Source organism: Helicoverpa zea, chromosome 14 (assembly GCF_022581195.2).
Source record: "Helicoverpa zea isolate HzStark_Cry1AcR chromosome 14, ilHelZeax1.1, whole genome shotgun sequence".
In the NCBI taxonomy this organism is placed as follows: domain Eukaryota; kingdom Metazoa; phylum Arthropoda; class Insecta; order Lepidoptera; family Noctuidae; genus Helicoverpa; species Helicoverpa zea.
Window position 1 is genome coordinate 12630061 of NC_061465.1, and position 69994 is coordinate 12700054.

The 69994-nt window shown below is 42.0% G+C and overlaps 11 protein-coding genes across 13 annotated transcripts in view; 9 read left to right on the top strand and 2 right to left on the bottom strand.

Annotated features, from left to right (window-relative positions):
• Positions 1-3550: 3550 nt before the first annotated feature.
• LOC124636420 (shematrin-like protein 3) lies at positions 3551-4111 on the top strand. The gene is made up of 2 exons (XM_047172507.1): positions 3551-3600; positions 3669-4111. Exons 1-2 carry the CDS (start codon positions 3589-3591, stop codon positions 4080-4082), a joined length of 426 nt encoding a protein of 141 aa, XP_047028463.1. The 5' UTR covers positions 3551-3588; the 3' UTR covers positions 4083-4111.
• Positions 4112-13701: 9590 nt separating this feature from the next.
• Positions 13702-14299, top strand: LOC124636421 (glycine-rich RNA-binding protein 8-like). Its single transcript, XM_047172509.1, has 2 exons — positions 13702-13743; positions 13812-14299. Exons 1-2 carry the CDS (start codon positions 13732-13734, stop codon positions 14235-14237), a joined length of 438 nt encoding a protein of 145 aa, XP_047028465.1. The 5' UTR covers positions 13702-13731; the 3' UTR covers positions 14238-14299.
• Positions 14300-17968: 3669 nt separating this feature from the next.
• LOC124636419 (glycine-rich RNA-binding protein 8-like) lies at positions 17969-19614 on the top strand. The gene is made up of 2 exons (XM_047172506.1): positions 17969-18035; positions 19127-19614. Exons 1-2 carry the CDS (start codon positions 18024-18026, stop codon positions 19550-19552), a joined length of 438 nt encoding a protein of 145 aa, XP_047028462.1. The 5' UTR covers positions 17969-18023; the 3' UTR covers positions 19553-19614.
• A 12194-nt stretch (positions 19615-31808) lies between these two features.
• On the top strand, positions 31809-32396 carry LOC124636513. The gene is made up of 2 exons (XM_047172629.1): positions 31809-31844; positions 32039-32396. Exons 1-2 carry the CDS (start codon positions 31833-31835, stop codon positions 32336-32338), a joined length of 312 nt encoding a protein of 103 aa, XP_047028585.1. The 5' UTR covers positions 31809-31832; the 3' UTR covers positions 32339-32396.
• A 2349-nt stretch (positions 32397-34745) lies between these two features.
• LOC124636509 lies at positions 34746-35610 on the top strand. Its single transcript, XM_047172626.1, has 3 exons — positions 34746-34984; positions 35126-35305; positions 35385-35610. The coding sequence occupies exons 1-3, from the start codon at positions 34973-34975 to the stop codon at positions 35520-35522; spliced, it is 330 nt and encodes a 109-aa protein (XP_047028582.1). The 5' UTR covers positions 34746-34972; the 3' UTR covers positions 35523-35610.
• Positions 35611-37042: 1432 nt separating this feature from the next.
• On the top strand, positions 37043-38611 carry LOC124636697. The gene is made up of 2 exons (XM_047172859.1): positions 37043-37054; positions 37684-38611. Exons 1-2 carry the CDS (start codon positions 37043-37045, stop codon positions 38182-38184), a joined length of 513 nt encoding a protein of 170 aa, XP_047028815.1. The 3' UTR covers positions 38185-38611.
• Positions 38612-39756: 1145 nt separating this feature from the next.
• LOC124636521 (DNA repair protein XRCC1) lies at positions 39757-48029 on the top strand. The gene is made up of 8 exons (XM_047172641.1): positions 39757-39929; positions 40247-40357; positions 40920-41006; positions 41093-41426; positions 41494-41946; positions 46992-47145; positions 47238-47449; positions 47556-48029. The coding sequence occupies exons 1-8, from the start codon at positions 39879-39881 to the stop codon at positions 48005-48007; spliced, it is 1854 nt and encodes a 617-aa protein (XP_047028597.1). The 5' UTR covers positions 39757-39878; the 3' UTR covers positions 48008-48029.
• A 1034-nt stretch (positions 48030-49063) lies between these two features.
• Positions 49064-50464, bottom strand: LOC124636305 (bolA-like protein 3). The gene is made up of 3 exons (XM_047172344.1): positions 50249-50464; positions 50015-50176; positions 49064-49353 (listed from the first exon to the last, which is right to left on the bottom strand). The coding sequence occupies exons 1-3, from the start codon at positions 50294-50296 to the stop codon at positions 49213-49215; spliced, it is 351 nt and encodes a 116-aa protein (XP_047028300.1). The 5' UTR covers positions 50297-50464; the 3' UTR covers positions 49064-49212.
• A 333-nt stretch (positions 50465-50797) lies between these two features.
• Positions 50798-52320, top strand: LOC124636372. Its single transcript, XM_047172443.1, has one exon. It carries the CDS (start codon positions 51287-51289, stop codon positions 52265-52267), a length of 981 nt encoding a protein of 326 aa, XP_047028399.1. The 5' UTR covers positions 50798-51286; the 3' UTR covers positions 52268-52320.
• A 9564-nt stretch (positions 52321-61884) lies between these two features.
• LOC124636288 (eukaryotic translation initiation factor 3 subunit F) lies at positions 61885-64564 on the top strand. Its single transcript, XM_047172323.1, has 6 exons — positions 61885-62028; positions 62245-62391; positions 63515-63738; positions 63872-63997; positions 64072-64224; positions 64435-64564. The coding sequence occupies exons 1-6, from the start codon at positions 61920-61922 to the stop codon at positions 64507-64509; spliced, it is 834 nt and encodes a 277-aa protein (XP_047028279.1). The 5' UTR covers positions 61885-61919; the 3' UTR covers positions 64510-64564.
• A 3025-nt stretch (positions 64565-67589) lies between these two features.
• LOC124636287 (ribosome biogenesis protein BOP1 homolog) overlaps positions 67590-69994 on the bottom strand; it is a 10724-nt gene continuing 8319 nt past the window's right edge. For 2 of the 3 annotated variants that reach the window (XM_047172322.1, XM_047172321.1), the window contains 3 exons: positions 69980-69994; positions 69562-69711; positions 67590-67766 (listed from right to left, as the gene is read on the bottom strand). The exon at positions 69980-69994 is cut by the window's right edge and continues 131 nt beyond it. In XM_047172322.1, coding sequence (XP_047028278.1) covers positions 67613-67766; positions 69562-69711; positions 69980-69994 — 319 coding nt within the window. In that variant the 3' untranslated portion in view covers positions 67590-67612. Of the gene's footprint in view, positions 67767-69561; positions 69712-69979 lie in introns of those variants that run through there. The other variant, XR_006985117.1, reaches the window with a different exon arrangement.

Sequence of the window (69994 nt, forward strand, 5' to 3'; positions counted from 1 at the left end):
TAATCTGAATTATTTTGAAACTGACTCACACTTGGCCATTTTCAGATTTTTCCCTTTACCTTGACATACAGACCTACCTCCATGCCAAATTTCAAGTCAATACGACCATTGGAAGTGGTCTAGGTTTTTGATGAGTGAGTCAGTCAGTGAGTGTATAGTAAAAAAAAATAGCGATTTTCTGACGTCAATATCTCAAGACCTACAATAGGTATATTAATGAAATTTTGTATTTTAGATAAGTGAGGGAGTCTCAACAGATACTAGAAATTTGATATGCGTAATTAAAATAGATTTTGAGTTATAGGGGGGTCGAATTTGGCCCGAAATGGTTCGTGTAATATAACCCACGGCCGGTGTGTCGCTTTTTTTGCTCGAACTTGGCGGACACACTGCCGTGTGTCTAGATTAATTACCATTTTTACATAGATGGAGTTGTGCATTTTCCGTAATTTACCTAATTTAAACAGGTGTAATTTTTCGATAGACATTTCAATAGTGTTGTGTTTGTCAGTTTCCCGTGCCACATCAAAATCCAACTATCATTATTACCTTGATGCTGAGGAAAATTAATAGTTCTTAGCCGAATTTAAAACGGTGCCATCTAAATTGTTTTTTGAACATTAATGTAAAAATGATGACATTATTGGAACAATTAATTATCATTTAAAGTTATAGATGGAGTTGTGCATTTGTTCATAGACATAGTTTAGTTTATCTTCTAATAAATTACTTTGAATGAGTATAGTATTAAGTAGACCTTAATTATTTTTTTGTGATGCAAAATATGTACACTTAATCCTAGAAGAAGGGAGGATCTATCTCTCGCAAGCGCTGCTAAGCGTGAGGTAACGTAGGCTTCTGTAGCTTTAAAAACAAGCCCAGATACAAAGTGCAGATAAGAAATGGGAGCTTTCTCGATTTAATACCATACACGCGTAAAATGCTTTATCACCTCTGAAAATGTACAACTTAATTTCAACTTCTGATCGCAAATACACTGTTCACGATTACGAACAGTCTCAGTAAGATCCGAGCCGAATCTAAAAAAACACCTTTTATATGAAACTACGTTTGATATCATTCAATTACAAAGACAGAATTGTTCTATGTTGCAAATCCTATCCACCTATATCCTATCGAAATCCAGCATGCAACCAATGTTATCCTATTCGAGAAGTCAAAAGAGTCGGCCTGCCAACGCCAGCTTTTGCGCTAAGCAAGTGTTCTTAATAGTACCTTCAGAATTACATTCATCGTTGAATGAGTGATTACATTTTCAGAAACCACAATAACAGTAGGAGCCAAAGCGAATGATCGCTTCATAAAGCTCTGATTGGCCCCAGGTGACCAAGTCAGGTCTGATTAGGTCGTTCATCAGATCTTTGAAAGTGTTTCGATGGATACTTAAATACTTACTGTCGTCCTGGTTACATGTGACACAAAATATGGTATTTAAACGGCCTCCGCAAGAGACCGATCGTTTGTGCTATACCTAAATAAAGGCGAAAATTTCCCGGTGTGCGGTAGTGACGTAGTATACAACACTTATGTTTCTTTTGATTTGCTGGCTCCACCAAGAAGTGACAAATTGCGAGCGTACATTTTGAAAATCTTGGCAAAACTACGGGTTTCAAGTACCTACGAACACATGAAGTGGACTCTCACAGATACACGTATATTTTTCCTATTCGTGAACTAATGTAAACATTTCGGTGGAGTCCCGCCTTAACATATGTAGTGAGTGAGTGCACAGAAAATCCCCGTCATACAAGTGTTTCTCCCCTGTAGTGAAACTATCCTACCCTATGCGCCTGCTGATGATGATGACTCATGTCATCATCCATCCAGCTATTTCCCAACTATGTTGGTGTTGGCTCCCACCCATATTTTGCTTGGAGTACCCATATTGCTTGGAGCGACTACCTATCTGATCTCTTCAATCCAGTCAATTACACAAGACGTTATCACAGACTTTCTGGTTTCTGATTAGTCGCAGCAAGTGCAGAAAATGTACAAATAACAGCTTTGTCAGACTCACAGCATGGATACATAGATTATAGCTGTTTCCTGTGAGAATTACTTGCGCACCATATGTAATAATTTTCTAAATTGACTGACTAAATCCAGAGATTTCCACAACGTCACAAACTTTACTTCTTTTGTTTAGATAAATGCTCACACTTCCACACACAACCTTGATCAATGAATCTATGCGACTGCTAAGTGCTAATCCTAATTATACTGTCACGTGAAAAAATGCAGTTAAGGGATAAGTAGTATTTTGACGATTCTATATTGCCCACGCAGACGAAGTTGCGGGCAACAGCTAGTCAGACATATGTCTGATACTTGTGTATGGTCGCGAAGCTGAAGGTAACATATAGAAGGTCTTGACACTCGTTCAAACAACTCGTTCAAACAACTCGTTCATAAGAATCCCATGTGCTAGAACTCTATCTTGACCAGAATAGTAAAACATAGGCGTACTGTCGAATTTTGAACCTTGGCCTCTTCGAAATCAGTTAAAATTATCTTAAGACTGAACATGTCTTACGATTACTTTCTTGGGCGATCTGCATTCTCTTTAGGTTTAAATATAGGATGTAACATTTACTTTAGTTTTTGAACTAAGTTTGAATGACCTTTTTTTTTTTTTTTTTGCGACGTAAAATCATCAAATGACCCCTCCCGCTGTGGGTTAGCAGCGGTGAGGGAGTGTCAGACTCTTACTGACTAAAATCGTCGTGTTCCGTCATAGGCCTTTTATGTACCAGGGCCGCGGTATCTCTTTCGAACAACCCGCAGCCCCGGCAGGCCTTGGCCCTGCTGGGCCCCGCTGGGGTCTTTGAGGAGCGCGTGGAACAACGCGCGCCGTCGACACGGGTCTGTCGTCTAGAAAGACAGAGGGACGATGAGCGACCCGAACTCACCGCCCACAGACCCACGCCTACGGTGGCCGGGAGTCATCTCGCGACACCCGGCGCCCATGGTGTCTACCTGGTCCAGCGCGGCGGCCGGGATGAGAGGTGCGAACTCTCTGGCGTTCCGCCTCCTCCTTCTCGAGCATGACCGCTTCGCAGAAGGAGGCGACGGCATCCCATTCCCTCTCGCCCCGGACCATGGCCTGAACCAGGGCCGGACGCGAGAGGTCGCCGCCGCCCAAAGCCTCGACGAGGACCCGGCGGTGCCCTTCCCATGCGGGGCACACCTGGACTGTGTGGTCCACCGTGTCCTCGGGGCTGTCCGCACAATGGTGACACCCGGGCGCCTCCTCACGACCGATGCGGTGCAGGTACCTCCCGAAACAACCGTGTCCGGTGAGGACCTGCGTCATGCGGTACGTGAGGGCGCCGTGACTCCTCCCGAGCCACTCCTCAAAGAGGGGACTTACCGCCACGATGGTGGCGTGCCCTAAGTTTGAATGACCTTGAAAAGGCTTCAGCGTAAACATCAACAAGGAAGCGTCATCGAACCTTCATACGAGTTGGTTGTGCTTGCGGCGGCGCATTGCGCAAGCGCGGCTGCGCGTGAGTATATAGCGCGGCGGCGAGCGCTCGGCAGCACAGACGCAGCAACAAGCAAGTCAACATGAAAGCCTTCGTGAGTAGAGTGTGTGGCGTGTGGTGCGCAGTGTGCGGTGCAGTGCTCAGCATGTAACTCTGTTCCAGATCGTCCTGTGCGCGCTGGTGGCGGTGGCGGCGAGCGCCGCGGTGCGCGAGAAGCGCGGCTACAGCAGCGGCTGGAGCGGCTCCCTGGGCGGCTACTCCGGCGGCCTGTCCGGCGGCTACTCCGGCGGCCTCTCCGGCGGCTACTCCGGTGGCTACTCCGCGCCCGCTGCCCAGGTGGTCGCCGTCAACAAGGTGGTGAACGTGCAGCGCGAGGTCATAGTGCCGCAGGTGGTCAACGTGCGCAAGATCGTCTCCGAGCCGCAGGTGGTCACCGTCAAGCAGGTCGTGCCCGTCTCCGGCGGGTACGGCGGCTCCCTCGGCGGCGGCTACTCCTCCGGCTCCATCGGCTACTCCTCGGGCTACTCCTCCGGCGGCTACTCCTCCGGCGGACACGGCGGCTCCGGCTGGTGGTGAACACTCTAGTCACCGACTCTCTAGTTAATGTACAAACTGTAAATAAAATATTTAATTTTATGCAAAATTTTCTTGAATACCTCCTGGCGTTGCCCATAATGCTCATCTCAGTCATGCCCGCAATGCTCACCCCAAACACATACGACAATAAACGAAAACGAACAAGATGACATATCTACAAAAACTCTTTGCAAAAGGTAAACGGATGTGAGCAAATTTCTTCAAGATAAAAAAGACAAAAAGTCATTAATTCAAAGTAGGCTGAAAATCAGCGCTTGTCAATGGTCAAATTTACAAAAAGCAGCTTCCAAAACGCCCGCCCTTCACCACTTCCTATATGTTTTTGCTGGGAAAAAGAAGAGGGGGAACAAACTCCCCAAAAAATATACAAAATATTACAAATATCCTACTATCCTATCCTACTAGTCTTACTAGTCCTACTAGTAGTATTATATGTAAATGTGAAAGTTTGTGAGAATGTACGGATGTAAGTATGTTTGTTCTTCTTTGACGCAAAAGCGAATGGACCCATTTGGTTGAAATTTAGATTGTACATAGGTGATACCCTGGATTAACACATAGGCTACTTTTTATCAACGCACCACGCGGGTGAAGCCGCGGGCGGAGAGTAGTCATTATTTATATAAAATTGAACACTTGAAATTCTTTGTATAATAGGAAGTAAAAGACAACTATTGAGAGGAAAAATGATAGGACATCTTATACGTCACGACGATTTTATCAAAAACATCGTGGAAGGGAAAGTCGAAGGAAAGAGGGGAAGGGCTCGTCCAAGGTACAGCTACATAAAGTAAATTGAAGAGAAGGTGAATGTTGTGACGTATAAGGAATTTCAGGAGTTGGCGCTAGATAGGCGTAAATGGAAGAAGCTGCACCGACAAGAGCTGGGTTCTTAAATTGAAGAACAAAATTCTTTATATTAAAAAACACAAGTAGGTAAAAATTTTATTATGTTTGGTAGCACACATCTTACCCATACCACCTTACTCAAGCAGATAAAAAAGTCCATTCAGTGAAGATAGAGTTATAGAGCGTGCCCACCGACATGTGCAACAGTTTTTGTAGTAATACATCTACAAAAAAAACAATGAAAATGGTGAACTAGGACCACAGTTTATTTTTTAATCAAAGGACAATGCCTAAAAACGTCCCCACCCACCAACAGACTTGAAAGTAGTGTCATTGGATGCGCCTCATTTAATAGATCATTTCTTATTATGGAGACACATTCCAAAAGTATGGTGTTTAGGAACTATAAGACAATTTAGTATCCTTAATAATCAATTAACTTAATGTTTGTTAACCAATTACTCGGAGTTGGGTTAACCGATTTTGATGTTTTTATTTTTATTTTAAAGAATCTATCTCAAAGTTAGTCTAATTTAATTTTCATCAAGATCTTTTAAGCAGTTTTTGAGTTATCATCAATTAAAATAATCGGTTTGAAGAGGCAATGTAGGATGTCGTAAGGACACCTTCACCACCACCAACAGACTTGAAACTAGTGTCATCGGAAGCGCCTCCTTTGATAGATCATGATTATCATAACGATTTACTCCAAATGTTTGGGGTTTTGGAAATATACAACATTTTATTATCCTTAATAATCACTTTACTTCAAGTTTGTTAACCAATTACTCGGAGTTGGGTGGACCGATTTCGAAATCTATTTTTTGTATGTACAGTCAGCACCAAAAGTCGATGAACAGAATCAATATGACAAAACACCTGTTCACAATAAAATGCCATAAGTTATAGTCGCAACTAGGAAACAAAATAGACTGTACACCAGAAACTTACAAAAGTCGTTAAACACGAGTATTTCAAAAGTATCTGTGCACTAGTATTCCTAAAGTCGCTGTACACCATCAATCCAAACATCGCTGAACATCATTGTATCAAAAGTCACTAAACAGCAGTAAATACAAAATTAAGTTAACAAAGTATATTTTTAATGTTGCCGTGTGTTAATGTACTTTTGACTCTTATGTTGTTCAGCTACTTTTGGGACAGTACTTGCTTGATCTTAATAATGTATGTTAACACGTTAGTATCTATTTCAATAATTTTAATAATTATTTTGGAAATACACTCTTTTGCAAAAAAAGCGGGCACCTATGCGAATCTTAGTTTTAAGGACTTTACGTGTATTTCAAAGGGTTTTAATGCAGTGGCGTAGCGTGGGTATCTGCCGCCCGGGGCAGTTGTCGATTTTGCCGCCCCTTCCAGCGTATTTTTTTTAACAAGTGTTACTGGCCGTTTGTCATTTTTAACCGACTTCAAAAAAGGGGTAGTTTTTTTCCCGCTGTGGGTTAGCAGCGATGAGGGAGTGTCAGACTCTTACTGACTAAAAACCGTCGTGTTCCGTCGAAGGCCTTTTATGTTCCAGAGACGCGGTAACTTTTTCAAACAACCCGCAGCCCTGGCAGAAGGGGGAGGTTCTCAAGTAGACTTTTCTTTTATATCTTTGTTACTTGATTTCTTGAAGGTTTTAAAATTCTTTTAGGTACGCAGGCTAGTGAAGTAGGTGCCTATAAGTATATATGAAATTGAAATAATTAAAAAAGCGGGGCTACTTTAAACTGTTTAACAAATTAATTTAAATTACGGGACTAACCGGGTTTACCTAAATTAGCACTCTGCTAAACGCATGTCGGCAGTTGTGTAGGTAAGCAAATGCAAATAAAGAAAAACTTGCCTATGTAGTTTCCAAATGCGCGAGCGAAGCGAGCGCGAAATTTTTATCGGACTTAAACCAAATATTACGTAAAATTTAGCCCAAACGTACTTTACTTTTTGTTTGTTGATAGATTTAAAAATAAGGGCATAGCGTTTTTGAATACGCGAGCGAAGCGAGCGCGAAATTTTTATCGGACTTAAAAAAACATTACGTAAAATTTTGCCCAAACGTACTTAACGTTTTGTTTGTTGACAAATGCAATAACAAGAGCCATAATATAGTTTCCGAATACGCGAGCGAAGCGAGCGCGAAATTTTTATCGGACTTTAACCAAATATTACGTAAAATTTAGCCCAAACATACTTAACATACTTAACTTTTTTTAGTTTTTGACAAATGCAAAATCAAGCGCATACAGTTTCTGAATACGCGAGCGAAGCGAGCGCGAAAATTTAATTATTTTTTATTTAAGACTAGTTGCGAACAATTTTTTTTAAACTGGGTAAATTTTGCCGCCCCCTAAAAGCTGCCGCCCGGGGAATTTGCCCCCCCTGCCCCCCCCACGCTACGCCACTGTTTTAATGATTGTAGTATGTTTCTAGCATCAAAAGGGTTAGCCAAGCATGCGTGAGAGTGTATTCTAAATTTGAATTTTGTACAATTGCTAAGAAATTGGTTAAACCTTGTTTGACCTTGTGATTTTCAGAAAACTGATAATGCAGTCTTAATTAATGTACCTTTTTTTTAGATCAAAACATTTTTGAAAAACTATGCGTATTTGATAAAATTTTCACCTGCTCTAAATGGGCTATACTGATGATTGATGGCAATGTTAAGAGTTTCGGTATTTTAGTGTAAAGCGTTCTTCTGTTTAGATATTATACCCACGTGTTTTAAAATATCGCTTTTTCATAATTAAACACTATTTAGAGGAGTATCAGTACATTGGGCTGCGACAAAACCAATTTAGGAACTATAAGACAATTAGTATTCTTAATAATCAAGTAACTTCAAGTAATTGTTAACCAATTACTCGGAGTTGGGTGGACCGATTTTGAAATCTATTTTTTGTATGTACCTCTAGAGAAACTATCTCAAAGCTAGTCCGATTTTATTTTAATCAAGATCTTTGAAGCAGTTTTTGAGTTATCATCTGTTAAAATAATCGGTTTGAAGAGGCAATGTAGGATATCGTAAGGATACCTTCATCACCTCCAACAGAGCTGAACCTGGTGTCATCAGAAGCGCCTCATTTGATAGATCATTTCTTACTATGGTGACGTACTCCGAATGTATGGGCATTAGGAACTATAAGACATTTCATTCCATACATAGTCGAATCCCCTCTAGTTTTTCACCGACTACCTACCTAGATTGGAGTAGACATTAGGCTGATTATTTATTTTTTTACATTACCGAAGATTACTTCAAGGATGGTGTTATACAACTTGAATCGAGAACTGACCAGCAGTTTTTGATTTGTTTCTTTGACTTTTGATTTCTTTAATAATTATCAGATGCTTCTATTGTTATACAATTGTCATTTTGCGCATAATATGGACTTTTATTTTCGAAATTTATTCTTTAATTCTTTATTGTGCATTTGTAAGAAGTCACCTTGAGTATGCATCACAAATTTGGAACCCACGCTATGACAAATATATTGATCGCTTAGAGAGCATTCAGAAACGTTTTATAAGATTTTTATGTTATCGGCTCAATATACCATACAGGTCAGAGAATTATATAAATCAATGCAAAAAATTCCACCTTCAGTCACTTGTAAACCGACGCCGTTTAGCCGACTGTTCATTTCTACTCAAACTGCTGTCAAATGAAATTGACTGCCCTAATTTATTGCAAAAACTTAATTTCGCAGTTCCTCAAAAATCTGTTCGGTTTAACCCACCTATATCAGTCCCATTGTCATCTTCGAACTATAGGCAGAATACATATATGTTGCGAGCGAGCAAGGATTTTAACAAATTGTGTAAAGAGTACTCTTTTGACCCATTCAATACCAGGAGTGCTGTGGTTCGTAGGCAACTAAATCACGATTTTTTCAAAATTTAACCTTGTATTATGTAACTATGATTTTAATACCTCATAGACCAGCTGATTACCTAGCTTTAAGCGTGTTATTCCATTATTATCCGTGAAAACCTATAATTGGCTTTCTGTTTCTATATTTATGTTTACAACATTGTCTTGTATAGCCGTTGGTTTTCCAATAAGTAAATAAGTAAATAAGAAATGCTTCGGCATAAAACTCAACTGACAGAGACGCGGCCATTTTTCGTTTTTTAAAGTTATAGCGTGTGGCTGTATGTCGCGCAAGTAGTTTGCCGCCCTGTTAGTTACACGCGCCGCAAGAGGGCGCGTGGAAGGGGACGCGACATCGCGCAGCCGCTCACGCCGACAGTGAGCAAGAAGCGTGTGCCGCGAGTGCGCGTCGGATGCGCCTCGCTTGAGTCTCGTCATGTAGTTGAATACGCTCGCCCCATTGTTTCAACTCAGGGTTTAGTTCATTAGTTAGTTTTGTAACATTCGTGGTTGTTGTCCAACTGTACTGTTTCGTTTGTATTACCGTGTTTTCTTTGCAATAAACTTAAACTCAAACAGTATCCAGTGGTTTCCATTCGTTAAATAGCCTAGTTTAGTGACGCCCGTAGTGTGTAGGGCTCCGCTAGGGCTATAAAGTTATAATATTTTTTACTATTTGTTTACCACTTGCCCATCCTTTATCCTAATTATATTGGAATTAGCTTCCAGCCCAACAGGATGCCTCCTAATATCAATGTTTTAAGAGAGCGATTGTCAGTTCGGTAGCTTAACTTGGGCCGCTTAACCATTCAGCTATTCCTTATCCATGTGTTCTTTTTACACGCTTTTTATTAGCTTCACCTGTATGTTTGTAGGTTTGTAACCGACTTCTTTGGGCGCGATTTTGACCCACTTTAAACGGCCAGATTTCGTTCAAACTTTGTAGATTTATTTAGATGTAACGTTAAATAATTAATGTCAATATTTATGATTTTTACTTAAGAGAAAAGTTCTGTTTTTTTTTGGATATCTACATTTCTGAGTTCATATAAAATATGGGTTTGTTTTAAAATATTTTATTTATTTATTTCAATAAGTAAGTTTTGGTCGTAACTAAACTATTAACCAAGTATCAAACTGGGTTAGGTTTACCACAGTTTTTCCCGTATGCTCAAAAAATTATTAGTCAGTTCTGGATGAAACTTTAATGGGACACACTTGAGGTAGCTTCTGTCCAACAAAAAATGATAATCAGAATCGGCTTAGTCTTGAGTAATTGATTTATACACCTACTAACCTAACCTAACGTTACGTTGATTGTGGATACTAAAATGTAACCCCAAACATTTAGAGTATGTCGTCATAGTAAAAAAATATCTATCAGATAAGGCGACTCTGATGACACTAGGTTCAACTCTGTTGGAGTCAGTAAAGGTCCATACAAAATCATTAAACCAATTATCATTCGAACCGGTGATAACTCAAAAGTTGCTAAAAAGATCCCGTTGAAAATTATATCGGACTAACGTTGAGACACGTTCTTTGCATTGAAACAAAAATAATCAAAATCGGTCCACGCAACTCCGAGTAATTGGTTAACAAACTTGAAGTTAATTATTAAGGATACTAAAATGTCGTGTATTTCCAACCAAAACCCCATACATTTGGAGTAAATCGTTTTCATAATCATGATCTATCGAAGGATGCGCTTCCGATGACACTAGTTTCAAGTCTGTTGGTGGGTGGGGTCAGGGTCCATACAAAATCCGGCATTGTCCTTTAGGACTATTCACTAGCTGCCTAAAATTGTATTTCTCTACCAGACCTGGGGACTATAGAGTCCCGGATTTTTGGGAGGCGAACGTGGGGCCGAAGCCAACACGCTGAAGGGCTTTTGAGACAACTTTAATGAAATAGTGACACAAAACCGACGATTATCCCTGTATACACTATAGAAATGTACCCAAGGACAATCCCCGGTTCTGTGCTAAACTATTGCTAACTATGGATGAAAACTACTTGGGCTATTGTAATGGGATGCTAGTGGATTAAGAATGGGGAAACTACGGGAACTATGGCACCTGCCGATAACAATGTATTAAATACACGTAAAAATGGCAGGTGGAGACTCGCCAACTCACTTACTAGGCCCCCGGGAATCAGTCACTGAATAGCAACAAGAGGGCAACAGGGACATGAGCGGCTGAAGGGTGAAGATACCTCGGCGGACTTTAAACGCAGATCACGCGCTCCCTGTGGGTCCAGCATCACCGGCCCACTCGCCACTTACCACGAGGCACCTACCCTCCGAGCGGGCTGCTAACCCTACTCTAGTGACTCCACTCTGACCGGCCGATGAAGGCAAGCCAAGAGGCGGGAGACCTATCCCCCGTCATGCTTCACTCCAGCGAGCCGGAGATGGGGGACAGTATACTCTCCCTGGAGCACTCGGATATATAGCCCCGCGGGGTCGCTACTCCCCGTCATCCGCCTCAGATGCCCTTTTATTATTTAGAGTATCACACTGCAAACTTTTAGACGGAAGATATTTTTTTGGGCTTATAAATCAGTATGAAGTTGAATGGATCAGGTATTTAGCCGGTATCAGACCGACTGAAAACTTTGACTGGAATCACTAATTTCATTTAAAAAAAAAAATTAAAAAAAAATTACAACCACCGGATCAACTGTCGGCCGACTTTTTAGTCTGCAGTGTGCCCTATTACATATTTCATACACTTTCCATTTATTTCTGGCATTAAGGTCCATATCAGTATAAACAGTACCTAGCAAAAGGCTAGATTTTGCACCCAGGTTACAGGAAGTGCTTATATATATTTTTTAATTTTTGTTTAACCATGACCCAAAATATGCCGCCACGATGCGTTCGCCGGAGGTCACAGTGAGCCGCAAACTAGTGCATCTCACACGCGTGTACGCAAAGTCAAGTTGAACTGTTACTCAATGTTAATGTATGCACATGTTATGTATCGACAGCAAATGCTACATTATTTATACTATCATCACACAAGCATTTTACGCAATTTTCAATGTTTTCTCGCGGTCGCAATTAATTACCTATTCCAATACCTAGATTAATTTTATTTTCTATGTCTGTCTTCTAGCTACATATCTCAATTATCTTATGCTTTCAGGTGTCACGCCGAAACAAATGTAAATATTTGTTCGTAATATCAGACATATGTCTGATACTTGTGTATGGTCGCGAAGATGAAGTTAACACATAGGTCTTGACACTCGTTCAAACAACTCGTTCATATTACCTATATATATGTAATGTACCGGGAGTGATCCCAGGCTTACGCAGGGATCCCAATACCAGAGGACATCCAAAGCAATAATTACCTTATTAATTTGATGACCTTTATTTACATAGTTATATACATAGATATTTACAACACAAAAAAATACACTATATCTAAAAGGCGTCAAAAAATTCATCCCCATCGCTGTCAACTGGGAGCGTACCCAAGAGGCTGGCAGCATTACCTCGTTGGATGGCCATGCTGATCCTTTGTCCGAGGTAATAGCCAGCCTTTTGGTCACGAGAAGCGTCAACCAGCCGCCTAGACAGATCTTTAAATAGGGTGTGCGCATTCGGACCCCACGACCCGAGGGTTTCAACCCCAAACGGTTCGAAAATATAGTTGCCGACAAGGCCACTATATTTCCGCCGCTGGAGGTTCTCCGTGGCCGCAGCGGCAGCAGCAGCACAGCACGCAGAACTTGGAAGATGGGATGGCACAAGAGTATCGACGCAGGTTGCGTCCCATACTAAAGGCCTACCCATCTTCCAAGGGAATAAAGACATGCCGTCTGGTCTCTTACCGTCGTCGCGCGCCAAGCCGTTTGGTTCCAGTACAGCTGGCACCCCGACGGCAACAAGAGCCCGACGTATAATGTCGTTGATATTTGCGTGCCGCGCAATACGGCCCGCACTACGGCTGCACGATAGGCCGTGGTGCCCGAGGCTGGTGACAGCCTCACCACAGTGGCAGCGATGAGGGGAGCAGCACGGTGCTTATTGCTATTATTCAATTATTTTTTTTAATTCAATATTGCTTATTTGGTGATTATTGCTATTATTCAATTATTTTTTTTAATTCAATATTTTTAATTAATTAGGTAAGATTTGATTTGCACGATATTCAATTGAAAGTCTGGAAAAATTGGTCCGTGACGCCCGCACAGCCCAGTATGACGGCGTGACGGGGGATGTTGGTAGCGGGGCGTACACGAGTCCTATCACGAATTTCATTATTTTGAAATTTTTCTTACACTTCTGATAAATTGCCGTTGACCTAAAATAATGAAAGCCTAGAAACATATTCCAATTAATTATCTTTGTAGTGGTAAGGCCACTTAGGTACAATACCAAAACGGCCATAGCTTTTGATAACACACATATTTTTAATTTCATATTTCACACCATAGCTCTCGGTACTTTTGATGTATCCCACCGCTATACTGCGAAAAAGCATCTTGAGATACGAACGATGAAGTAATCTTGGAAAAATCCTGTATACTGGAATTTTGTTTTATCTGGAATAACAAAACGTAAATACTGTCGAATTTTGAACCTTGGCCTTTTCAAAATCAGTTAAAATTATCTTAAGACCGAACATGTCTTACGATTATTTTCCTGGGCGATCATCATTCGCTTTAAGTTTAAATATAAGATGTAACATTTGCTTTAGTTTATTGAACTAATTTTGAATGACCTTGAAAAAGGCTTCAGCGTAAACATCAACAAGGAAGTGTCATCGAACCTTCATACGAGTTGGTTGTGCTTGCGGCGGCGCATTGCGCAAGCGCGGCTGCGCGCGAGTATATAGCGCGGCGGCGAGCGCTCGGCAGCACAGACGCAGCAACAAGCAAGTCAACATGAAAGCCTTCGTGAGTAGAGTGTGTGGCGTGTGGTGCGCAGTGTGCGGTGCAGTGCTCAGCATGTAACTCTGTTCCAGATCGTCCTGTGCACGCTGGTGGCGGTGGCGGCGAGCGCCGCGGTGCGCGAGAAGCGCGGCTACAGCAGCGGCTGGAGCGGCTCCCTGGGCGGCTACTCCGGCGGCCTGTCCGGCGGCTACTCCGGCGGCCTCTCCGGCGGCCTCTCCGGCGGCTACTCCGGTGGCTACTCCGCGCCCGCTGCCCAGGTGGTCGCCGTCAACAAGGTGGTGAACGTGCAGCGCGAGGTCATCGTGCCGCAGGTGGTCAACGTGCGCAAGATCGTCTCCAAGCCGCAGGTGGTCACCGTCAAGCAGGTCGTGCCCGTCTCCGGCGGGTACGGCGGCTCCCTCGGCGGCGGCTACTCCTCCGGCTCCATCGGCTACTCCTCGGGCTACTCCTCCGGCGGCTACTCCTCCGGCGGACACGGCGGCTCCGGCTGGTGGTGAACACTCTAGTCACAGACAACCTGAAATGTTATTTATTAAACAAAATTGTTTACAAACACCAACTATAGCAAGTTATTTCTCGAAGTACCGAGCACCTGACTTCAGTTAACCTCTTAGGCAACTTCATGGATCTTTTTACATTAACTAGAATCGTAAACTTCAACACAAAAAGCTCATACAAGATTGTTTGCTCTTGATAATCAAAGAACTACTTCTAATAAGAACTAATTCTAATAAGTGATCACATTGGATAGTTTGGACTAAGACTGTGAGAGATCAGTTCAACCACTTTCAAAATAATAGTAACAAGTTTTATGCTTATATAATGAGAGCTCTAATCGTTTTACGGAGTTTTTTCAGTACATTAATCAATGAGCTTGATTCAAAGTTGTGTAAAACATAATTACATTCAAGTGCGGTAGGTATTGAGTTCATCACTAATAGACAGTTGAGATGTCTGATGAAGGTAGGTCTGCGGCCTACATGGGCGTAGCCACACTGGGGCAAGCTGGGGCACTTGCCCCACCCTGGGCCCTGGCTCTGAGCTATAAGGTGTCTAATTAAACAATGTTTTTTTTACTAACTCTAACTAACAACATCAACAATCATAAGTACAATCCGTAAGTTATTGCACAAAAAATTGTCGACTTTGAAAAGAGCGCGATCAAAACAAAATGCACGCTCGAGTTCCCGAACGTGCGCGGTGCGCGCGTCATTTGAAAGCGAGCCGTATTCCCTAAAAGAATAGGTGCTATGTGGCGTAGCGAGCCGAGCCGTCCATCTAATCCAGAAAATAATGCATTGAAGGAGATGGAACTGGTAGATGTGATCAAAATTACGGAAATGCAATTTTATCCTAGTGTAAAAACCGCGCTCGCTATTTTGTGTCGCATGTACGACCTGTACAATAGAACAATCGTTTAGCACAGTGGTTCTTAACCGCTGGTCCGCGGACCACTGGTGGTCCCTGGAGGCATTCCGAGTGGTCCGCGAAGCTTAGCTGCGCGACGTTGCTATACGTTAGGTATCTAACTTTATTTTTATCGACTTATCTATGGAGGGGGTTTTCGTATGGACGTAAATCGGGTGTGTCGTACCTAGTCCCCCCATTCATGAAAATGTATATTTGGGCGACATTTTACGTAGTTTTTGGTTTTAAGTCATAAAAAATAATTAAAATTTCGCGCTCGCTTCGCTCGCGTATTCAGAAACTATATTATTTTTGTATTTGTCAAGAAACAAAAAGTTAAGTACGTTTGGGCTAAATTTTACGTAAATAAAAATTTCGCGCTCGCTTCTGCTCGCGTATTCAGAAACTATATGCCCTTATTTTTGCATTGGTCAACAAACAAAAAGTTAAGTACGTTTGGGCTAAATTTTACGTAATATTTGGTTTAAGTCCGATAAAAATTTCGCGCTCGCTTCGCTCGCGTATTCAGGAACTATATGCCCTTATTTTTGCATTTGTCAACAAACAAAAAGTTAAGTACGTTTGCGCTAAATTTTACGTAATATTTGATTTAAGTCCGATAAAAATTTCGCGCTCGCTGCGCTCGCGTATTCAGAAACTACATGCCCTCTTATTAAGAGATTAACAAGTTTGAGATTAACGGCTCAAGATACAAAAAATCGGAGGGCCCTCGTCCTCCCCCGGGGGATAGGTTGACTGCTGTCCTACCCTGAGCCCAAAGCTGGCTACGCCCATGGCGGCCTACACTGGGCTGGACCGGAGCGGAAAGCTGTAGTTTTGACAGGTTTATGGAAGCAAGTATACATACACTTTGAACTGCTCGTTATTTTTGTAAATATGGAATATACGTACCTATGAATAATTAGGTTATTTGACTTGCCGAGTCATTGGCCGACTATTGGTTTGGGTGATGTTTCACATAGTCATTTAGATATGTATAGATGGTTCGCTCCCAAGACATAATGTTTCCTCGCAACGCTGTGAAGACGGACTGCTTCCGTGTCCGGAGTGCGGAACTGAAAATATAACTGTACCATCAAATCGTCAAGCTACAGCCATTATAAAAAATCATCATCATCATCAGCCTATCGCAGTCCACTACTAGACATAAGCCAAGTGCACGCCACTGAGATCGGTTTTCGGATTCTTATAAAAAATAAACACCCAAAACTTGGTTTAGACTTTAGACTGTTAGTTCAGCAAGGTTACTTACCAATATTTCATGGTATGAACTGTGGTTCTAGTTTACCGTTCTCATTGTACTACAAAAACTGTTGCACATGTAGGTGGGCAAGTTCTAAAGATATACCTATTTACACCGAATGTAGGCATCATAATTATTTTTTCAAATTTTCAAATTCATTTATTTATTGCCAATATGAGTACATGGGAACACCTTATAGCTATATTTAACAAAATAAGCATTGACTATTTGCTTACCATAAGGCATGTAAAAACTTAATTACAATTTAAGTTATTTAAACACTTCCTTTTGTAGCAGCTTGAGTTATAGGTATAGGTGAGAGTGTGTACAGGTAGAGACATCCTTGCACAATGCTGCAAAAACACAAGCATTCTGCAATGTTTTTATTGCGTACAGCTAATAACTATCCTATTTATACACACTTATTCAATATATTAAATATACATATTTACAAATATAAAAACAAATATAAAAACTATGTACCTATCAAAAAATGAATACGCCCAAAAGGCTGGCTGTATTGCCACGCTCATACCATTGGCATTGGACATCTACTATCGCTATCATCGTCTTTATTATGAACTAGCTTCTGCCAGCGGTTTCACCCGCACCCCGTGGGAACCTACAGCCTTCCTCGATAAATGGCTATCTAACGCCGAAACAATTGTTCAAATCCGACACGATACACGTACTTACCAACTAAGTCCAATTATTAAAGCGAATGTTAGTTTGATACATTACGTGAAACACTGATTGAGATTCAGTTACGTATCATGAGAAATGATACACAGGGATACCAATATGATTAAGATATTATGTACAAACGCAAATAAATAAATTGGAATTTTAATATGGGCTATATTTCAATAATGGGATCCCATAATCAGTATAACGAGCATTGCAACTAGTCTCATACAAAGAAGCATCCGAAGCAGCGTATTTCCCTTTCCGTGTTCAACTGGCGACACCGGTCTCGCGAAATCCACACGCTTTTGTTTTACTACGGAATCCTACGCTCCCGTGTTCAATTCGCGTCAACTGAGCACGCCTTTGTGATCAAGTGGCGCTGGGTAAGGTTTAACAAAATCGTGTGCAGTTGAACTGAACACTTTTTTGACTTGACTCTTAGACTGTTTGAGTCTTTAAAAGCGTGTTGAATTAGCGACGGTATTATTCTATAGTAGATGTATTATTAACTCTATATGATTTCAATGAAATATGGCATACAATACAAGCTGTCTTAATTATAACGTTAATCGTAAAACTCGTAGCCAAACAAAACAAGAAAACAGACTCAGCCAGATAGAAAACATGAGCTTACACTCACAAAGCTGGCATTGGACATCTACCTACTATCGCTGGCATTGTCTTTATCATGCGTTTGTCTTTACATGTACCTACTTGCCTACAAGAAACATCTACAACTACAGCAGGGTAATATCAAAGTTTTCAGAACTGAATTCAGGAACCGAGCTTCATACAAGGGGCTTTCCTTACCCGGTCGCGCAGCGTGTGCTCCCGCGGCGGCGCATTGCGCAAGCGCGGCTGCGCGCGAGTATATAGCGCGGCGGCGAGCGCTCGGCAGCACAGACGCAGCAACAAGCAAGTCAACATGAAAGCCTTCGTGAGTAGAGTGTGTGGCGTGGTTTGTTCCCACTAGTTCTACTGCTTAGTTCTACTGTAGAACTAATGGGAACTTTTTTTCCCACTAGTTCTACTATTTGAGGTGTAACAAAATAGTAGAACTAGTGGGAATTATGGTTTTTATTGGTATTCCCACTAGTTCCACTGAACATTTGCAGTAGAACTAATGGGACATTTTGTTCTACTAGATAGAAGAAGTACAGTCGACGGCCTGGGTGACATCTCGCCGTGTCCGTGGCCCGTGGTTATCTGTAGTTGTGATTTTTATCACAGCTCAAAATCGATAGCAGTCGGAATAACTTAGATTTTTTTCATGAATTTCAACAAAAAATAAATGTTTTTTTTTGTATTAAGACTGTTAGTTCCAAACATAACACTACACATCAAACTAACAAAATCAAAAATCAAAATCAAAAAATCAAAAATCATTTATTCAAACTTGGCTGCAAGACGACAGCACTTTTTGAACGTCAGGAATTTATAATAGACAGCCCCCAAAACGCCCACCCTTCACCACTTCCTATGTGTTTTTGCTGGAAAGAATGTCTGTCTGTAGGTTAGAAGAACCTTTTAACTAAACTAACTTTACTGTGTTTTTTTTTTAATCAATGTGTCAAAGACCACCACAATGGTGGTGTTTAAAAATCAAAAGAACAAAAAGATTAACTAGCTCCTCTTCATTTCTGCTATCCTAGTACTTATATAAAGAAAAACATTAGATTTTTGTTGAAAGTAATGAAAAAAATCTAAGTTATTCTGACTGCTATCGATTTTGAGCTCTAAAAAAAATCACAACTATCGGCTGTCAACTGTACTTCTTCTGTCTAGTAGAACAAAATTATGTCCCATTAGTTCTACTGCCAATGTTCAGTGGAACTAGTGGGAATACCAATAAACACCATAATTCCCACTAGTTCTACTATTTTGTTACACCTCAAATAGTAGAACTAGTGGGAAAAAAAGTTCCCATTAGTTCTACGGTAGAACTAAGCAATAGAACTAGTGGGAACAAACCTGTGGCGTGTGGTGCGCAGTGTGCGGTGCAGTGCTCAGCATGTAACTCTGTTCCAGATCGTCCTGTGCACGCTGGTGGCGGTGGCGGCGAGCGCCGCGGTGCGCGAGAAGCGCGGCTACAGCAGCGGCTGGAGCGGCTCCCTGGGCGGCTACTCCGGCGGCCTGTCCGGCGGCTACTCCGGCGGCCTCTCCGGCGGCCTCTCCGGCGGCTACTCCGGTGGCTACTCCGCGCCCGCTGCCCAGGTGGTCGCCGTCAACAAGGTGGTGAACGTGCAGCGCGAGGTCATCGTGCCGCAGGTGGTCAACGTGCGCAAGATCGTCTCCAAGCCGCAGGTGGTCACCGTCAAGCAGGTCGTGCCCGTCTCCGGCGGGTACGGCGGCTCCCTCGGCGGCGGCTACTCCTCCGGCTCCATCGGCTACTCCTCGGGCTACTCCTCCGGCGGCTACTCCTCCGGCGGACACGGCGGCTCCGGCTGGTGGTGAACACTCTAGTCACAGACTCTCTAGTTAATGTACAAATTGTAAATAAAATATATTTTACTTTATAAAACATATTTTTATGAAAACTAAGTACACACCTACATCCTTATGACGACAGATGTTTGCGCTTTTTATTTAAAACAAGCTTAATGCAAATACAGAAAGCCGTTCCATTATGTGGGCATGGCAATTAGAAATTGAAAAGAATTAACATTACAATTTCAAAAATTCACTAGCAATGAGAAAGAAGTGAGCAAAAAGGTAACATAACACCATTTTGTTTACTTATGAATTTGGGTGACTCACATCAATTCAAATTTACTTAAAAGACTCGTCGAACTAATATAACTACAAATATTTTTGTCCACAGCTGTTTTCCATTACCATTGCTTCTGAAAATAAAAATATTTAGAGGCAACGCCCTCGTAGCAGTATGGCAACATATTATATAATCATTGTCTACTGATATGGAAAGGGCACTATTCTAACTCCATTACGTCTGATTCCTCCTCCATCCTCTGATTTGTCATCTCGTACCCCTTTATTAAATTTATATTTTCGTTCATATTTTAAATACAGTGGCACGCGCCTTCAAAGTCCTCGGATTTGTCATACGCAACTGTAAAGAATTCAGGCTGTCAGCAACAAAAATTCAACTGTTTAACACCCTAGTTCGTCCAATCTTAGAATACTGCTCTGTAATATGGAACCCACATTACGATGTGTACGTAAAGCGTTTAGAGAGTGTTCAAAGAAGATTTCTGTATCACCTTAGCTGGGGGGATCATTTAGCTAGGCAGTTGACTAGCTATACAGAAAGATTAGGCCACTATAAAATTAAAACATTAGCCAGTCGGAGAGCGGTAATGGACGCAATCTTTTTGCATAAAATACTAAATGGGACCATTGATTGCAGCGAGCTGTTGGACTCTGTAAAAATAAATGTCCCAGCACGAGTCCCTAGAAAAAATGTGTACCATCTCTTTAGTATACCGCGTTCAAGAACTAATCTTGGTCATTATGCCCCTGTGCCGAGGCTTTGCAGGCAATATAATTCACTGTCTAAGAAACATGCAAACGAGATTGACATATTTAATAATTCAGCAATCAAATATAAAATAAATCTAAATAAGCTAAATAATATAGATTAATATTAATTTTGAATAATTTAACGTATAAATAAATAAATAAAATTTTCATTATTATATCATTTAATATCTTTGTACTGTTTTATGCATGTTCATAAATAAATGAAAGTATTTGTACTTATAAAAAATTGTAAGCATGATGTGTCCTCCTGTAATTAAAGGAATACACATGCTAGATTAAGCTATGTCTTAGTTTTAAGAATGTGGTGTGTATATTCTTTGTTGGAGGTCCAATAAATAAATAAATAAATATATTCTACGTATCACACATTCAAAATTAAAATGCATACATGCACATGGTAATACTTCTGACTGACTACAGTTTCCGTATAGATTAAATTATTAATTGATGTTAAAAATATACAACCAAAATAAAATTGAGATATTTTTAATTCAGGGTCATGAGCTTTATCCTCTTCACGATTGACAATAGTTAAACAATCGGCTGGTTACGGGAGGCCACCAAACACAACTGACTCTTGCGACGTACAACGGCCGCACGCTACGGCTTGACTCGCATCTGGCGCAATTCGAGGTGGAACTTGGGAAGATTAGGTGGCATATATTAGGGTTATGTGAAGTTCGAAGAGAGGGGGAGGACACCATAACCCTCGAATCAGGTCACCTAATGTACTTCCGAGAGGGAGACCAACAATCCCAAGGTGGCGTTGGGTTTCTGGTTAATAAGTCCCTAGCTGATAACGTTGTGGAGGTGTCTAGTGTGTCGAACAGGGTAGCGTACCTTATCATAAAGCTCACCGACAGGTATAGCCTCAAGGTAGCGCAAGTGTACGCACCGACCTCGACACATTCAGACGATGAAGTGGAGGATATGTTTGATGATATATCAAGGGCCCTCCACTTCACTACAAAGACCCATTACACCGTTGTCATGGGGGACTTTAACGCTAAAGTGGGAGTACAGATTTGCGGCGAATCGGCAGTAGGATCCCATGGATTTGGAAGCAGGAATCATAGGGGGCAAATGCTCGTCAACTTCCTCGAACGCGAGGGGCTCTTTTTGATGAACTCCTTTTTCAAAAAGCAGCCCCAAAGAAAGTGGACGTGGCAAAGCCCCGACACTATGACTAAAAATGAGATTGACTTCATCATGACGAACAAGAAGAGACATCAGAGACGTCTCCGTGATCAATAGGTTTAATACCGGTAGCGATCACCGACTTGTCCGAGGCTCTCTGAATATCAACTTCAAGGCTGAACGTTCCCATCTGATGAAGGCCAGGCTCCGACCAACACTGCTCCAAACCATGACAGGATCTGAAAAGTTCCAGTCAAATTTGGAGAACCGATTTGCCGCCGTGGGAACCACAACAGACGTTAACCAGAACCACGAATATGTGGTTCGGATCCTCAGGGAGGAAGGTTCGAGATTCTGTAACATGCAGCGTAAGGGCAAGAAATCAAAGCTTTCGGAAGAGACATTAGGGCTTATGAAGAAACGACGTGAAAAGCCGCCTGTCACTTCGTCAGCTCAGCGGGCTCTAAACCAAGAGATCAACAAGCACGTACGACGCGACCTCCGGTGCTCCAATACTCTTGACATTGAAAGAGCAATTGAGCTGAATCGGGGGTCAAAGGTGTTCGTACAATCTCTTGGAAGAAGCCACTTGACGAAGCTGACCACAACAAGTGGAGAAGTCGTTTCTTCGGTGCCGGCAGTCCTTTCGGAAGTGGAAAATTTCTATGGCCGGTTATACGCATCGCATGTATCTCGACCTGATCCCGGAAATGAGGATTCTAGAGCCACATTAACACGCCATTTCACCGAAGACCTGCCAGAAGTCAGCAGTGGCGAAATCGAGATCGCTCTGAGACAGCTCAAAAATGGAAAAGCCCCTGGCGAGGATGGCATTACAACAGAGCTTTTAAAAGCAGGAGGTAAGCCCGTACTGGGGGAGCTCCAGAAGCTTTTTAATGCTGTCCTGTTTAAAGGGAGAACTCCAGAGGCGTGGAGTAGGAGTGTTGTCGTCCTGTTCTTCAAAAAGGGAGACAAAACCCAGTTGAAGAACTATCGACCCATTTCCCTCCTAAGCCACGTATATAAGCTGTTCTCAAGAGTGATCACGAACCGATTTGCGCGAAGACTCGACGAATTCCAACCACCGGAGCAGGCTGGGTTTCGGAGCGGATACGGCACCATAGACCACATCCACACAGTGCGGCAGATTATACAGAAGACCGAAGAGTATAATCAGCCCCTGTGTCTAGCATTTGTGGACTATGAGAAGGCCTTTGACTCGGTTGAAATCTGGTCTGTTCTGGAGTCCCTGCAGCGTTGTCAAGTAGATTGGCGATACATCCAAGTGATGAGATGTCTCTACGAAGCCGCTACAATGTCGGTCCAAGTACAGAATCAGCAAACAAGGCCCATACCGTTGCATCGAGGAGTGAGACAAGGGGATGTTATTTCCCCGAAACTGTTCACTAATGCAATGGAGGATATGTTCAAGACGCTGAACTGGAAAGGACGCGGCATCAACATCAATGGCGAACACATCTCTCACTTGCGATTTGCTGACGATATCGTCATCATGGCGGAAACGCTGCAGGACCTACAACAGATGCTGAACGACCTGGCTGAATCTTCTCTACGCATCGGCCTACGGATGAACTTGGACAAAACCAAGGTCATGTTCAATGAACATGTTCTACCGGAACCGATTGCGATACACGGCGCCGTTCTCGAAGTTGTTCGGAAATATGTATACCTCGGGCAGACATTGCAGTTAGGTAGAAACAACTTTGAGGACGAGGTGAATAGGAGAATTCAGTTGGGTTGGGCTGCATTTGGGAAGCTACGTCGAGTCCTAACATCGTCGATCCCACAGTGCCTAAAGACAAAAGTCTTCAATCAGTGCGTCCTACCTGTCATGACTTACGGAGCCGAAACGTGGACACTGACGGTACGGCTGGTCCACAAGTTTAAAGTCGCTCAGCGGGCTATGGAAAGAGCTATGCTCGGCGTTTCTCTGAGGGATCGCATCAGAAATGAGATAATCCGTCAGAGAACCAAGGTCATCGACATAGCCTACCGAATCAGCAAGCTGAAGTGGCAGTGGGCTGGCCATATTAGCCAAAGAACCAATAACCGTTGGGGTAAACGAGTTCTAGAGTGGAGACCACGCCTCGGCAAACGTAGTGTAGGACGTCCTCAGGCACGGTGGAGTGATGACTTGCGCAAGACGGCTGGCAGGAGCTGGATGCGAGAAGCCGAAAATAGATCTCAATGGCGTGCACTTGGAGAGGCCTATGTCCAACAGTGAACTGCGATAGGCTGATGATGATGATGATGAAACAATCGGCGTGTATCATAGACGACTCATTGGACAGGGAAGTTATTAAGGTTCTGATGGAGGGAGGTCTGAATGTAACAGTCAATAAAAAAGAAAATGCGTAGGCATGGATCGGCAACCCAGGCCTGGTCTGTCCTACTCCGAGTAGCTAGGCAGCAGCCAGTGCCGCGCTCACTGCTAGACATTGCTCCACATGACGCGCGCATCACATTTCCAAACTGTAAGATACCTGCTTACTCACACCTCGCAACGTGTGATTGTGCACTACAAACTCTGTCATACGATACTACTAGTGTAACTTACGTTACATTAATGAACAAGTTACAAGGTTTCTCTGTTACTTTCAGCGCAATTACTTCAGCACAGATTGGAAATAACACTTAGCTCGGAGGTAGAGCATGACGGATGCAAGCACTCGTAAGCTCGTCGCGAGTTGGTAGTTTATTGACAAACGTTTAAATTGATATATTGCTCTGTGACCGTTAGAGACCAGCTTGCCATTTTTTTTTTTTTTTTTTTTTTTTTTTTTTTTTTTTTTTTTATTGGAACCAAAAAACAATTTTTACAATATATTGTGGTTACGGTAATAGCTACGATAGTTTAAAATAAACTGTGTTGCAGCTATTAACGCTCACCTCCAAGAGTTGAGTACATCAGTGGTCTTATTTTAAGTACATTACATGCATGCATATTTTAGTATTTTTAATAAAGTTTTTATTAAAGTTTATTAGTATTTTTAAAAATATGCATGTAATGTCATTGTGGGATTGAGTCCTTAAGTGGATCACTGTCACTAAACTCTGTCAAGGTAGATATTGCCATTTTGTGAATGGTATTGGGCTCGTCTGATACGGACAGCCTGAACTGAGATAAAAGTTGACACGATTGCGGTAAAACGAGATGGACGCTAGTTTACTACAGCTGTACCTACTTATATGGCAATAATCGTCACGTTAAGTTGTCTGCCATCTAACAGGTTTGCGGGCGGTTGCGACGTTTTCCTAAATAAAGCTATTGTTGCTGCAGGACAGGTTTGACGCGCCCTCTAAGCTCGAAAAATAAAAAAATATCATGGTTTCCCAATTAATCATAATGCATGACTTATAAAGTATTTGCTTGTACACCTGTATTATAATTAATGTATGTATTTAACAGTGGCGGATTTACAAAGGACGATGGGCGTTTTGGTACCCTGTCCAACAGTATTGAATCTAGTACCATTGCGTAGGTCTTGGCAAGGCAAAAAATGTTTACTATGACGACTAGTCCGAAATCCTTGTCCATTTCCCGTGACATCGACTAATAGAATGTGTAATGTTCATAAATCATCAACGTAGATGAAGTTCTTAAATCCAACTGTTTTGAATAAAAACTGGTAAAGTAAGAAAAAAACAGGAATTTGGCCTTTTTAGAATGTTTGCCTGCCGATTGATTTAAAAAAAGACTGTGCAAACCTTTGCAGTTCACGCAGAACCAGCTTATGTATTTGATGAAAGTCTTTCAGTATTTACAATCAATTGAGGTTAAAAAGTCATCAGACGATGTTTACATAGTCCATATTACGACTCAATCTTGCTCCTCAAGAGGTGCTGAGATAATGGTGAATTTCTTCTTAAAAAAAGATGAATAGAAATGTTTTGAACTTTTGTCAAATCAGATGACGATTGTGTTTCCGTAGTATGACTCCATAGACTATTACAACCTTTAGATTATAATAGAGTGTATCAATCAATGTAAGATGTCTGTTAACTGACTTTAAAATTATTACATTGACGGCATAAATGCCTCTTAATGAATTTGCATATATGGATGACATATTTGTTTCTACGTCGATTCAATTTTTATCGTTCTTGGATCGGACAGCTAATTGAGGCAAGCTCCATAGTTTTTATTATTCTTCACGTAAATACCTTTCTAATGATATATAATATGTTGCTGTTGGAGCGGGTACCAAATCCCATACAAAGTGCCCATTGCACCACATTTATTAAAACACAATTTCTGAGCTGCAACAATATGATGGATAAAGTCATATTAATTCTTACTCACCTGGGTCAATATGTCTGATCCATATCACTTGCGTGTTTTGTACTGGAATGCCGACGGCATACGCACTAAGATATACGAACTGCTGCATCTGGTAAGCGAGTTATCAATAGACATTATAGCCCTGTCAGAAACTAGAATACACCCACACACAAATTTAAAAACCCCTGGCTTCACTTGCTATCGACGTGACAGTAATCCTGATGGTTATGGTCAAGGAGTGGCTATATTAGTGAAATCTAGCATTGTCCACACACCATTAATACTAGCCCCAACAAAAAATCTTGAATGTGTTGGAATAGTAATACAATCACCTGACTCTAATCATCAAATTGCCTTTGTCTCGGCTTATCAATCCCCTAATTTACCACTACTGTCATCTGATCTGGATATCATCAATAAATTGAATCTTAAATCCGTCATCATGGGGGATCTTAATGCGAAGCATCCATACTGGTATTGTTCCCTATCTAACAGGCACGGCGAGGTCCTGTTTGATCATATGATACATAATGAGTATGATGTACTTGCTCCATCTAGTCCAACATTAGTTCACTATCATAGTACACATACGCCATCTAATCCCGACGTCGTTCTTACTAACTCTGCTAACCTCCTCTCCCAGCTTCAGGCCCTCACTTGTCTATCCTCTAACCATCTACCGGTCTTATTCACCATCGCTGCTAAAGTTATCAAACAGGACCGCGTCACCTACAACTACAAAAAAGCGAACTGGCAGAGCTATCGATCGTACCTTAATGATTGCATTTGCTTAAATGCAACGACAATAGATAAACCTGAAGATATTGACTTTGCCATTGATCAACTCACGCATGCAATGAAATACGCTCGTGATAACTCAGTACCGCAAATATCTGTTAATGGCACCGTGAAGCTGCCTCGAAGAATCAAAACCAATATCAAAATTAAAAATTCACTGCGAAAGCAAGCTCTCAAGGAACGCGAAGCGATCACCCGGCGGCAGCTTTTCTCTCAGGTTAACATGATGCAAAAATCTATTAAATCTGACATTCGAATCTTTAATGATAACCTCTGGAATAAAAAATTAGCTGATGTTTCAAATTCTTCCTCTGAACTGTGGCGTGTTGTCAAATCACTTAACCACCAACCTTCTTCAATACCTCCCCTGAATACGGCTTCCAACATCACTACTAAATCCCCTTCTGAACAATGCGATGTCCTCTCCGATACCTTCCTTGAAAACATGACTCTCACAAAAAACTGGATCAGTGACAGTAAAACTCTTGATCTCGTCAATAAATCAATGGCTATGATCAACCAACATGAGATTATTGACTATCCTAAACTAGTAAGACCTAAAGAAATACAGAAACTACTACATAAACTAAAACCACGCAAAGCTCCTGGTTTTGACGGTCTGGAAAATGGACTACTGAAAAACCTTCCCCAGAAATGTATCGTATACTTGACAAAGATATTTAATGGCTGTTTGCGAATTGGCTACTTCCCAACGGTTCTTAAACACGCAAAAGTTATCCCTATTAAAAAACCAGGCAAAGATCAATCGAATCCCACCAGCTATAGGCCTATTAGCTTATTACCAAGCATAGGAAAATTACTTGAGTCTGTTATTCTGTCTCGGCTTTCTAATGCAACTGAACAATACTTAATACCTGAACAATTCGGATTTCGTAGCGCTCACTCGACTACACAACAGCTTGCGAGAGTGGCTCAACATGTAGCCAATGGCCTCAATCTTGGCTCCTCTACGGGCATGATTCTACTGGACATCGAAAAGGCTTTTGACACTGTCTGGCACGAAGGCCTATTGCATAAGTTATTAATGTATAACTTACCTCTCTGCTTAATTAAACTCATCCAAAATTATCTACATAACCGTTCTTTTGCAGTTTATATTGGAAAGCATCATTCTACTTCTAAATTGATTCCCGCTGGTGTACCCCAAGGTTCTATTTTAGGGCCGTATCTCTTCATTATTTACCTTAATGATATTCCTAAACAGCCCCATACTGAACTTGCTATTTATGCTGACGATACAGCAGTGTACACGTCTGATAAGGACATCGATATTGTAATTTCACGGCTACAGCTGTCTTTAGAACTTTTAAATGAATATTTTCGGACCTGGAAATTGAAAGTAAATTCTACCAAAACTGAAGCCATCATGTTCACTCGAAAACGTAAACTACCTAATAGACACGTCAAAATTGATAGCTACCAAATTCCCTGGCAGCAATCCGTAAAGTATCTTGGAGTAATACTCGATAAAAAATTAAACTGGAATAAAAACACACAAAATTTTATTCTGAAAGGCTCAAAAGCTCTTAATTCCTTAGGTTCTATATTAAATCGCAAATCAAATCTCAGTCCTAGTACCAAATTACTTATTTATTCAACCTTAGTGAGACCCAACTTAACCTATGCTGCACCCGTGTGGTGTAACCTTTATGATACAAATTATAAAAAATTACAAACCATCCAAAATAAGGCCATCAAAATTTCATATAACACCCCGTTTCGTACGAACCTTAAAAATATTCACATGAAAATAAAATTTCCTTTGCTAAAAGACTACATACTAAAATTATCTCGCAAATATCTCCACAAAAACCCTAAACACCATAATAAACTAATTGTTGACATAGGCAAAAGTAGGTTACATACACTACCTTACTCTCGAACCTACAATCGATATCGCTTGCCACATCACTACTTCCTTCGAGAATCGTGACGATAGCTCGCTAATCACCTGACGCAGTTCGTGCGCCTGCGACACAGTGCATTCCAAGCAGATTTTTTTTTTTTTATCTACCCTCTTTTCTATTTGTTTTTATTGTATAAATATAAACTTAATAATATCTACATTACTGTAGCTTACCAGTTAATATAACGGGAGTCGCGACTAAGACTACCTCGTTCCAAACAATTAATTTAATCTTTATATTCAAATATGTTTATACAACGTTCAAATTATTCTGTCAAAATGTATATAAAGGCGTCTTAGTCTAATTTACTTGTTTATACGAGGTTTGTACGCAATTAGAATAAGTTCAATTGTATACTGTTTTGTAATATTTATGTTATTAATAAAGACCTTGAAAAATCAAATCAATCAATCAATGATTGTGAACTTAATGATGACATTTCTGTCAGTTACTAGATTATTTTTGCAACCCGCTATGTAACGAAGAGTTTAATGTTGACCTAACAAGTTTATCTGACAGCGACTTTAAAGCGTAAAACCTCTGTAACTTTTAAACGGCTCAATTGATTTTCAGGAAACATGTCTAAGAACACTCGCCCGTAAAACACCTGTAATACCAAAAAAAAACTAAATTGAAATCGGTTCATTCGTTCGGATACTATTAGAACAGTAAAGTACCAAAACGAGTTTACAAAACCGGCCTAAAGTGAAAAAGTCGCGAGCGTAGCGAGCGCGAAATTTTTTAGTTTTGGGAGACAAACGTACCCAAACAAGTGTGAAAAAAAACCACTGCAAAGAGAAGAAGCCGCGAGCGTAGCGAGCGCGAAATTTGTGATTTTTGGGACGCAATGATATCTAAAGAAATTAGAAAAAAGTAACTGTCAAGTGAAAGGCGAAATTTTTGAGTCTTGGAACACAAAAATACTCAAACAAGTTTGAAAAAAACCAATGTTAAGTGAAAAAGTTGCGAGCGCAGCGAGCGCGAAATTTTTTGAGTTTTGGGACACAAAAGCGAAATTATTTGGGACACAAAAGTCCTCCTGAACTGAACCTCCTGAACAGCTTAGAAATCGTCAGCGTAGAGCGTCAGTTGTTTTTGCTACTTCGGTGCTTTAACTTTTTGTTAGATTGGACTCAAAGAGCGCAGAATAAACCAGAAATGATGAAGGATCTTTCAATTTATTTTTATTGAAACGCTATTGGAATATTTTAAAATTCATGATCACATAAACCTAAGCATACATTACAGTGCATTTATTAATCGTTTATTTATATATGGATTGTGTACTCGTATAATTCTAAAAAAAAACTGTAAAAAAATTAGCAAAATTTGCCGCCCCTCTAAATCTGCCGCCCTAGGCACTGGCCTACTTGGCCTATTGGTAAATCCGCCACTGGTATTTAAACATTTTTGTATCGAAACTATATTGCATTAGATGCAAGAGCCTTCTCTATGCTGCGCGCACGCAAACGCGGATGCGCGCTTGGCAATTGTTATTAACCGACAGTTTCTTTTACTGTTTTATAAACGCAATGCCATCTATTTGCTCAAGAGCAAGCTCTAGCTGTTAATCGCTGGTCTATTTTGTTTGAACTGTATCTCGCATAGTGAATGTAACTATGACTATAGATTACACATGTTAGTCTCAAATGGGTCAGTCAAGCAGGAAATGTGCAAACGCTGTCTAGATTAACTTGTAGCCTGATCTTGGCACACGCCTACATATTTATAATAATGTCTTCTAGTTATGATGCAGCGGACTCCGAGCCATTCTCGGAGTAAGTTTAGTAATCGCAGAACGATCCACCGCCTGCTGTTACATTATGTTGTGCCGAGCTTTACGTTCATAATGACAAGAACAACAACTCTGACACAATATGAATACATATTTAAATCGACATTAATCGGCGTGCGCTCCCAAGCCCCCGAATGGAGCAGAGAACCAAATACCTACCACTGTGCTTGCACTGCTTTATTTTATGTCAGCTACTAGCTAACGGAGGTAAAATAATTGTGAACTATCTAACATGGCGACTCGGCATTGTGTTGGTACGCCATTTAAATGGTCAGCATCTTCTTACAATCACCAACACATACCCATTGCAAAACTCGAGTACAACAACGATAGCAATATTTTGTCGCGACCAAATTGCAATTTGAAGGTTTTGTTCTATTTAAGAGTTGCGGGGAAAAATAACTGAACATTTCCTTTTGTGTACTACGAGCATATTTCACTATTATGTATAGAATCCATGAAGCCACTGTCCACTATGTAGCACGTAATTCTAGAAGTCTTGATCACGCGATCGACTACAACACGAAATTGTGAGATTGAAATGTGAAATGCATTCTAAGAAATCCCTTACAGCCGTTTGTACGTTGTGCACCCTCGCAGAGCCACCCACCGAGTGGCTAGCATGCCGCGCCTGCGCAGTCACTCCGCCGCCAGGACCCGCCTGCGCAGAAGATCATATCTAATTATGTAACCGCGTCTAGTTGCGAATGTCATGCAAACTTGAAATGCAGATTCACCGGGTGGTCCTCCTCACACCGACACGAGCGCAGCTGAGCGCGTTGTAGCATTTTGAAATGCATCGCATCTGTCAACTTTAGAAAAAGGCTCCGTCCGGCTTTCTTGAATAAGGGACTTCTGAGCGCATTTCACTTGTTTCAATGACTATTCTGCAGTATTAGCTAGTCCTTCGCTAGTGCGACTACATCAGAGGGACAGCAGGAGCACTCGCGGGCCGAGACACGCTCGCGCTGCACTTCGCTCGGCGGTCCGATATGTGTGAATCTGTGGGAAGATATATTTACATAATTTATCGTCATATTTCCATACATTTATTGTAATGTTACCGAATTAGTAATCAATTTGAACAAAGCAAGATAATGCTCTTGTGCTGATACTTCTTCATATTTTTTTGTATGTGTGGGTACCTTACTGTTGTTTGTGTGAGTGTTTCTGGGTGTCCAAGATGAGATGCGTCAGCGCAGTCTAGCCTATATAATGTAAGAAAATGCGAAGCGAACATCATTCGACAACCTCTTTCATTAAGAAAACAACATGAAAAACTTTGTAAGTACCACATCCATCTCCACATTTGATAACTATATAACAATGTTATACCAACATTTCCACTTCTATAACAGTCGAACGTCGTGAAACACATCATATTCTCTATATGAGATACGTCATCATAGAACTCTTGAGCAATGAATTGTTTGATATTGTGTTGAGCGTGAGATAAGAGTGCGTGTGTTTGTGTCCAGGTGATCTTGTGCGTGGTGCTGGTGGCGGCGCTGGCGGGCGAGGCGGCGGCGCGCACCAAGCGCAGCCACGGCTGGGGCGTGCAGCCCGGCTGGGGCGTGGAGCCCGGCTGGGGCGGCTGGCACGGGGGCTGGCAGCCGCACACCAAGGTGGTGACGGTGCAGAAGGTGGTGCAGGTGCCGCGCGAGGTGACGGTGCCGCAGGTGGTGCACGTGCGTAAGGTCATCTCCGAGCCCAAGCTCATCACCGTCAAGAAGGTGGTGCCTGTGCACACGGAGCACGCGCACCACGGCTGGTGGTGAACAAGGCTTAGGATAAGGTACTGCGTTTCTTTATAATAAATAACTTTATTTTTCAAGCCTTTTGTAGTATCCTTTCTAACGAATGAATCCCTTGATTGGAGTTAAATGGGCGATGTCTCGGCAAGAAATACCATAGCATTTCCAATGACAAATAAACGAAATGCTCTGTAATGTGGCGAATCTGCGCAGGTACCTACTGGATGCTGAGATGGTAACCTAACCTGCTAGGCTGCTAGTGTACAAACTAATGGTCTTAGACGTAGCGAAACAGGACGCGCATGTGGTCTAGGTACTATTTGGGATTTACTTTAAACATAAACGCCTGTTCAATAATTGCAGTGTATTACTAGCAACGCAACGCGTAAGCAATCCTAAGTAGCAGGTTCTTATCTACACAAAGATCACGAGAAACACAATCAGTAATGAAATAAACTAAGTAATCCCATCAATATATTGAATTGGATGCTTTATAACAGAACGTTCTTATAACTTATACTTAATAGGTACTTCTATGCTAATATGTAAAGAGGAATATATGATTATATTTGTTGGTTTGAATCGACTAGACTCAGGAACTACTTAACAGATTTGAATCATTATTACACTGTTAGGAAGCTATATATATATACACTATCTGCTCTTTATATGAGCTTTATTTTATCCCGAAGCGGACAGTAGTTCCCACATAATGCTGGTGAAAGGGCGGTAAAACGACAAGTTCATAAATATCTAGATAGTTGGAGGTGCCTATCGGAAAACTATTCGATAACGCTTATGTGACAGATTGCCTTCTGCTACTGAGCAGGCACACTGAACGTGTTTTTTTAAATAAATCTCTACACAGGTATCAATAGTTTAGGTACTGTATTTCGTTCATGTTTTTCGAAATGTCCAAAAAAAATGTAGTTGGATGATGTTAAACTTCTAAGTCGGTTCAGTTCATCGGTTATCAGCTTCTTGGTGTTGAGGTGTCGGCATGAAAACCAAATTCGGAATTTTCAGCCTTCAGATGCGATTTCAAACAGCCCTGTTTTTGATAAGGGATAGCCGTAATGTAACATGGCGGGTTGTACTGTCCGACTACGACATTATTATTGCTACAACCTTTGTAGATCCGCAGCCCGGCTCAGCTGACAACGCAGAACTTGTACTGTTCAGTGTAGAGGCGACGGAGATGTTCATCAGCGCTTATTAAACACAGCTCTCGTACAAACTGCAGCTGCTTAGTTTAGTTTTATTGGACAGCCATTTCATTGATTGCTCATCGACTTTCAATATTAGCCGCACGCCACAATCGTAACAGTTCCTCATTTACAGTGTAAAGTGTACTGAATGCAATATATCCGGTAGCACTCGATTAACGAACGCTACTACAATTATTAATATACAGTGCATGAGGTATCCAATTAACTGAATGTCCTAAATGAGTCGCGTGCTGTTTGCCATGCTCGTGTTCATAACTGATGGCTAATTGATACAGTAGAGGTGTAAAGACAGCGATAGATATTCTTCAATCAGGAATGTTACGTCGACTTGATAATACTGTCAGTGCAAAAAGAGTATCAGCTCGTATGTGTGCCAATGTCGTTTATATGAAATATATTATTTGTGTTACACGCGATGACGTGAGCAAAGTTATAGTTTGCCGCGAGTGCAGATCTTATATCCCGACCGAGCGGAAGATTCTGTTCGAATCACTCGCTATTATTCTGGAGATGAATCCTGAGCCGGTCGTTTTCACTTCAGCACCGAGAAATATTATCCGTCCATTTTGCTATTTTTAAGCAGCAAAACAAACATATTATTTGGCTATTGAACTGAAATTATTGCGCTAATGAGTGAGTAGTAGGGCGAGCTAGATATACAAACACGTGACAAGTCTAAACTAAAATCCTGTAGGCTTTACGATCTTATAGTGGACCAACAGAAAGTTGTGTAAACAAAGTAGCACACGCTTCGTGCCTTATACTACACAGTACACACCAATATAACAAAGCGTTCCAGTGAGTGATATCATTGGCAGCTAAGCGGTAATTGCCGCGGAGCCCCCAGTTCCCAGAGCCATTAATCCCGTGGCTGACGGACACCGTGCCAGACAGCGCGGCGTCCGTCACCGGCGCGCCGGCGCGTGCGCACCTGCTCTAATTAATGGCCGCCCGTGACGTTTCCTGCTTCCACATACCTTCACGTAATACATAGTGCTTCATTGTTTATTCATCATATTAGTCGGTACATTAGCATCGTCATACTAATTATCGCTTGGAACAGCTGCGTGGAAACAATAATTAGCACAGACTTACATCTCAATATTGGAAGTGTATTAACACTCCTTAACTTAAGTTCCACACGCTTAAGTTCTGCCCGAATGTCTATCATTTGAAGTTCTTCCCAGCGTTAGGGAGGGCGACAGCGAGTGTGTACCGACATTACTGATTCCGCGTGATCGACTGTGATGTCACTCCTCGCACGCAGATACGTTTATTTCATTACAATAAAACATGAGCTTGAGCAACAATGGCGACGTTTTTGTGAAATTTTGTAACCAATCGCAGTGCGTAAGTATATAACTACGGCGCGGATCTGTCCGAGGCATCAGTACCAGCAGCCGCTTCATATACCGTGCCTATCATCGCCATGAAGTGTCTTGTAAGTGTCCACTAACACCACACTACTATGTAAATTGAAATCTTTTTCCATGTAGAAACTTAAGTAGCTTTTATTATTCCATCAAGTTCCCTAGGTTGTTTACCGCTTAGTAACATCGTACATATGGTGGTCATGTTTCAGTTGTACATCGTAGTGTTGGCGGCGTGTGCGCTGGCGGCGCCGGAGCCGGGGCGGCGCGACAAGCGCTCGGGCTGGTCCGCCGGGCTGGCGCTCAGCGCGCCGCTCGTGTACTCCGCGCCCGCCGCTATCGTGCACGAGCCTGCTGTCCTCTCCGTCAGGAAGATCGTCAGCGTACCGCGGGTAATGTGCTTCTCATTCAATGACGATAAACAGCCTCCACAATGCACCTTCCTCCACTGAGCACTCATGATTGTTGCAGGTGGTATCAGTGAGCAGAGTGGTGTCGTCGCACTACGTGGCACCCCGCGTGGCTCACTACGTAGCACCTCGAGTGGCTCACTACGTGGCTCCTCGCGTGTCCGTCTCGTACGCGCCAGCATACGCAGACTGGTGGTGACCATGCAGCGTCGGAGCACCACAATATGTGTTCAAATGTATATAAATAGTTATTGTAGTTTGTTATTATTAAAGTTTATATTTCAATACTTACATAGTTTTACTAAGTCTCTTAACACCCTCTTGAGCTGAACGTCTGCACCATGCCACATCTTGGGAGTTCGTTACTGGAGTAGCACTAATGCCCTTTATACATATTAAAGGCGGAAATCCTTCAATATGTATGAAAAACATTAATGTTTATGGAGGGCATAAATTAAGATTTAGAAGAAAGTTAGATTAATATATTAGAAGAAATTTAGATTTCTAAGCCTAACTAATGCCTCGGAAAACGTAAAACAGTATAATCAGTACCAAAGTTGTGTGCATGAAGACTGCACTCTTCTGTAATGAATATGGTCACTTATCTATTCTCATACCTTTTTTGCCCTTAAGGCTTATAAACTGATACCCTAATTATAATATCTTCCAGACGGCGGCAGGTCTGAACTGAGGTCCGTACGAAGGCATTTATTCTACAAACTTGGCAGCTTGTATCTTGTTAAGTATTACCTATATAATATTGAATTGTCCTTCTCTATGCACAGGCTTGTGACCTGTATTGAGAAAGTAAAAAAGTTGATGAGGATATATACCTATAGGAAAAAGTATAGACCTCGGTACTTGTCTATTACTAGGTTAACATTACGCACATACCAACACAAAAAGGGAACAGAATTCAAATGTTAGTCAATATTTAGCTGTATTTAATTCTGTTCACGTACATATCAGTACAGTGCGGTGAACACTCGCGCCATGCTAATTCCTCCTCCGCGCACACGCTACCGCACCTACTGACATGTTCAGTATAACTTATGGTCACCCTTTTATCAAAGTAGTATTTCTGCTAACAATGACATGGAATAAGAAGGGTGACTGGAACTTTCATTCGGTATAGGAAAGACAATAAATTCGGTAACACACGGTGTGGAATAAAAAGCGTGCGAGTAGTTTTTAGTGCATTGCTGCACTATAATTACACGTGAGTCGCACGCACCGCCCGCGCCGCCACGCGGAAGGAAGCGCCGCGCACTGTCAACACGAGTGCTCCGGCGCCCGCTAACACCGCACGCTTGTGCGCGCCATATTGCCCATATTACTCGCAGTTGTGATTGAAGTTGGCATGCCTACTGTATGTACATAGTCATACTAATCTCGTGCAGCAATGACCTCGGTCTAGATACTCACAGCATTAATGTCTCTATCACACGTCTGCTTTAAACCCACAGTGACAACACGACTAGCTCTCGTCTCGCTTACTAATGAAGATTGAGACAGACGGTCAAACAATCAGATCAGTTTTAGTATTCATGAATGTAGACAACAAATTGTAGAGAATGTTGGGCATTATTGAATAGTATCGGATCGGCAGCAAACAAACTATATTGATAGGAAGTGAGCAGTGCCGGTGCAGCAGGCTGCACGCGACGCGCGGGAGCTGCAGTGCTGCGCGCGCCAGTCGTGCCACACCTCGGCCCCGACATGGACGCGCTCGTGAGTGTCTCCCTCGCTCCTCATCCTCAGCTCCTAGTGGTTACACAATAGTGCTACATGAGTGTCTGCAACGTGCGCCTGCGTGCGATGCCTTCCTATAGGATTTCTGGATTTGCACTTTCCTCAGGATTGTGGCCGGATTTTGCAAATCACATAAAATCTCATTTTTAGAATTTCCAATAAGTCACCTTATACTCAAATCAAGATCTCTTCAGTACCTATTTATTTGTTGTACCTAGTAGTTGCACATTTAAGATCAATCCATAAATCAAGTTGGTGTTGTCATAGGTTCATAGTTCGTGAAGACACTTGTTTTAGTTAGCGAGGTATAAGCGCGATCTCTATCGCTAGAGCTAAATCCGCAGTGTATAAATTTGATAAATATTAAGATCGTGCAAAAATTTCAAAATCTAAATAGAATCATAACTTTCCAAAAATAAACCTTTTTTCCGGATTTTTTTAATCTGGTAACCCTACGCTTACCGTGCCCAACTAATGACTGAGCTTTTTCTTATACAATAGATTTTGTTTGCAAAGTTACTTAGATATCTCCTAAAGACTATCGGTCAGTGCAGCCGCATGCTGAATGCTGGCTTTCGAAGTGTTGAGTGACGGAGCTTTGCTTGCAGAGACAGCTGGTGGTGCTATGCGTGTGCGGCGCGGCGCTGGGCGAGCCGCTAGGCGAGGCGCTGCGGCGCTACAGCCGGCACGGTGTGTACGCGGGCGAGTACTCGCGCGGCTACTCGCCCTACATGTACGCCGCCGTGCCGCTGCACGCGCCCGTCCCCGTGCTGCGCGTGCTCACCTCGGCGCCGCTGCTCCCGCGAGACCCCGCCCTCGCGCCCTCCGCGCACTCCCCCGTGTACGCGCGCGCGCCCTACGACGACGACCAAGACGACTACGACGAGCCGCAGCAGTACGCGGCGTACGCGCACCGCTACCAGACGCCGCAGTTGTATGCGGCCGCGTCCAGCGCGCCCGAGGATCCCGCGGTGCTGTACGCGCGGCCCACGGCGCACGGCGGCTACACGTACCACAGCGCGCCGCACAAGCCGGCCGGCAAGCGCGCGCCCGCCGACCTGCCCTACATCATCCGCGTGCACAAGTACAAGATCGTCAAGGACCGGTAGTCGCCACGCCGCCAAGCTGCCCACCTACTCATTATTATATTTATTACAATGTTTTCTAATAATCAGCGTGTAAATACATACCTACTTAATTATAATCTACCGAATAGTTCATGTAACTTGCTTAGATATTTAGTTTCTACATTTAGTTTCCTTTGTAAAACTAATCTTTTGTAGAGTGTAAGTTTTATTAATAGCATTAAATATGTTGGTGTTTTCTGTGCTTCCTTTGACTGCAGTACCTGCCATGATGAAGTCGTCAAATGCTTACTAGTTATCCCATCGCACGATAGCGAAAACATTGTCGCAGTAGTACTTACCTATGCATGATAGTTATGCAGTTCGAAAAAGACAATAATTATAATGTACAGCATTGAAAGGTACTGAGTTTAAAGAGAGCGCGGTTAAAATACTAATATGGTGAAAGTTAGTTTTAAAATGTTTTTTTTTTCTTTATTTTTCGGCTTCTGCCACCTACTGCAAGATCATGTCCTCTCCCTCTCGGCAGGTCTCCCTACAACTCCTTTGTCTGAGAGCCACCTACTGACAGGCAGGTACCTACTGGGGCCCGATTCTCCTAAGTTAATAATGTCAAAATCGAATAGTAATTGAATCGCAATATGATTGCAATAGCAGTTTTAACCATATCGGGCATTCTGCTACTAATATAAGACGTATTCCAACGACATTCGATTTGTTTGCGATTGGTCTGCTATTTTCGTGATTTTGATCTATTCGGTAGTTTGCTCTACAATCATATTGCAATCGTATATCATTTGCAGACATAATGATACATTATTGAATGACAAAAAGGATAAAAACGTTTATTGCAAAGAAAAATTTGCGGAATGCCACATACTCTTCAATCGTAATTGAGTCGGGATTGGATCTCAGTCGAACGTGAATCGTATGTCGCTTAAGTAAAATTACAAGAATCGGGCCCCTGATATGTACATGCAGCGTTCTGGCCACCAGATGCCATTTTATTTGACGAAATTCCGTTGAACTTTTAACCTTTTTAAGTTTTTCTGCAATTTCACTACAAATCTACCTTTTGACCACTTTTACTTTTTTCGTTATGCAATACGAAACTACTAACCAAGTACCTATCTGGAAAATCCCATAGGTACTTGAGTTTGCGCCTACCAAGAATGATTTTGCCGCCCCCATAACCTGCCGCCCGCGCCCGGGGCGTGGGTACCGACTAGAAAATTACGGGCAAAACATGGAAGGACATAACAAACAAAATTCAGTAAGTACAGTAGGCTTAGGTTAGGCTTGTTCTTATCGCTAAAAAGCAATATCTTACAGACAACCATTGGCTAGAGCCGATTGATATGGAAATTTTAGTGAAGCGACTTCGCATTTTAACGAAGAAGGGAACAACAACCATAAACTACTATGACTAATAAAAACTACTATGAATTTACTATAAATTACTATGAGTTTTCCCATTACTCCAAAATTCCTACTCACTTGACGAGAAACGAAATACATAATATTTAGATTCGATTCATGAAGTAACCAAGATATAATTCGGAACACAGCCTTTGTCCTAGCTATCAAAGTCAAAATATAAAATGTCAGTTATAACAGGTGGTATTGCGAATTTGGGAATTATTTGTATTTTGTCATACAAAAACGGGCCTTAAAGCTTTTGTATACATTCTGAGACATCAAATGTGACCGAGCACAAAATGCCGCGAGTGAAAATAGATTATGTTGTCAGTTTCAGCAGCGAGGATCCCGTGAGTAGCCGGCTATTTAAATTGTAAACAATAAACATTGCACATCGGAAGGCAACTTAACCGTAGGAAACAACTAGCTCGGCCTCGCCGGATAGACCCCTCATACTTAGTTGGCTATCCTTATTGTTTGTAAAATCTATATTGCTGAGACATCTGAGTACCTTGAGTGTGTAATTTAAAACAGCGAGAGCCTTTTGGGGTAACGCTATATTGTCAAACAATTACATCCAATAGTTTTGTATTGTGTAATGCCAGACACACTAGGCTGACGAGCTGGTCTGCAGGCCTGTGGAAGAAGTGCATGTGTTGTGTTGCAGGAGCACCCGGCCAGCAACCTGCTGCTCCGCGAGGTCAGCAAGAAGAAGTGGCTGTGTGCGAAGGGACAGACCACCTGCTCCGTGGTGCTGCAGATGCCCAGAGCTGTCCAGGTGACTTGTGCTCACTGCACTCATAGTTTATGTTGTTTTGTTCTGTTTCATTTTGCTAACTAGAAGGACTACATAATAATATTATAACTAAATACGATATAGATAATTTAACTTCCAATTACATATATAAAATAATTTCTAAATAATATAATTTTAATTTGGACGTAGTTATGCAGAAACGTTCCAACCCACAAGTCACCCGAAATCGAGTTATTGTGATTGAACTGCCTAAAATTTAGCATATGGTTACTTAAACTCAATATAATTCAACAATAAAACCAGTATATACCTTTACTAGTTAGAATAAAAAAGAATACAATTGAAACGCGTAAATGCTTATATCTCAAATTCAACTTGCAGTGGGTTGGAACGTTTCTGCATAACTATGTCCATTTATTATAACACATTTACCTCTGGAGGGTTGTGGTCGATGACCCCCACGGGGACGGACTACATAACAGTAACAAATAATAACATATTCCTCAGATTGAAAAATTGGCCTTAAGTGTAAAAAATGAGAACAATATTGTTTGCGGTACTACAAAGTATCTGTTGTGTGCAGATATCAGCAGTTCACGTTGGTGCCTACCATGCTGCCCTGGTGGAGGTGCTGGTCGGCCGGTCCGAGACGCCCAGCGAACCATTCCAGGTACCATCTCTAAGCCAGTGTTGTGTTGTGACAATGCAGACGCAATATTCCCAGAGAGCTATGTGGCTACACAATTAGCGGCCCAGGTGCTGGTGCCGAGCAGCGTGTTCGTGTCGCGCGAGGAGTCGCGCGGCGCCGCGCCCGTGCCGCGCGTGCGCTCCTTCCGCGACCAGCTCGGCCCCGCCCGCCTGCAGCGCTGGGACCGTCTGCGCCTCGTGTGCTCGCAGCCCTACGCCAAGCACTGCCAGTTCGGCTTGTCGTTCGTGCACGTGGACGAGAGCGAGGCTGCGGCGGGCAGCGCGGTGCCGCCGCGCGTGCTGGCGCTCGACACCTACTCGTCGTCAGACGATGACGACTTCCGGCCCGGCGAGCTGTTCGCGCAACATTGCGCACGCGCACAACTGCCTGCAAACGACACTGGTATGTTTACCAACTATTTATTATTATTGCACCTTCGATACTGGTCCTTAGTGCTGATCGTTTTCAGGTGCTCAAATAAGGCAAGCAACATCTCAAGCACTGAAAAATATCTCAGATTCATCAACCAAACTCATGAAAGCTCACATCAGCAAGCCAGCGGTGAAGCGCTCGGGCGGGCCGGGCGCCGAGGGCGGCACTGCCCGCGACCGCGACTCGCTGCTGTACGACCTCGCTGACCGCCAGCCGCCCGCGCGGTCCAAGCACTTCGACGCCTCCGCGCCCGCGCCGTCACACCGAGAAGACCGGCCGTCACCCGCGCGGTCACTACGTGACTCTATGGCCGCGCGATCGGCCGGTGACAACCGCTCGCTGCCTGCTAGAAAGAAGCTGAGCGATCCAGATGAAACTATTGAGACATCCACAGGTGCTTTAGATAGTAAATGGACAACAAAAACAAATTGTGACAAAAACGATAGTCAGGCAAAGAAACGCAGGAGATCCGACAGCCAGGAACAAACAGGTACAATGATTGTAATCTATACTAATATTATAAAGCTGAAGAGTTTGTTTGTTTGTTTGAACGCGCTAATCTCAGGAACTACTGGTCCGATTTGAAAATTTCTTTCAGTGTTAGATAGCCCATTTATCGAGGAAGGAGGAATTTACTTTTTATCCCGGTAAGGGAAGTAGTTCCCACGGGATGCGGGTGAAACCGCTGGCAGAAGCTAGTTATTATCTACTAGCTTCTGCCCGCGACTTCGTACGCGGATCCTGTCCCTTATGCCAGCGACTGCGGGGTCAGCAAAATTAAAGATCTGGATCGTGTGATGTTGAATTTAAAGGGCCCGTTGACGGGAAAACAACAGAATACGCAAAATCATTCGAAACGTTCCATATATTTAACTTTTGTACGTCAACGGCAAAAGCACAGCAGACTCAACAAAACGCTAAGAACTAAAGCGCAATAGGCGTGACCATAGGGATAAAAGTAGTGATTCTAATTAGTCCGCATTTAAGTGTTTTTTCTGAACGGACCCTTAAATAACAAAGTAGTGGTGACCTAGTGTTTAGAGAACCAATCTCTCAAGCATGAGTGTGTGACTGCGATTCCAGGTCTGGCAAGTACTTGCCAATGCAACTTTTCTTAGTTCGTATGTACTTTCTAAGAATATTTTGGCCACCAATGACCGGTTTTTGGAGGAGCTCTCTTTTCTAGTGTGTCCCGGCTGTCATTGAACATCCTTGGCAGTCGTTATGGGCAGTCAGAAGCCAGTAAGTGTGACCAGTTTTACCAAGAGGTACTGGGTTGAGCGGGTAACCGGGTTGTGGAGGTCAGATAGGCAGTCGTTTCTTGTAAAACACTGGTACTCAGTTGCATCGAAGCCGCCCTTAACGTAGTTGGGGAAAAGGCTCTTGAGGTAATAACAATAATAACAATGAGATTTAACGCAACAAAGTCGGAGAGTGGGGGCTCGTGATGTCACGTCTATGTAAAATTTGTACTAAGAAGTGACTTAACACAAAATTCAAGCGTTTTGTATCTTCGTTGTTTTTTGTTTGTGAAAGAAAATAAAAAATACCTTTCCATTATTTTAGGGTTACTAAAAGACGGACTATTACTTTATTTGATTCACCATGCTTATTTTATATCAGTGAACGTCTCCGACTCGCGAGACAATGAGTGGCATATTCTTTACTTGAGAAGTTCTCTAGAGATATGGATGTAGATGCGTAAATATGCCAATGACGGAAGCGCGCTTCGCGATCCAATGAGATTTCCTCGGAGCAAATTGCAGGCTGATGTGTTTTAGATCTTAATTTTTTATAAGTCAGCAGAGAGTGCTTATCAGATAGAACAACTTTTGCTAAAACGTCATACCCGTATATGCTACAGTGTAGCTGGGCTCTTGGGGTTCCACATCAGGTGTTCCAGATCTTCAAATTTATTCTCTCAACCGAAAATGCTCATTACGTGGATCAATTTTTGCCATGGCACCATTTTTGTATCTCTTATAGTTTTGTTGATCTGTTGGTGTCCTGCACCAGGTCTTCAAGTTTCGAAGATAAATTATAGCCTATATGTTGCCCCGACGTTATACCGATACAACAAAGAAAAAATAATTGAAATCCGTCCAGTAGTTCCGAAGATTAGCGTGTACAAACAAACAGACATACAGACAAACAGACAATTTTTTTTTTTTGGATTTGTGCTCTATTACTGTTTCTAAACCCCACCCAATTATTTTTTTTTTAATATATTCAATGTACAGACACAGTTTTTTTACAGATTTATTATATGTATAGATATTCATGTATCATAACATGATTGCACTTCACATCCACAATGGTTACCATATGTTAGTTTAACATTCTCTTCAATATGAATAAGGTAAATAAATAAATAAGCCCGAACACGAAGGACTCTTAACTGTTGGAACGTTCATCATGATTACTATCTGCATTCATAATGCCAGTCTAACCCACCTCTGACCATGGAGTAAATAAATAAATAGTTTAAAAAAACTAAAAAACACGCTTTTTATAGAAAACCGAACTAAAAAATAGAAAATAAATTTTAATGAATTTAAATTAAGAAAATAGTGTTAAAAATTTCAATGAATATAAATTAATAATAGAGTGAATACAAAAAAAAATATTTAAAAAAAGCGTGGGGTGCATGGTGTCAATAGTTATAAATATTTTATTGACAGATATGAGTAGAGTGATTTTCATTTCGATAATACCTTAAAAAGCACCCCACGCTTTTTTTAAATATTTTTTTTTGTATTCACTCTATTATTAATTTATATTCATTGAAATTTTTAACACTATTTTCTTAATTTAAATTCATTAAAATTTATTTTCTATTTTTTAGTTCGGTTTTCTATAAAAAGCATGTTTTTTAGTTTTTTTAAACTATTATTTATTTTCTAGTTTTTAGTTTGTTTTAAAACTATTTTTTGTTTTGTAGAATTAAAATTCTCTTTAGTATAAAATTTGTCAATATTAGAGAAAACGGCTAAAGATAATTATTGGAAATAAAAATTAACATCGAGTCCTGCCTTATCGACTGTAGAGAAAAATTATAGAAAATTTTAATTAATTTTCTTACCTTATAGATAAAAATTATATAAATTAGCAAAAATCATATTTTGCAAATTGAAAAGCCTACAAGTCGGTGTCTAATGGATGTTACTAAGTTAATTTTGCCACCGACTTCTAGGCCGATGTACCTAAAATTAGTATTTTTTTTGCTTTTTAGTGTTTTGGGAAGCCGGTTTAATTTTTTTGTAAAAAAGTTTTTTATTTAAAGCTTTTCAGTGATACGAATAGTTGTCACTATCCATACAAGTGGGAAGTTCTCATCAATACAAAGAATATAAGTCCAAACGAGGTATTTTACATATTCAGTTGTCGAGTTCCCTCGACTTTCTCTGGTCTCCATCATCAGGTCAGCTCCAAACCTTCACTGTTGCAAAGGTCTTGTCAATACAAATAATTTAAGCCCAAACACGAGGTAGTTTACATATTCAGTTGTCGAGTTCCCTCGACTTTCTCTGGTCTCCATCATCAGGTCAGCTCCAAACCTTCACTGTTGCAAAGATCTTGTCAATACAAATAATTTAAGCCCAAACACGAGGTAGTTTACATATTCAGTTGTCGAGTTCCCTCGACCCTCTCTGGTCTCCATCATCAGGTCAGCTCCAAATCTTCACAGTTGAATAGTGCTTTTAGGCGTACACCTGAGTGTCAAGTTTTTATCTTATGTATGCCTACAACTTTCGAAGGTTGCCCTCGATTTCTCAGGGTTTCCATCATCAGATCCTGATCTGATGACTATGGGTCCAACTGGCAGCTATTCCGAGTCGAACAAAAAAAGAATCGCGTAGATCGGTCTATAAACCTCGGAGTAATCGATGTGTATGTGTAACCTCCTCCTTTTTGGGAAGTCGGTTAAAAATGAAATAATTTTATCAAATTAGTGTATTGTCATCGGTCCTCAATAAATCTACAAAGTTTGAACGAAATCTGGCCGTTTACAGTGGGTCAAAATCGCGCCCAAAGAAGTCGGTTACAAACCTACAAACATACAAACATACAGGTGAAGCTAATAAAAAGCGTGTAAAAACATATCGTTTAATAGTTATATCGGGTGTGTCGTTCACAATCACATTAAATTCTATCGCATATACTTTATGATATTCTATGGCGAATTGTAAAAAAAATAACCTAATCCATTCAGTGGTTTAGCCACAGGAGTCTTTTTCGTTTTTATACAACATCATGTGTAAAGCAGAGATAAAGTTAGGAGTATCGAATGTTTTGATCAGTTGACAGCTGTCAGTTTTCAAGGGATAATTACAGTTGTTTGTAATGACTGACTTTTATATGGTGTTCTAATTTTTGCACGCACCATGTTTGATGACACCACCTTCAGACTCGCCGTTTGCCTCCGACTAGGTGCTCCATGCTGCTCTCCTCATCGCTGCCACTGCGGGGAAGCTGTCAACATCCTCGGTCACCACGGCCTGTCATGCAGCCGGAGTGCCGGCCGCATACCACGACATGCCAACATAAACGACGTGATCCGTCGCGCTCTTGTTGCCGTCGGCGTGCCAGCCGTACTCGAACCAAATGGCTTGGCGCGCGACGATGGCAAGAGACCAGACGGCATGTCGCTATTTCCGTGGAAGGTGGGTAGGACTTTAGTGTGGGACGCGACATGCGTCGACACTCTTGCGCCATCTCACCTTCCCGGAACTGCATGTTGTGCTGGCTCCGTCGCTGCACAAGCAGAGAACCTCAAGCGGCGCAAATATAGTAACCTTATAGGCAATTACATGTTTGAGCCGTTTGGGGTTGAAACTCTAGGGCCGTGGGGTCCGAGCGCCCACCTTCTTGCCAGGGATATTTCCCAGCGCCTGGTTGACACTTCCCCGGACCCAAAGGCTGGCTTTTATTTCGCACAGAGGTTGAGCATTGCCATCCAACGTGGCAATGCTGCCAGTCTTTTGGGTACATTACCCAGTGACAGCGATGAGGAGCAATTTTTTGATGCACTGTATTAGTTTTAAGTTGTATATATATAAGTTTATTTTATTTTTATTTTTTTCAATTAATGTAAATATTTTGTGAATAAATACCCATTTTCGCACATTTTTATTCTATTTACTTTGTTTGAAAAATTATTTTTTATTATTTTTACGTATTTTGCTTTTTTCTATGTGTTAATGGACATATATTAACCAGTATATTAACGCATTTCATTTAATGTGATTATGAACTACACACCCGATATATGCTCTGGAGTTTGTTGTGCCACTTTTTCTTCCCAGTGATAACACATCGGAAGTGGTGAGTGGTGGCCAAAGTTTACTTTGTCCATCACGAAACATTGTGTTTGTGTCTCTAACTGTAACTGGACGTGTGCGTCAAGGAAGACGGGTATGAATGGGGCTTGTCGCCTATTATACGTGTACGTCTAAGTAGTGACATACTGGTTACTAGTTACAACCTAAAGAAAACGTGTTCAAAAGACCTAGTTCGATCCGACGTCGTGTGCAGGCGACAGCGAGCCGCCGCCGCACGAGCTGCTGCGCGGCGCCGTGCTCGTGCTGTCGGGCTACGCCAACCCCGCGCGGGCCCACGTGCGCCGCGCCGCGCTGGCGCTGGGGGCCCGCCTGCGCCCCGACTGGGGGCCCGGCTGCACGCACCTCATGTGAGTTGCTCGTGCCCGCCGCCGGCCCGCCCGGTTGCCCGGTAGACTTCCCGGCTGGCTGCCAGATGAAAGACTATTTTATTTATTATCAGATGCGCGTTCCCCAACACGCCGAAGTTGCGCGCGGTGCGAGCGGCGGGCGGCGCCGTGCCCGTCGCCACCGCCGACTGGCTGCACGAGTGTGTGCGGCGCCGCCGCCTGCTGCCCTGGACCTGGTACGCCACCGAGCCGCAGCACCGCACCGCACCCACGGCCGAGGACCTACTCGACGACCCACCAGCGACATGTTCAGAACACGATTCTGGTACATATATTGTTTCATATAATATTATGATTATTACATGCATCTCCGATTGCTCACCTTTATCCATCACTTTCATCTGCAGTTCTTAACTGTCAAATCATTGCAGCGGAAGACACGGACGACGAAATAGAAAAAGTACTTCAAGATCAGAAAACGCGCCGACTCACTGAATCAAAACCGGACAAAAGTACAGAAGCACGCGCCGACAGCGACGGAGCGGAGTCGGAGTCCTACGACGCCAGCACCGACGAGGAGGCGGCGGCGCCGGGCGGGGCGGCGGGCGGCGCGCTGCCCGACATGTTCGCGGCGCGCCGCTTCCTCGTGTGCGCCGCGCCCGCGCCGCAGCGCCGCCTGGCGCGCTACGTGCGCGCGCACGGGGGGCTGCTGCTGGCGGCGCGGGACGTGGCGGCGGGCCGCGCGGCGGACTACGTGGTGCGCGGCGCGGGCGCGGGGGCGGTGCCGGCGGGGGCGGGGGGGGCGCGGGTGTCGGCGCGGTGGCTCGCGCGGTGCGTGTCGGCGCGGGCGCTGCTGCCGGCTGACGACCGCGCCGGTACATAACAAATAAAATACTTTCATAACAGTATCATAATTTTTTTGGGACACAATAATTGTGCGTTTCCGGCTGAACATAAGTCAGACTTTTAACAAGATACATGATCGGACCGTTTTGTAGGTGGTTCTGACATAGATCTTTCGACCTACTCTTTATAGCACGTTTATGCTACGTTCACACACGCGCTTTCAATTCTACATTCACGCCCGAGCCCGTGAACGTGCCTGTGAACGTGAATGCCGCGATGAATGTGCGAGCAGCGACTGTTTACACGCGCGCGGGCAGTCAGTCTCTCCTGACGAGTGGATCTTCATTCAACGTTGCTAAGAAAGTCCCTACGGTCGGAGATTACAACATGGCGGAATGGTCAACGTCGTTCATCATTTTGTTTCAATTTCCAATAAAAATAAGCCAAAGGTCATGGCAGCAACAACACCGAGATCCTCGCTGCTCGCCATTCTTGCACTGACTGACACGACGGCGTGCGTGTAAACAGCTTGAATGGCCGCCGGCATGCCGCGCAGCCCGCCAGGCAAGCCGCCTGCACGCAAGCGCGTGTGACCGTAGCATCAAATTCAAATGTTTTCATTTCAAATCGACTTTTGAAGGCTCCTATGAAACGTCACACTAGTTGCACGGTTCCAAAAAGTTGGTCTCAAGAGCCGGCAAGACGCTCCATAAACACTCTTTAAAAAGTACAATGTTCACAAACTTTCTATTACATAATAATAGTAAGCTGATAAAGATATATAATGCCAGTTGCATAATGCAATGGTAAATTGCAAATCTATACAATTCAAGAGAAAAAAAAGTTGTTTAATTGCCAGGGAAGCCACACCCCAATGCTCATTGTCCTCTGCACCGCTCGTGCTGTTGCCATTGAAGTGTAGCAAAGATTTCGAGAATAGTGATTAGTCATTTTGTGCACTGCTAAGCTCCTCTCTGCCCCGCTCATACTATGCAAAGAGTCAAGGGGCTGTTTATTCTCATGATGGCAAGTATGTACAATACTTGACTTTTTTTATATGGCTTGCCTATTGAAATATAAATAAAACAAGTTCTGCTTTAATTATGCATAATCTATTCTAATGAAAAAAAATATTGTTTCAAATCAAAGTATAACAACACATTACTGGTAACTATTAACTATCAACACTGAAAACATTGTTTCCATATACTTGAACTATTTACAATAAATATCATCCTTTGGTTATTTATCACCAGATCCAGGCGTATTGGTGTGTATGCGGATGCCATGCATCTCGGCTATTTCACTCTTCAAAGTCTCAGTGACCAAGCGATGCTGTTTGACTCGGGATAAACCAACAAATTCCTTGGCTTCCACATTTACCTAAAACAAACAACTGATATTATAACAGAGCATATTATTTGGGAATGTTTTATACTTTTTTGGTTAAATGGATTTTGTAGAATAATTGCAGTTATCTACACTAATATTATAGAGCTGAAGAGTTTGTTTGTTTGACGCCCTAATCGTGGGAACTACTGGTCCCATTTGAAAAATTATTTTAGAGTTCGATAGCCCATTCATCGAGGAAGGCTATAAGCTATTTTTATCTGGGTCCATGCAGAGGTTCCCACGGGATGAGGGTGAAACTGCTGGCAGAAGCTAGTGTGGCTCATATGATTGAATAATATAGGTTTTTGTCATCCAGATGTTAAAAGTAGTTCCATCAGGATATCGATGGAAGCTAGGTAGGTACCAAATAAAACTGGCACCTAATTAATCTGTCTGATCTCATTAGCCTACATTGTGTTTCTTGTATGTGGAGGCCTTCTGAACAGTATAAAACCGGAGGCCTTAAACAAGAAAGACCACTGTACTCAAGAGAAGGAAATAATTCGTAGGTATAGACGACAGCACATCAACTTACATCAATTGGTCAAATTTCTTCAATCGATTTCCAATCTTATCACAACAGTAAAGGTTCGATTGGTACAGATAGTGGTAGGTTGACATGCTGGCTGTGTGTAGTTGATTAGATGCGCACCTCGTACATAGCGCCACAGCCGCCCGAGATGTCCTCGACGCTGACGTACGTGATGCCGGGCAGCGCGCGCTTCAGGCTCTCCGACAGCTGCCGCTCCTTGGACACGCTGTTGCGCTCGTACGCGCTGCCGCCGTCCGCGGCGCCCGCTCGCGCTCTGCAAGACTTAATAACACTCATTATCGTATTGCCCCCATACTTTGCGGACTAATACCGGCTAATACCTGAAACACTTACCAGTTGAAACTTTATAGGTTCTAAAATTCTAACCAAGTTACGAAACATTTTGTTTTGATATATCAACAATATAGGAATTTCTAATAACTATTAATTTTGGGTAAGAACTTTAGGTTCAGGCATTTTAATGTTAGTCGTTGCTTTTAAGTAACATTAAGTTTAGTATTCTTTATTTTTCCTATCTATAGAGAAAGAGAAGTTTGACAGACAGTGAAATGACCACAGAGTATAATAATAAATAAAGTACTCTGTGGAAATGACCACAGAGTGTAATAATACATTTGTATTATATGCATAGACATAGGTATACATACATAGACATAATATTAGTAAACAGGACTGCGCACCTTTACCCAAAAAACGAGCCGAGTGAAACAGTTAGTACCGAGGCCGTCTGTCCCTTTCTAATAGGGTGACTATGAGATTAAGCTATGTAAGACAAATCCGAATTTGCTAAGATTATTAAACACAGTTTTTTATTGAAATTTTAACTTACGCAGTTTGTGACCTTAAAATACTAATATAGGCTTTTAATAGATTCCACCGTGCGTCGCGACGCCGTACGGTCGTGTGCAGTGACAGTGTTCTCCAGTGACTCATTGACTTTTGTGCCGAAATCTGATTGGGTGTTCTTTAAAATTTTAATTCCTTTTTACTCCTTAAGTGTTCTTATGGACTGGCCCCGCCTTTTGGGCGGTCCTAGAGTGAAGCAAATAGAGTTTTGTCGTGTCTAAAGTAGTGGCGCCCTGGTTTGCCTCTTGAGCGCGGTAGATTTGAACTCGTGACCGGTGCATCGGCAGCCGCGCGCTATCGCCCTGAGCCAACCGAACTAGGCATCGAGTGGCGAAATAGCGGTGCCCGTGTGTGAACAGTGCAACGAGCTGACGTCATCGCGAGTGCTACGGCGTGCGTGACTGCTACGAGCCTACGATCCTGCGCATCGGCTACGCGCTGCGCCGCTACGAGATTCCCTGAGCCCACGCATTATTGCTTCTTATTTCCTGTTGGCTAAGGTTGAGGGTCGACTGGCGGTTTGAAATGCCTCGCTTGAAGCGCACTCCCCCGGCTACTCCTGCGTCTACAGCAAATAGCCTGGTCCAGTCTATGTCGGATTCGGATATTCCTCAGGCTACGACAAGCAGCCCCTATGAAAAGGCTAACTCCACCTCGCGATATAAACGCCCACGTCAATCTTCTTCGCCCGTTAATGAACTGTTAGATTTCAAGCAGGAAATGTTAGACATGCTCAATTCATGGAGGGCGGAGGAACAAGCAAATTTTCTAAAGTTTTCACAAGAACAAAGATCATCCTTCGCTAAACTGTCCTCGGAAGTAGCAGAACTTAAAGCGCAAAATTTAGCCATCCAAAAAGCAAACACTGAAATAGAGAAGTCGATTAACTTCATCAATAACCAATACGACGATATGATGAAACAAATTAATTTACTACAAAAAGAAAAACAAATTTACAGGGATTGTTTACAAACTTTAGAGATGAAAGTCGAGGATTTGCAACAATTATCACGCCCTTCTTGCATCGAGATTCGAAATATACCACTCAAAGATAATGAACATGCTAAGGATCTATCGGAGATTGTTGCTCATGTGAGTGCTGCAGTTAACTTACCGCTTAAAGCCAGCGACATCCGCGACGTTTATCGACTGCCTGGGAAACCTGGTACCCTCAGACCGGTTGTTGCCGAGTTTACCTCTGTGGAAACTAAGAACCTATTGTTAAGTTCGGTGCGCAGCTATAACAACAAGCAACCAAAAGAGTCCAGACTCAGCACTGCAAACATAGGAGTTCTTGGAGACCACCGTCCGCTGTATGTTAGTGAGTACCTCCCGGCCAGCTCAAGAAAACTATTTTTTGCTGCACGCGAATTTGCCAAACTTAATGAATATAAATATTGTTGGACGGTAAACGGTAACATACTGTTGCGGAAGAAAGAGGGAGTCAGACCAATACGGGTCAAATCCGAGCAGACGCTACATGATCTAGCACAAACTAATCAATGACTAGTAACCTACTATACATTATTGTTTTATTATACATGTTTCACAATAGCTAACTCCTACTTTGTTATGAGTTGTATTACCCGTATATTCTTTATTAGTAACACTGTTTTCCTTGTTTTTGTATTAAAAACTATACACCACTACAACCACCCACCACATGCACACATTCCCAAATACGAACACGTAAACCCACTCACACTCAAACTCTCATTACAGTCTTCACTCATACACAATTTCTCGCTCTCAATACCATTCATAACAAATCATACCCATGTGTATATCACAATTATTATAAAAGAGTATATTAACTTGAACGCTTCGGTTAACAGTGATAACCGCTACACGATACATGTCCACTTCATCTATCATCATCCTTCGAGCCTTTTTCCATGCCTAAATATGTGCATCTCTTTAATCTGGAATAAGTTATTTTCTATAAATGGCTAACCACATTAATGCACTCGATACAGAATTAGATGACTACCAGGTATCAAAATCTTATAAATTACCATTAAATGAATGCATAACTAAAATACCCAAGACACAAAGAAACTTATCCATACTACAGCTCAATATCCGCAGCTTAAACAAGAACTTCGACAGCTTTATAGCATTCCTACATCTCTTAAAAATTGATTGTGATATCCTTGTATTGACAGAATGCTGGCTAAAGTCCGCTGTAATTCCCAAAATGAATGGTTACGATGTCCACTTTTCAAAAAATACAATAAACCAGAATGATGGAGTGGTTATGTATATAAGGTCTTCATTGCACTGCATCGTTTCTGAACCTGATATAGCTGACGCAAATTGTCTACTTTGCAAAATTAACAATAATGTTGGCATCTTAGCATTATATAGATCGCCTTCCTTTGTCCACGTGGATAATTTTCTTAACAGCTTGGATTCTATCTTAAAACCTCTAGCGAAATTCAAACATATTGCTTTAGTTGGTGATATCAACATTGATATCAAACCCAACAATAATGATAGACACTCGTATGAATACCTCACTTTCACTGCTTCTCATAGTTTACTGCCGGCACATTTATATCCTACACGAGTAAATAACTGTTTAGATCATATCCTTCTAAAAACAAATCAACCAGGAACATGCATTGTCATTGACTCACCTATTACTGACCATTTACCTGTATTCCTAAGTATTAACCTGGATGTTCCTAAGCCCAAGCCCGTCTACACGGCCAAAGTTGTTGATGTCTCAAGCATTCAAAATGATATTGAGAGTACTGATTTTTCCCCAATTCTTTTTTCTAATGACGCTAATGAAGCAGCTGACATGTTAACAACTTTATTGACTCAAATTATTGACAAGAACACCCGAATCTCCAAAGTCTCTCGTAAGAACCGTAACATCAAGCCCTGGATCTCGCCGGGCTTACTTCGTTGCATAAGAAACAGGGATAAAATGCATCTCACTCTAAAAACGCATCCGGATAACCCTATACTTAAAGTAACGTATTCTCGCTATCGCAATTTCTGTAATTCTTTGCTCCGGAAGCTGAAAATACGCTATGAGAAAACTGAATTTATGAAAAGAAAAAACAACTCCAAAGCTACATGGGATCTAATTAAAACTCTAACGTACTCGAAATCTTCATCACCTCCGCTGAAAGAATTGCAGCAACTCGAACCTGACAAACTAGCATCAGCAAACAGAGTCAACCACTACTTTGTAAATGTTGGCAAAGACCTAGCTACAAATATACAACAGGTTGCGAATATGCCCTATATCACTCATATTTGCAACCTAGCGATAACTACTGCTGTCTTCCCAGACTGTTTCAAAATAGCTCTAGTACATCCTATTCATAAGGGTGGGGATAGAGACAGTGTCAAAAACTATAGACCTATATCCATTCTACCAACCATTTCGAAGATTCTGGAGAAGATACTAAACAATCGTTTGCTTAAATTTCTAAATGCACATCATCTACTCTCCGTAAACCAATATGGCTTCAGAGCTGGAGTTTCAACAGAGGATGCGGTTATTGCACTTTCTGAAAAAGTTACTCAACTCATGGATAATAAGCAGCGGTGCATGGGCTTATTTCTAGACATTTCGAAAGCTTTTGACACTGTCTCTGCGCCCATACTTCTGTCGAAACTGGAACGCATGGGAATTCGCGGTCTTGCACTTGACATCTTCTCAAGTTACCTGGAAAATCGTTTCCAACATGTTAAATTAGACGAGGTAACAAGCGTTAAAACTAGAATAGAATATGGGGTGCCGCAAGGCAGCATTCTAGGTCCAACCCTATTCCTCATCTACATTAACGACCTGTGTTCACTTCCCTTAACTAACTGTTTCATATTTACTTATGCTGATGATACAGCCTTACTTGTTCATGGGAATGATTGGTGTGAAACAGAAAAATATGCTCAGATGGTGCTAAACATTGTCATGAACTGGTTTAATAATAACTTATTGACTCTGAATGCAGAAAAAAGCAAGCTTATTTCTTTCTCCCTAAGTAATAGAACTCAGCCAAGCGTAGTACCTATTGTTAAAGTACATAGTTGCTTTCCAAACTCCAGCTGTACCTGTCCGACTCTGGCCTCTACCTCATGCATAAAATACTTAGGCGTGCAAATTGATAAACACCTGAACTGGTACGGTCACATAAATAATCTCGTTAACCGAACACGCAAGCTCATCTCTATCTTTAAGAAACTCCGTTGCTCAGCTGACACGCAAACACTTATGATGGTTTATTTTGCACTCTGTCAGTCTCTTCTTCTATATTGTTTGCCAGCCTGGGGTGGCACCTGCAAAACACACTTATTGAAATTAGAGAGAGCTCAGCGAGCAGTCCTTAAAGTAATGTTCTGCAAGCCCTACAGATACCCCACTTTCGAACTTTATAGAGAAAGCAAAGTCTTGACAGTGAGAGGACTATACGTGCTACAGTGTGTACTAAGGAAACATCGGCTGCCGTATAAACAAAGTACTAAACGTCGCGCAGACATCGCTGTTCCACCAGTCAGACATAAAACCACCTTCGCAAAACACCAATTCCCCTACTGCAGCTCTGTCCTGTACAATAAAATTAATAAATTTCTCCATATCCACAGTTTGAATTATCACAAATGTAAAACCATAGTTAAAGAATGGTTACTTGAGAAGTCATATGATGAGACCGAAAATCTTCTATTCCCACAATCTTAAAGCAGGCCTCCTCTTATTTCGAGTATCTAGAAACCCGGACATTCGTACACACTGCTCACTTTCACGCATCTACCACTACCACACTCACCAACACACACCTCGTCATACACACTCAGTACTTTCACATTACTTACTCATACACTACACTTAAACATCTACCACGAAACTTACTCTCACTCAATCACACACACTACATTTATTATCATTTATTACTTTCTACTTACCTACATTAAATTGATATAAATAATTTTTGTTTTGTTATGTTCATTGAGTTACCGGTGAAAACAGTTTTTGTATAACTTTTTAACTCCAATGCTTACATTGTGGAATCACTGGTACCCAAGTCACAGGCTATAAACCTAGTTTGGGAACCAGGAGATAATACCTTTGAACATTTTTGTTGTACCATATTACTGCACTTGTAACGTATGTAATCTTTTTTTTTACTGGAAATAAACATTATTATTATTATCTTGTATGTCTCTACCAGACCTCGGGACTATAGAGTCCCGGATTTTTGGGAGGCGAACGTGGGGCCGAAGCCAACACGCTGAAGCCCTTTTGAGACAACTTTAATGAAATGGTGACACAAAACCGACGATTATCCCTGTATACACTATAGAAATGTACCCAAGGACAATCCCCGGTTCTGTGCTAAACTATTGCTAACTATGGATGAAAACTACTTGGGCTATTGTGATGGGATGCTAATGGACTAGGAATGGGAAAACTACGGGAACTATGGCACCTGCCGATGACAATGTAATAAATACATGTTAAAATGGCAGGTGGAGACTCGCCAACTCACTTACTGGGCCCCCGGGAATCAGTCACTGAAAAGCAACAAGAGGGCAACAGGGACATGAGCGGCTGAGAAGGGTGAGGATACCTCGGCGGACTTTAAACGCAGATCACGCGCTCCCTGTGGGTCCAGCATCACCGGCCCACTCGCCACTTACCACGAGGCACCTACCCTCCGAGCAGGACTAACCTTGCTCTAGCGACTCCACTCTGACCGGCCGATGAAGGCAAGCCAAGAGGCGGGAGACCTATCCCCCGTCATGCTTCACTCCGGCAAGCCGGAGATGGGGGACAGTATACTCTCCCTGGAGCACTCGGATATATAGCCCCGCGGGGTCGCTACTCCCCGTCATCCGCCTCAGATGCCCTGCGGGGCTTATTATTATTATTATAAATGTATGTCCCTTCCAGACCTCGGGACTATAGAGTCCCGGATTTTTGGGAGGCGAACGTGGGGCCGAAGCCAACACGCTGAAGCCCTTTTGAGACAACATTAATGAAATGGTGACACAAAACCGACGATTATCCCTGTATACACTATAGAAATGTACCCAAAGACAATCCCCGGTTCTGTGCTAAACTATTGCTAACTATGGATGAAAACTACTTGGGCTATTGTGATGGGATGCTAATGGACTAGGAATGGGGAAACTACGGGAACTATGGCATCTGCCAATGACAATGTATTAAATACATGTTAAAATGGCAGGTGGAGACTCGCCAACTCACTTACTGGGCCCCCGGGAATCAGTCACTGAAAAGCAACAAGAGGGCAACAGGGACATGAGCGGCTGAGAAGGGTGAGGATACCTCGGCGGACTTTAAACGCAGATCACGCGCTCCCTGTGGGTCCAGCATCACCGGCCCACTCGCCACTTACCACGAGGCACCTACCCTCCGAGCAGGACTAACCTTGCTCTAGCGACTCCACTCTGACCGGCCGATGAAGGCAAGCCAAGAGGCGGGAGACCTATCCCCCGTCATGCTTCACTCCGGCAAGCCGGAGGTGGGGGACAGTATACTCTCCCTGGAGCACTCGGATATATAGCCCCGCGGGGTCGCTACTCCCCGTCATCCGCCTCAGATGCCCTGCGGGGCTTATTATTATTATTTGTATGTCTCTTTCTGACCTCGGGACTACAGAGTCCCGGATTTTTGGAAGGCGAACGTGGGGCCGAAGCCAACACGCTGAAGCCCTTTTGAGACAACTTTAATGAAATGGTAACACAAAACCGACGATTATCCCTGTATACACTATAGAAATGTACCCAAGGACAATCCCCGGTTCTGTGCTAAACTATTGCTAACTATGGATGAAAACTACTTAGGCTATTGTGATGGGATGCTAATGGACTAGGAATGGGGAAACTACGGGAACTATGGCACCTGCCGATGACAATGTATTAAATACATGTTAAAATGGCAGGTGGAGACTCGCCAACTCACTTACTGGGCCCCCGGGAATCAGTCACTGAAAAGCAACAAGAGGGCAACAGGGACATGAGCGGCTGAGAAGGGTGAGGATACCTCGGCGGACTTTAAACGCAGATCACGCGCTCCCTGTGGGTCCAGCATCACCGGCCCACTCGCCACTTACCACGAGGCACCTACCCTCCGAGCAGGACTAACTTTGCTCTAGCGACTCCACTCTGACCGGCCGATGAAGGCAAGCCAAGAGGCGGGAGACCTATCCCCCGTCATGCTTCACTCCGGCAAGCCGGAGGTGGGGGACAGTATACTCTCCCTGGAGCACTCGGATATATAGCCCCGCGGGGTCGCTACTCCCCGTCATCCGCCTCAGATGCCCTGCGGGGCTTATTATTATTATTATTAATAATTAGCGGGAATTAGCAGTATAAAAGCAGGGAGATTCAAAGTGAAGACTGTTTTTTTTGTATTTTTGCTTCACATGACGTCCTCCTAGCCGATTATCGGCTACGGCGGCTGTTCTCATGTAAGGAGATTAGCCAACTGCGCAGGACATATTATAGTGCACAAGCATTTGCGCCGACACAGGTGCACTCCCTATTCCTTCACTCTCATAGCCCGATGGGACGGCAATCCGACACGAGAGATCAGGCGCAGGACCGACATTTACGTGCTCTCCGATGCACGGGTGAATCAATCACCAACTTCCAGGCTTCGGGCTGCTTTGTGAAAGTCTTCTAAAACCCACAAAGCGATTTCGGCCCGACTCGGGAATCGAACCCGAGACCTCGTGCTCAGCAGCCACACTTGCGACCACTAGACCAACGAGGCAGTTAAACTATAGCTATGCTTCACATATAGACTGCTGAACCGTTTATGTCACCTTTCTTCATTTTTGGGAAGCTATAACAATAGTAAAACAGTTTTAAAATCCATCACCCATATTTTGACTCATTACAAGAATTCATGGGCACCCTAGTTGTTTGATTTACGAAAATGTTATTATTAGCTTACCTGTGGAACGATATATTGCAACCACCATAGGATTCAGTTTTACAAGTATAAACGCAACACTTTTTCACCATTTTAATAGTTTAAATTGATTTAATACAAAAAATATAAACAACATTTTAAATGCTGATTACGCGCCAAGAATATTCAGGGTTACCGCTAGAAAATAAAGAAAAAAGCAAAATAAAAATTTATGTTGTTTATGTTTTAAGAATAAATACGAATAAATTAATGCGATTGTTATTAATTTGTTGACTTACAATTGTTAAAATAAGATAAAAATATAAGTGACTCAATTATTTTTTTGGGAAGACAAAACTGTTGATCAAAACATTTTTTTATGCTGGCAAGGTGTTAGAAAGAGACAAACGGCCTCCGTTCTAACTATCCCTCTCAGCTCGGATTTGCCTCTGTGTATTATGCAACCAATTTAGTACCTTATTGCGTTGGAATAGAGTTCATTTTCGTAAATACCCAAAATAAAACCCGCCAAGTGCGAGTCGGACTCGCGCACGAAGGGTTCCGTACCATGCAAACTAATGTTCTATATATATATGTATTTTTATATATTTGATGAAATCAAGCAAAAATCATATTTGTTGTATGAGAGTAACCCAAAATATTTATTTGATATAAATATTTATAAAAAAATATTTATAAATATTTATTTAGTTTTCAGTATGTCATATGTGTTGTTATAGCGGCAACAGAAATACAATATGTGAAAATTTCAACTCTCTAACTATCACGGTTAATGAGATACAGCCTGGTGACAGACGGACGGACGGACGGATGGACAGAGCAGCGAAAACAATAGGGTCCCGTTTTACCCTTTGGGTACGGAACCCTAAAAACAATTGAATCACTTATATTCTTATCTTATTTAACAATTGTTAGTCAACAAATTAATAACAATCGCATTTTTTCCTAAAACATAAAGAACATAAATTTGTGTTTTGCTTTTTCTTTTATTTTCTAGTGGTAACCCTGAACATGCTTGGCGCGTATTCAGCATTTAAAATTTTGTTTATATTTTTTTGTATTAAATCAATTTAAACTATAAAAATGGTGAAAAAGTGTTGCTACCACAGGTTAGCTAATAATAACATTTTCGTAAATCAAACGACTCTCGTGCCCATGAATTCTTGTAATGCAGTGTTTCCCAAAGTGGGCGATAACGCCCCCTTGTGGGCGCTGCAGGTCTCAGGGGGGGCGGTAAGAGACCCAGAAAGAAAATGGGGGCGTTGTGTAGAGGCCTGGGGGGTGATTTCTAATTTTATTTAGCTAGGAGGCCTCTTAGACAACGACTTGTGAACATCAACTAATATGAATTACAAGATTGCGCTCGCTGCACTCGCGCCTTTCACTTAACAGTGACTATTTTCTAATTTCTTTAGGTAACATTGCGTCCCAAAAATCAAAAATTTTGCGTTCGCTACGCTCGCGGCTTCTTCTCTTTGCAGTGTTTTTTTTCCACACTTGTTAGGATACTTTTGTGCCCCAAAACTAAACAATTTGCGCGGTTTTTTTAACTCGTTTTGGTACTTTACTGTTCCAAAACTCAAAAATTTCGCGCTCGCTGCGCTCGCGACTTTTTCAATTGTCCCTGGTTTTTATAAAACATGTTTGGATTTTATTATGTCCCACAACTCAAAAATTACGGGCTCGCTTCGCTAGCGCTTTACAAGTTTGCAGTGATCTGTCTCCAGTTTCTTTATGTTAAACCAGGCAAAAAGCACCATGAATGATTTCTACATGATTTTTAAGTACCTACTTTAATTAACAATTTTAGTCGGTGATTATATTTTGTTGTTTTTTTGGGGGCTGCTCAATAGGTAGTCCGCTCCGGGTGCCACCCGATGCTACGCCGCCACTGTAAGAGTTAACTTGAGACCTAAGCGCCGCGGTATGTTACCTACCTGCGCTCAGGTTTTTCAAAAAGTTTCGTTTAGAATTCCCCGTTAATAAACATATATAGGTCACAATAATTAATTAATTTAATTTGAAGTTATAGTCGTTTTTAAATAGGTGAAAAAATGGGGGCGCTAAAAAAATATTTATTCTCAAAGTGGGCAGTAGACAAAATAAGTTTGGGAACCACTGTTGTAATGAGTCAAAATATGGGTGATGGATTTTAAAACTGTTGTACTATTGTTATAGCTTCCCAAAAATGAAGAAAGGCGACATAAACGGTTCAGCAGTCTATATGTGAAGCAAAAATACAAAAAAAACAGTCTTCACTTCGAATCTTCTTGCTTTTATACTGCTAATTCCCGCTAATTATTAAAAGCCTTTATAAGTATCTTAAGGTCACAAGCTGCGTAAGTTAAAACTTTAATACCAATCTGTGTTTAATAATCGTAGCAAATTCTGATTTGTCTCACATAGCTTAATCTCATAGTCACCTTATTAGAAAGGGACAGACGGCCTCCGCACTAACTGTTTCACTCGGCTCGTTTTTGGGTATAAGTGCGCAGTCCTGTTTACTATATTATGTCTATGGTATCGAGTTTGCAATGGCATTTGTCAGTTTAAAAAAAGGATTATTGTTGTCCTAACTAGACATGGGAAAAACGTATCATTGAAAAGAAAAGATTGATATGTATCTTTTGATCACTGGGATATGTATCACACTTTTGTATCTCTATATCCTTTCGAATCCGCGAGTGACATTGTACTGTTGCTCAGAGTGACTCGCTTCGTTCAATTCAATCCAATGTATCACTAAATCAGTACGAACTAAGAGTGATAGATTCGTTTAGGATAGATAGATTCGTATATCAGTTTATAATATTTTTAAGTTTTTTTTTTTTTTTTTTTTTAAGTTTCTATTTTTCATTTTAAATTTAAGTTTACGATTTATGTAATTGGCTGTTAAAGCCGTGTAAATCGAATAAATAAATAAAAATAATGGTCAAACACTTATTCTCGGTATCGAGAAAGTGAGACAAAACATTCTAAGTAGGGAAGTGCGAAAGAGATGTCTGGACTTTCCGATGAGAAACCGTGACGCCAGCCGCTCAACGCTGTGTGTGCCAGTGCAACACAGATACAAACGGACGACGGATTGAATGAGTTGTTAAAGATACACTGATACATTCGGATTTAAACTGATACAAAGAGTGAGTGATAAGAACGGAAAGATACATATCTTTTTTATCTATCACTCCTGAGTTACCCATCTCTAGTCCTAACACAATCTGTGGTTCTTGATAAACCAACATGGCGCTGAACTTAAGTGTCAAGATTCACCCGGTAGTTTTATTCCAAATTGTAGATGCTTATGAGCGTCGAAATGCGGATTCACACAGAGTTATTGGTACCTTATTGGGTAAGCATTGTTTTCGCAACAATATAAGTACTCATAGGTTATAATTAGTGCGTTTAGCTAAACCCATCTACGTATAGTATTTCTCGATTTTGAGCCAAAACCATAATTGTAAGTCATATACGAGTGATATATATGTTGTCTTTAGTACAAGATTAATGCTCATAAGAAATTTCGACCCAAAATTATACAGTTTTGAGGTTATGTTATGATTTACAGGCACCTGTGACAAGGGCGTCGTGGAAGTGACAAATTGCTTCTGTGTGCCACACAAGGAACATGCCGACCAGGTGGAGGCTGAACTCAACTACGCTATGGACGTGTACGAGCTCAACAGACGCGTTAATGCCTCAGAAAATATTGTTGGTAAGATATAATCATTTGTGATATTGTTATTGTGCACTGTTGCTTGATTGCTCTGGCCGGCCTCTAACCACATACCGTTTACTGTGCCTTAAGTTAATTTATTTTGAAAGGGACTACATATACATATTCAAGTGTTTAGTTTATCAGTATTTGACTACTGTGTAGAATTATGACATATGCTGAAGACAGAGACTATTTGATCAAGACCTATCTTAAAACAGTCAAATCTCAAATATTGATGACATATAGGTAGGGCTGCCAGATGGCCGGGAAATCCGGGATTGTCCAGGAATTACTAGTCTTGTTCCATGTCCAGGAATTGCACCTTTTAGTCCCGGATTTTCGAATACCGACATACACTAGCTTTCTTCATTTTGATAATAGTTGCAGATTGCAGCCCGCTTCCCTCCCTTTATTACCCCGCAGCATTACAATTCTTTTAGACAAAATAATACCTAATTTGTAATCTATTTACTATTAACTTAAATTCAATGAGGTGCTTCCTTACATGAAAAGTGTCCGGGTTTTCCCCTGGACTCTTCTTGAAACCCCGCCCGGACGGCCTCCAAACGAGGACAAATCCGGGGAAACCCGGACGGATGGCAGCCCTAATGCTAATAGTTTCTTCTTCAATAAGACACAGACAGTCAAAATTGCTCCACATAACATTAATTGTTGATCCATGACAAGAACGTCTGTTTCAGCACCCTTGTTAATAACTTTATTTCATTTAGGCTTTTACAACCATTTATGAACATCAAAAATTATAAATAGGTTTGATTCTAGTTCCCTTTTATTGTTATCTGAACATTTTATTTTTTTATCATACATACATTTACTAGGCTAGCCCAATGCAACACATGCCTTAATTAATTAATGATCTTACGGGGGGCGGGGGAGTTTCCCTCAGCCCCACTCCCATCCCAGGGAATCCCAAGGTAATGCAGATATGCATGAATTCTAGAAAATTGTGTGAGTTTCTAACATATTCACACTGTAATGGCTAATCCGATTGAGATAAAATGCAGCATGGAGATCATTGTAGAGATGGAGATTTATTACTTTTCTCTGATGTTCATAATGTCTGAAAGGAACAGAGAATGAGGTGAAGCATTGCTTGCAGGGTGGTGGGCGACCGGCAACGAAGTGACGAACCACTCGTCCGTGATCCACGAGTACTACGCGCGCGAGTGCCGCTCGCCGGTGCACGTGACGCTGGACACGTCGCTGGCGGGCGCGCGCATGGGGCTGCGCGCCTACGTGTGCGTGGCGCTGGGCGTGCCGCGCGGCAAGCAGGGCTGCATGTTCACGCCCATCGACGTCGGCCTCGCCTGCTACGAGCCCGAGGTCGCCGACCACGAGTTTATCATTTTGCTTCTTGTTTATTTTCCGTACTACTCCCAGAAGTAACGATCATTGCTCATGCTGTATCGGTTCACATGAAGTCTAGGCAGTGCAATGACGGCCAGACATGTTGCAGATCGTGGGGCTGAACCTGTGCCAGAAGACGATGGGAGGCGGCGGGCGCTCGCGGCAGGTGCAGCCCATGCTGGACCTGGCGCAGGTGGCCGAGGCCGCCTCCAAGCTGTCGGGCCTCCTCGACCAGGTGACCGTCATGACTCAGTAGCTCGGTGTCCAGCCGCGGGGCAGTGGACAGTACAAGTGAGCGTGGCTGTGCAGGTGGTGTCGCACGTGGAGGAGGTGCTGGCGGAGCGGACGGAGGGGCAGGCGGCGGCGGGCCGCGCGCTGCTGGAGCTCGTCAACTCCGTGCCCAGCCTCGCCGCAGACACCTTCGCCGACGCCTTCGCCTCCAGCGTCAAGGACCTGCTCATGGTGATTACACCCTTCCTTCTGTACCGATCCTACACATAACTAAAACATTATTTAATACCATTGCCACTCAACCGACTTCACCTACTGACGGACCTAGAGTACCGAGCATTGTTTAGCCTGTGATCAGTTGACAATGACTCTGGTGCAATGAAAACAGTATGAGTTAAACTGTGAAGGAAGGAGATAATAACTGAGTGTGTGTGTGTGCAGGTGGTGACTCTGGCGCAGCTCATTAAGACACAGCTGCAGCTCAACGAGAAGCTCACTCTGCTCACGTCGCAGTGAGCCGCAGCGCCGGTCGACACCTCACCTCTCATACAATAAACATATTTCTACTAAATTGACTTTTATTCTTTTGCATTCAACACTAAAGTTCAGTGTTTCTTCTGGACTACTCGCTCTAGAGAACAGCAACAACTTCATGCGAACCAATGTATGGGTCGATTTATACTACTTAGCGCAGAGTCGAAGCACATCGAAGCGTCAAATTTTTTACAACTAAAGCGAAGCCGCACGAATGCGCGCGTATTCACAAACTATCTCCGACTGCGTGGTTACGGAGTACTTACCGAATGCTTAGAGTATAGGTACTCAAGCATTGATGTATTTCTTATAAAAGTAGCTATAATATTCGTAAAACAAAAAATTGCGTGTAGTTTTCGAGAATTTAAAAACTTTCACCTAGTACTAGTTACAGTACTCATTAGTGGCACTGCTGATTATAGAGGTGGAAAATTTCGGATCCGTGGCGTACGCCCCCAGTGGTCAAGGCATCTGTAGCCGCATTTCGAATGTCCTGGCACAAAAATGTTTTACAAAGATCGAAAATGTACACTCTTTTGCAAAAAGAGCGGGCACCTATGCGAAATCTTAGTTTTAAGGACTTTACGTGTATTTCAAAGGGTTTTAATGATTGTAATATGTTTCTAGCATCAAAAGAGTTAGCCAAGCATGCATGAGAGTGTATTCTAAATTTGAATTTTGTACAATTGCTAAGAAATTGGTTAAACCTTGTTTTGGACTAATTGCTGGCAGAAAGTTCGTCGGTGTTTTGAAAAGTTTTTGAATTGATTTTCAGGAAAATGATAATGCAGTTTTAATTAATGTACTTTTTTGTTACATCAAAACATTTTTGAAAAACAATGCGAATTTGATAAAATTTTCACCTGCTCTAAATAGGCTACACTGATGATTGATAGCAATGTTAAATGTTTCGGTAGTTTTGTGTAAAGTGTTCTATTGTTTAGATATTGTATCCACATGGTTTAAAATATCCCTTTCTCGTAAATAAACACAATTTAGAGGAATATCAATACTTTGGGCTGCGACAAAACCAATTTAAAGTTAACAGTTCCGATCACAACTCGTCTCCTATCAGACTTTGACATTTTTTAAAAGTCTTGAAATTCTACAAAATACAGAAAATAGCGCATAGACTGTGAGCACGAGGCCTTAAGGTCCCGTTATCACTGATTTTTAAACAACCACGTCTCTTGGGAAACTCCGTAGACCTCTAAAGATCTATGAGTCTGAGCGTTCAAATGGCGTGTTTTCATCCCACGGACATTTTATTAAATAAACTTGCCTGTACCGAGATTTTCTGGCATCTACAGCACTTTCCTCCTTAAATCATAACAATAATTGGCTATCTGCTCATTTCTTAAGAAACGTACGTTTGGCCAATAATTTTGAATTCTCGACTCCCTTTCAGCTAAATTGTCGTTTAGTAACCCGATACCTATGGAGTTATCGAGAGCTTCAACGCGGCAATAATTTGACTTTTTAGATAGCTTTAACCTTCCTCATCTTTTTTCATGTGGTTAATTTTAACATTAATCACAAAATTTGGTATTTTTTAAATGTCAAAGTCCGATAGGAGACGAGTTGTGATCGGCACTGCTTACTTCAAATTGGTTTTGTCGCAGCTCAAAGTACTGATACTCCTCTAGATAGTTTATTTATGAAAAAGCGATATTTTAAAACACGTGGGTACAATATCTAAACAATAGAACGCTTTACACTAAAATACCGAAACTTTTAACATTGCCATCAATCATCAGTATAGCCCATTTAGAGCAGGTGAGAATTTTATCAAATACGCATAGTTTTTCAAAAATGTGTTTATCTAACAAAAAAGTACATTAATCATTGATTAAAACTGCATTATCATTTTCCTGAAAATCAATTCAAAAACTTTTCAAAACACCGACGAACTTTCTGCCAGCAATTAGTCCAAAACAAGGTTTAACCAATTTCTTAGCAATTGTACAAAATTCAAATTTAGAATACACTCTCACGCATGCTCGGCTAACTCTTTTGATGCTAAAAACATATCACAATCATTAAAACATTAAAACCCTTTGAAATACACGTAAAGTCCTTAAAACTAAGATTTCGCATAGGTGCCCGCTTTTTTTGCAAAAGCGTTTATATTGATTGTGTGTTATATAAAGCTTGGATTTATAATGCGCTTTTCTAAGTGCTTTAGAAATGTCAAGCCACTAAAAATTTTATTAAATACTGCACCTATGTTAGGAGTCACCTGACTGGAGTAATGCTTCTCAGATATGGAACCCGCGTTACAATAAGTACATCGACCGCATTGAAAACATACAAAGGCGATTCATAAAATTTCTCAGCTTTCGTCAAAACCTTTCATATCATTCAGTCGATTATGCCCAACTCTGTAAGAAACACCATCTATTACCACTCAAAGACCGACGTGATATTGCCGATTGTCTGTTTTTGTTAAAGATATTACATAATGATATTGACAGCCCGGAGCTGTTATCTAAATTTAAATTCAACGTGCCGAGTAGAGTATTACGTTTTAATCCTCCCATATATGTACCCCACTCATACACGAATTATAGGCAAAACAGTTATGTTGTGCGTGCGAGCAGGCAGTTCAATATGATTTGCAAGCAGCATGATTTGGATCCTTTCTCAACAAGTGTGGCGGCAGGAATGAGTGGCGAATTCTGGCGTTATTGTTGTTAAGCAATTTACGGACTCAACGTTGTGTAGCGGAAACTTTGGATGCTCGACTCCAGGAGCTGGTTACTTGGTACAGAAAAAATGGAATTCGGTCTGCAGCTAATTGGAACGTTTTTAACATGGTTCGAATCGCGACTTAATAAAACAAAAAAAATTGGCCATTTTCGCCGGGGAATTCGCAAATCCTATTGGAGATTCGGCTTCCAGGGAAAGAAACAACATAACGTGATAGTGTTAATCAAAAGTACTGAAAGGTTTTGAAGTGAAATATCAATACAACACAATCTGGCCATTCGTCATAGTAAAAACTTCGCATTGGGTGTTAGGTGGGGTATGGCGTAGGGCGAAAGACAATAAAAGCAGAGCCGTGGCTGTAAGCGTATATTGTGAACTAGGAGTAGAGGCGCAGCGTGCCGTCGGCGCAGGCGGCCAGCAGCCAGGGCTGCGCGGGGTGCCAGCGCAGCTCCAGCACGCACAGCTGCTCCGTCACCGCGCCCGCCGCCAGCTGCTTCAGCGGCACCAGCAGCGGGTTCTGCAGCAGGTCGCTGCGGAGGGAACACTGCGGTTAGCGGCCGCTCGGCCGGGGGCGGGCACAGCGACAGTGGCGGCCATACAATGTAATATTATACTAAACAAGTTGCGCACTCTCAAAATATATATTTACGAAAATTAACTCTATTCCAACGCAATAAGGTACTAAATTGGTTGCATAATACACAGAGGCAAATCCGAGCCGAAAGGGATAGTTAGAACGGAGGCCGTGTGTCTCGTTCTAACACCTTGCCAGCATAAAAAAATGTTATGATCAACAGTTTTGTCTTCCCAAAAAAACAATTGAATCACTTATATTCTTATCTTATTTTAACAATTGTAAGTCAACAAATTAATAACAATCGCATTAATTTATTCGTATTTATTCTTAAAACGTAAAGAACATAAATTTTTATAGTGCTTTTTTTATTTTCTAGCAGTAACCCTGGGTCCCGATTATCCTAAGTTAATAATGTCAAAATCGAATAGAACTCGAATCGCAATATGATCGCAACAGCAGTTTTAACCATATCGGGCATTCTGCTAGTGCTACTAATAAAAGACCAATCGTATTCCAACGATATTCGATTGGTTTTCGATTGGTCTGCTATTTTGGTGATTTTGGTCTATACGGTAGTTTGCTCTACAATCATATTGCAATCGTAAATCATTTGCAAACAAAATGATTCATTATTGAATGACAGAAAAGGATAAAAACGTTTATTTCAAAGAAAAAATAGCGGAATGCCACATACTCTTCAATCGTAATCGAGTCGGGATTGGATTTCAGTCGAACCGAGTCGAACGTAAATCGTATGTCGCTTAAGTAAAATTAGGAGAATCGGGCCCCTGAACATTCTTGGCGCGTAATCAGCATTTAAAATTTTGTTTATATTTTTTTGTATTAAATCAATTTAAACTATTAAATGGTGAAAAAGAGTTGCGTTTATGCTTGTGGTTGCAATATATCGTTCCACAGGTTAGCTAATAATAACATTTTCGTAAATCAAACAACTAAAGTCTGTTTTTTAATCTCGTAGACTAAATTGACACTTGCAAAATGTCAAACTTCCAAATAATTTTGCTAGCTCTGTGGTGCAGTGTTGTACTTACGATACCGGTTCGTTGAATCGTAACTTTTTACAATAAGTCATCCTGAAATAATGGGCTTATCCTTGATGATTACGCATGGCTTTGCGTGGTCAGATATCCCTGGCAGTTTGTAGCACGTCGTACAGCCATGTGTACGTACGTGAATTTTAAATATAAAACTTTGAATGAATATTAAATTCGTCTATTATAGATAAAAAGTTACGATTCAACGAACCGGTATCGTAAGTACAACACTGCACCACAGAGCTAGCAAAATTATTTGGAAGTTTGACATTTTGCAAGTGTCAATTTAGTCTACGAGATTAAAAAACAGACTATAGGGTGCCCATGAATTCTTGTAATGAGTCAAAATATGTGTGATGGATTCTAAAACTGTTGTACTATTGTTATAGCTTCCCAAAAAATGAAGAAAAGCGACATAAATGTCACTTACTGCTTTTATACTGCTAATTCCCGCTAATTATTAAAAGCCTATAATAGTATCTTAAGCTAACAAACTGCGTAAGTTAAGGCTTCAATACCAATCTGTGTTTAATAATCTTAGCAAATTCGGATTTGTCTCACATATCTTAATCTCATAGTCACCCTATTAGAAAGGGACAGACGGCCTCCGTACTAACTGTTTGACTGGGCTCGTTTTTTGTGAATAAGTGCGCAGTCCTGTTTAGTATATGATGTGTATGTGGCGGCACTGACTTGTAGACCATGCCGTGCGAGACGACGATGTGCGCGTCGTCGCCGGCGGACGCGAACAGCGGGTAGCGGCGGTGGAAGGCCACGCTGCGCACCGCGCCGCCGTGCAGCCGCAGCGTCTGGTACGGCTTCGACGACAGCTCCAGGTCGAACCTGCACGCAATTTTTTTACCAATAATAATTTATTTCCGAAAAACTCATGGTGGTCTAGTAAAGAGCCAATCTCTCGAGTTTGAGTGCGTGGGTTCTTTTTCGATGAATCGCCTCCTAAGTCCCAGACTGAATATTTTACAAATTGAGCCTCCATGATACAATACAAGATAAATCCGCTCAAACTATTGCGCAATCCCCAATATAACACAACCTATACATATATGTATAAATAGCACAAGTCGTAATATAGGTGAGTGGGGGCACGTACCAGACGCACTTCCTG

What these genes read in the sequence shown, in the direction of transcription:
- LOC124636372 (XM_047172443.1), top strand. Translation starts at nt 51,287, where the DNA reads ATGCCTCGCTTGAAGCGCACTCCCCCGGCTACTCCTGCGTCTACAGCA.
- LOC124636509 (XM_047172626.1), top strand. An exon ending in AGATCGTCAGCGTACCGCGG is followed by an intron (nt 35,306 to 35,384) that starts GTAATGTGCTTC and finishes TGATTGTTGCAG; the next exon opens with GTGGTATCAGTGAGCAGAGT.
- LOC124636288 (XM_047172323.1), top strand. Translation starts at nt 61,920, where the DNA reads ATGGCGCTGAACTTAAGTGTCAAGATTCACCCGGTAGTTTTATTCCAA. An exon ending in TCGCCTGCTACGAGCCCGAG is followed by an intron (nt 63,739 to 63,871) that starts GTCGCCGACCAC and finishes GACATGTTGCAG; the next exon opens with ATCGTGGGGCTGAACCTGTG. An exon ending in GCGTCAAGGACCTGCTCATG is followed by an intron (nt 64,225 to 64,434) that starts GTGATTACACCC and finishes GTGTGTGTGCAG; the next exon opens with GTGGTGACTCTGGCGCAGCT.
- LOC124636305 (XM_047172344.1), bottom strand. Translation starts at nt 50,296, where the DNA reads ATGTTTCGTAACTTGGTTAGAATTTTAGAACCTATAAAGTTTCAACTG. An exon ending in AACCTATAAAGTTTCAACTG is followed by an intron (nt 50,177 to 50,248) that starts GTAAGTGTTTCA and finishes AGTGTTATTAAG; the next exon opens with TCTTGCAGAGCGCGAGCGGG. An exon ending in GCTGTGGCGCTATGTACGAG is followed by an intron (nt 49,354 to 50,014) that starts GTGCGCATCTAA and finishes TGTTTGTTTTAG; the next exon opens with GTAAATGTGGAAGCCAAGGA.
- LOC124636521 (XM_047172641.1), top strand. Translation starts at nt 39,879, where the DNA reads ATGCCGCGAGTGAAAATAGATTATGTTGTCAGTTTCAGCAGCGAGGAT. An exon ending in GTTTCAGCAGCGAGGATCCC is followed by an intron (nt 39,930 to 40,246) that starts GTGAGTAGCCGG and finishes GTTGTGTTGCAG; the next exon opens with GAGCACCCGGCCAGCAACCT. An exon ending in CGACAGCCAGGAACAAACAG is followed by an intron (nt 41,947 to 46,991) that starts GTACAATGATTG and finishes CGTCGTGTGCAG; the next exon opens with GCGACAGCGAGCCGCCGCCG.